The sequence below is a fragment of the Triticum aestivum genome, chromosome 7B (genome assembly GCF_018294505.1).
Source record: "Triticum aestivum cultivar Chinese Spring chromosome 7B, IWGSC CS RefSeq v2.1, whole genome shotgun sequence".
NCBI lineage: Eukaryota > Viridiplantae > Streptophyta > Magnoliopsida > Poales > Poaceae > Triticum > Triticum aestivum.
This window is the reverse complement of record NC_057813.1, coordinates 421,775,348-421,846,674: the sequence shown is the minus strand read 5'-3', so window position 1 is coordinate 421,846,674 and position 71,327 is coordinate 421,775,348. Positions and strand designations below refer to the sequence as shown.

At 46.8% G+C, this 71,327-nt stretch overlaps 2 protein-coding genes and 2 long non-coding RNA genes across 23 annotated transcripts; 3 read left to right on the top strand and 1 right to left on the bottom strand.

Annotated features, from left to right (window-relative positions):
* Positions 1-41,414: 41,414 nt before the first annotated feature.
* Positions 41,415-44,893, bottom strand: LOC123156191 (uncharacterized). 7 transcript variants are annotated; one of them, XR_006477903.1, is made up of 4 exons: positions 44,350-44,886; positions 43,653-43,814; positions 42,496-43,565; positions 41,415-42,190 (listed from the first exon to the last, which is right to left on the bottom strand). It is a non-coding gene; the product is annotated as an uncharacterized lncRNA (long non-coding RNA). The 7 variants fall into 7 exon arrangements; XR_006477904.1 differs by having other exon boundaries at positions 43,653-43,783; positions 44,350-44,885; XR_006477902.1 differs by having other exon boundaries at positions 42,496-43,814.
* A 168-nt stretch (positions 44,894-45,061) lies between these two features.
* LOC123157338 (uncharacterized) lies at positions 45,062-50,822 on the top strand. Of its 5 annotated transcripts, XM_044575600.1 has the most exons (4): positions 45,063-45,356; positions 45,443-45,597; positions 46,549-46,645; positions 46,894-50,822. In XM_044575600.1, exon 4 carries the CDS (start codon positions 49,643-49,645, stop codon positions 50,552-50,554), a length of 912 nt encoding a protein of 303 aa, XP_044431535.1. In that variant the 5' UTR covers positions 45,063-45,356; positions 45,443-45,597; positions 46,549-46,645; positions 46,894-49,642; the 3' UTR covers positions 50,555-50,822. The 5 variants fall into 5 exon arrangements, with proteins under 5 accessions (XP_044431536.1, XP_044431535.1, XP_044431533.1 ...); XM_044575601.1 differs by lacking the exon at positions 46,549-46,645 and having other exon boundaries at positions 45,062-45,352; positions 45,443-45,586; XM_044575598.1 differs by lacking the exon at positions 46,549-46,645 and having other exon boundaries at positions 45,064-45,352.
* A 987-nt stretch (positions 50,823-51,809) lies between these two features.
* LOC123157339 (uncharacterized) lies at positions 51,810-53,519 on the top strand. The gene is made up of 3 exons (XR_006478950.1): positions 51,810-52,664; positions 52,769-52,898; positions 53,075-53,519. It is a non-coding gene; the product is annotated as an uncharacterized lncRNA (long non-coding RNA).
* A 721-nt stretch (positions 53,520-54,240) lies between these two features.
* On the top strand, positions 54,241-65,833 carry LOC123159604 (uncharacterized). 10 transcript variants are annotated; one of them, XM_044577420.1, is made up of 7 exons: positions 54,241-54,627; positions 55,382-55,464; positions 58,744-59,124; positions 59,210-59,343; positions 59,423-59,557; positions 60,325-60,367; positions 65,252-65,833. In XM_044577420.1, exons 3-7 carry the CDS (start codon positions 58,882-58,884, stop codon positions 65,348-65,350), a joined length of 654 nt encoding a protein of 217 aa, XP_044433355.1. In that variant the 5' UTR covers positions 54,241-54,627; positions 55,382-55,464; positions 58,744-58,881; the 3' UTR covers positions 65,351-65,833. The 10 variants fall into 10 exon arrangements, 2 of the variants coding, with proteins under 2 accessions (XP_044433355.1, XP_044433356.1); XR_006479802.1 differs by lacking the exons at positions 54,241-54,627; positions 55,382-55,464 and adding exons at positions 55,476-58,639; positions 61,578-61,627; XR_006479801.1 differs by lacking the exons at positions 54,241-54,627; positions 55,382-55,464 and adding exons at positions 55,476-58,639; positions 61,578-61,627 and having other exon boundaries at positions 59,423-59,562.
* Positions 65,834-71,327: the final 5,494 nt, after the last annotated feature.

The window sequence follows — 71,327 nt, the reverse complement described above, 5'->3', positions numbered from 1 at the left end:
TCCACCTCCTCTTCATTCGTGGAGAGAGCCATCAGAACGAACCTACACTTCCAACTTGCATTTTCTGAGAGAGAACCACCTACACTTGTGTTGAGGCCAAGATATTCCATTCCTATCATATGAATCTTGATCTCTAGCCTTCCCCAAGTTGCTTTACACTCAAATCTTCTTTCCACCAAATCCAAATCCTGTGAGAGAGAGTTGAGTGTTGGGGAGACTATCATTTGAAGCACAAGAGCAAGGAGTTCATCATCAACACAACATTTGTTACTTCTTGGAGAGTGGTCTCTCGGGAGCCTCCGACAAGATTGTGGAGTTGAACCAAGGAGTTTGTAAGGGCAAGGAGATCGCCTACTTCGTGAAGATCTACCGCTAGTGAGGCAAGTCCTTCGTGGGCGACGGCCATGGTGGGATAGACAAGGTTGCTTCTTCGTGGACCCTTCGTGGGTGGAGCCCTCCATGGACTCGCGCAACTGTTACCTTCGTGGGTTGAAGTCTCCATCAACGTGGATGTACGATAGCACCACCTATCGGAACCACGACAAAAACATTCATGTCTCCAATTGCGTTTAAATCCTCAAAACCCTTCCCTTTACATTCCTGCAAGTTGCATGCTTTACTTTCCGCTGCTCATATACTCTTTGCATGCTTGCTTGAATTGTGTTGAGATTGCTTGACTTGTGCTAAGATAGCTAAAATCTGCCAAAGACTAAAATTATGAAAAGGATAAGCTTTTATTTGGTCAAGTAGTCTAATCGCCCCCCCCCCCCGCTCTAGACATACTTTTGATCCTACAGAAGGCTATTTCGAACATCGGAAAGGTTCTGAGTGGTTCGGGTATTTATCGGAGTACCGGAGAGTTATGGGAATTTGCCGGGGAGTATACGGACCTTATTGGGCTTTACGGGAGAGAGAGAGAGAGGGCAGGCCCCCCCCAAGGCCTAGTCCGAATTGAACTAGGGGGAGGGGCAGTGCCCCTCCTTCCTTCTCTTCTCTCTTCCCTTTCCTTCTCTCCTACTCCTACTACTTGGCAGGGGGAATCCTACTCCCGGTGGGAGTAGGACTCCCCAAGGCGCGCCATAGTAGAGGGCCGCCCCCCCCCCTCCTCCACTCCTTTATATACGGGGAGGGGGGCACCCCATAGACACACAAGTTGATAATTGATCTTTTAGCCGTGTGCGGTGCCCCCCTCCACCATAATCCACCTCGGTCATATCGTAGCGGTGCTTAGGCGATGCCTTGCATCGGTAGCTTCATCAACACCTTCATCACACCGTCGTGCTGACGGAACTCTCCCGCGAAGCTCTACTGGATCATGAGTTCATGGGACGTCACCGAGCTGAACGTGTGCAGATCACTGAGGTGTCGTACGTTCGGTACTAGGATTGGTCGATCGTGAAGACGTGCGACTACATCAACCGCATTGTCATAACGCTTCCGCTTACGGTCTACGAGGATACGTGGACAACACTCTCCCCTCTCTATGCATCACCATGATCTTGCATGTGCGTGGGAATGTTTTTGAAATTACTACTTTCCCCAACACTAAGATGATGCTAATTGTCGGATATGTTTCGGCAAAACCCTTAAGGTTCAAACTCTGGGGTGCGCACGAAGATCTACTTCCTACCGATCCATGCCCCAACGCCTCGCCGCGAGTCTAAGCTACACGATGAACAACACGAGGGACACAAGGTTTATACTAGTTCGGGCCACCGTTGTGGTGTAATACCCTACTCTAGTGTGTGGTGGTGGATTTCCCCTGGGGCTGATGATGAACAGTACAGAGGAAGAACAGCCTCGCGAGGGGTGTTCTTGAGCTGTTGCGGTGTTCTACTTGGGATGGATTCGATCGTCCCTAGATGAGATGCCCTTCCTACGGTGGTGGCCATCTCTATTTATAGAGGACCTGGTCCTCTTCTCAAATATTGAGCAAGAAGGGAGCCAACAACGGCCATTTTGAAGGGGAACAGCTAGTACAAGCTATCCAGACTAAAGTTGGTCTTCGACTGCCAAAGGCACTGGCGATGACGCCGTCTTGGGCTCCACTGTGACCTCCGTCCTGCCGCTCTACTAGTCTTGGTCTCGTTGCAACAATATGGTAACCTTTGCTTGATGCCTTGGTACTCCGCGCCCGCGCTTGCCCACTTTGCACCAAAGAGGAAACGAGGACACTGCGCAGGCCGGCGCCCGGCTGGTCTCGATCATCATGGCTTGCGTCATGAGCACCTCGCGAGGTACCCCGGCCTTGATCTCTCCACCTCGTCGCGAGCCTGCCTAGTGAGGCCGCCCCTGAGGAAGCCTTGCATCGTCCGCCCCGCGAGGCCTGGCCCCTCGCGAGGGTCTTGAGCTTGGGTTGATGAAGACGGGCCGTACTGGGCCACCCCTTGAGCCACGCCGCGGGCCACAGGCAGGCAAGTCTGGGGACCCCCGTTCCCAGAACTCCGAAAGTAGCCCCCGGGCCCAAGGCACGCTCGGACTTGGCTTAGCAGCAAAGCCAAAGGGCAAGTGCGGAGCGCCGTGTGCCCCAACAGCCTGCGGCCTTGGTCGCCGCGTGGCGGTTGATTGGACGTGGGCGTCTCCGCTTCCCCATGCTACCTCGGCAACTGCCCGATTTGACGAGTCCCTGCAGCATGCAAAAAAAGTCATGATTACCTGCGATCGTGGAGGCCAACGGTTGGCCTCCTCTGGACTATAAGAACGGAGAGGCGCGGGCCCCCTCAATCCATCTCTTCTCGCTCTGCTCGCTTCTTCTTCCTTGCTCCTCCTCCATCTTGCCGCCAATGGCACCGATCCGCCAGTTCTCAGCTAAGGAGAAAGGAAAGGCCCCCCGGGAGGGGCCCGACCCGCTCCCGCCGAAGAAACGGCCTGTCCCCGGCCGCCGCGACGAGGTTGCGAGGCCAGGGGTGTCGAGGCCTTGGTACGAGCGGCCACCTCCTGGGTTTCCGCTACCACTGTACGCCCGGGTTGAGGGCCCTGGAGAAGAAGACCCCGAGCAGCGCCGCTCGCGCTATCGGCGACGACGACGAGTCATGGCGGTGTGCATTGCCGCTCCTGGAGCCCACGCCGCAGATTCCTCTCGCGAGCTCGTGCTCCACGCCTCCATGCCTCCAAGCTCCTGGATCCACTTTCCTTCTTTCTTCGCCTTCGAGATGCCGCCGTGGGGGCCTCTCGAGCTCTGGCTGCAGCACGCCGACTGCGGTACACCGGCGATCGGAGCGGAGGTGGAAGTCGTCGCTCCGGGCAAGGTCTACATGACCCGGGGCTGGGGCAAGATTGCCCAGGTCTACCGAACAGGAGGTGCCCTCGTGATTCATTTTGAATACAATGGCGCCTCCCTGATGCTCTTCAAGGTCTTCGATGCAGAAGGCCGCCGGCTGAAGTGCTGCCCCAGAGGAGGCAGCCAGGATGTCGATGTGGCAAGGGCTAGGCCTGTCACCCGCTTCCCCAGCGGCTCCTCCGGCAGCAGCGGCGATGCTTGGGAGCCCAACGACTCTCTCGAGCTCTTTGCGACTCCGGAGATGAGCGACGACAGCTACATGCCCCCGAGCTCGTGTCGTGCCCGGAGCAAGGCGGCCGCATTAGGCCGTCGCCATAGCTGATCTCGATGTGGTTGGCGCCGGTCCCCGTGGCCCACTGTTGATGATGGCGTCGGCCATGAGGGCGCGTGTAGTTAGGGCTCCTTAGGATTCACACCTTTTGTTCCCTGCGAAGAATTGAGAAAGTACCCCGCGGGCGCATGTAAGGTGTCTGCAATGTCTTTTGTTGTTATTATCCTGATTATGAAGTGGTGCGAATGCTTGTCCTGTCCCAGCTTAGTTCCCCCTTTCTAACCTCGGGACGACTTGGTGCTCTGCGCTGATAGGTCCCGGTCCCTAGGCAGGCTTCGGCCATCGCTGGTATGCCAGGTTGCGATGTCGTGGACAAGGCCAGGAGGTGAGCGGCCCGAGGTCCAGTAAGAGCCCCTGAGGCGCGATGCTCAGGAGGTCCCCTTTAGCGCTCAAGCAGCCGCCGAAAGGCGAGAAAGGAAGGCAATGTTGCCATCACAGGGCCGCATTGAGTTAGGGTTTGGCATCACATCGATTAGCTATTCTAGGAGCGAGACTTATCTCGTAAGCAGGGGGTAGATCCTCCGCGATGCGTCAGGCTTGCACGGCTGCAGCTGGGATGTTGCTGGGCTAGGCCTTCGTGAACTTCCCCTTCCTTCCCCGTACTCCCCTTCGTGCTCTATGTCCTCAGGTCCCGGCCCTCGAGCGAGCTCAGCCGCCACTGGTATGCCAGGTCGCGATGCCATGGACAAGGCCAGGGGGTGAGGGCTGGAGAGCCAGTAAAAGCTCCTGAGTCGCGATGCTCACGTGCCCCCCCCTTTAACGCGCGAGCGGATCACACGGGTAAGAGAAGGAGAGAGCTCGTGATGCCTCCCGCATTATTCCTTAGGTAGCCCATGTAAACCAACCACGAGAGAAGCAAGGGTTGCCATTACGATTGTCGGCCGGCCATTGGTTGCTCCGAGAGTGTTGTGTGGGCACTGAGGACCTGGTGAGGTGACGCTTGCGGGGCTGCCATAGGCCAGAGCTCGACCACTCAGATTTGTCGATGTTGCAGGGACGGACCCATGAACAAGCGTCGTGCTAGTGCGAGCGGCTCCAAAGGTAGGTGTCAATCGAGCAGGCGATTATCACAAGCGGGTTAAGCATGAAGAACAAATCAGCTTAGATAGATGCAGGAAAGATACATGCCACTCGGTCAGGCCCGAGCGGCTTGGGGATGATGCAGCCCGAGGGGCGCCCCCAGCAAAGTGAACTAAAGACATAAGCAAAAGAGATACATGCTGCAGGGACAGACCCACGCGGCCTGGGAATAATGCAGCCCTGAGGGCGCTCCCAGCTGAAATGAACTCGAAAGATGTCACCTGATGCCATTGTAGAGCGGGTGTTGAAGTAGCTGACGATGCGCGGTGAAGAAGCCGATCCTCACGAGCCGCCGGAGCCCTGAGCCTCGGGAGGCTCTGGGGGTCCAGGCGGTTCCTCAAGGACCATCTCCATCTCTGCCAGGACTGTGTGGTGTCTGGCCTCCTGAGCTGCCAGAATGCTCTGCAGAAGACGCTGGTGAGCAGCAGCCACGTTTGGCAGGCCGAAAGGCATGCGAACATAGTTGTGCAGCGGACCCTCGCAGCGTCCCACGTGCGAAGGCCAGAGGCGCTCCTAAGATGTGACTCGGCTGAGCCCTGGGTAGTCGATGCAGACGCGTAGCCCGCCATCCTCACTTGGATGGGGAGCTACGCCGGGCAGGTGGCGATCGCCGCGTATGACTCTTGATTCTTGAAGCTCCTGAGTGGCCTTGGTGATGAACTCCTAAGGGTTGGGCCCTCCTTGCCCCGTGCCTTCCTGAGGGAAACGTGTCGCATAGCACGCCTCCAAATGGTGCCCGAGCGCCTCCCTCGTGATCTTGGCAAAGTCTGAGGCCCTCCAGGAGAGAGCCCCCGAGCCTCGCCCAAGGAGGGCGCCGGGCGCGCCTTCCTATGCGACGGAGGGAGGCGCCCCTTGCATGGGCGCAGATCCTAAAGTGGCGCCTCCGGAGATGCCTGCCTCCTAAGGCCTTGAGCTGGGTGATGTCTTCTTCTTCTTAGGAACTGCCTCGGGAGGGTTCTCACTCTTGCTGTCTGGGTCCTCGACTGATGCAGCTTGGAAGGCACGCTCGAGAGAGCACACCGCATCCTTCTCTTCGCAGGGGACTATGATGATTCCGTCGCTTCCCGGCATCTTGACAACATTGTAACCATGGTGGGTCACCACCATGAACTTGGCCAGGGATGGATACCCGAGGATGGCATTGTATGGCAGGCGAATGTGGGCAACGTCGAAGTCGATGAGCTCGGTACGGTAGTTCTTGCGCTGTCCAAAAGTAACAGGGAGGCGAACCTGCCCTATCAGAGTGGTGGATCCGTCAGTGACTCCTGAGAAAGGCTTGGTTGACTGGAGTTGATCATAAGGCACTTCGAGGTTGTTGAACGTCTCGACGGTCAGAACGTTGAGCCCTGCGCCGCCATCGATGAGGGTCCTAGTAACTTGCACATTGCTGATGACTGGGGAACAGAGCATTGGGAGGACACCAGCAGTAGCCGCACACTTGAGCTGATCCGCTGAGCTGAATGTGATGGCGCACGTGGACCACCTGAGAGGGCGTGTAGCCTCGAGCTTGGGGAGGACTGCATTCACCTCGCGAGCAAACTACTTGAAGATGCGCTGAGAGGCTGGGGCCTGGGCGCCGCCCAAGATGCAAGCGATAGCAAGTGGCTCCTGGAAGCCCCCAGCCCCCTCGTCCTGGTGGTGGTCGTCATTCCTTCTTGGCGGTGGTGGCAGAGGAGGAAGGCCCGCGTTGCCCTGAGGGCGGTCCTCACAAGGCTGATCCCTCCAAGCCCCCTCGCGAGGCTGGTCCTGCCAGTGATCCTCGCGAGGTCGGTCACCCCACTCCTGGTGAGGGCCTCGGTCATCCCATCGTCCTCCACCTCTTCCTCCTCCTCGGCCGTAGCCCCGGTCGTTCCGCTCGGGGCGTCGACCGATGCGTCCTTCTCGAACGGCCATGAGCACCTGGCATTCGTTGGGGTTGTGGGTGTAGAGGTTGTGGTAGGCACAGAATTGGCTACCCTTGGACGACTCTGGCTGGTCCCTGTCGTGCTTTGTGTCTGGTTCTACTGCGAGCACAGCTGCTCCTTTGCGCTTCACATCCTTGGCCTTGGCTTTCTTCTCTTTTGGGTCAGCAGCTGGAAGCTCGAGGAGGGAAAGATGCCCCTCCTCACCTCTTGCGCACTTGGTCACCAGGTTGAACAGCTCCAGAGATGTGCAAAGATCCTCATGGATAGCCAGCTCCTCCTTCATCTTGACGTTGCGAACACCGTCAGAGAACGCTGAGATGATGGCCTCCTCAGTCACCTTGGGAATCTTGAGGCGAGCGCTATTGAAGCGCTGGATGTACTTCTGCACGGTTTCTCCAGGTTGCTGCTTGATGCGGCGTAGGTCACCCACGACTAGAGGACGGTTGCGAGTGCCCTGGAAGTTGGCGATGAAGCGGGTGTGCATCTTGTCCCAAGAGGAGATCGAGCCGAAAGGTAAGTTCAGGAGCCAGGTGCGGGCACCATCCTTGAGCACCATGGGAAACCAGTTCGCCATGACCTTTTCATCTCCGTTGGCCGCCTCGATGCCCGGCTCGTAGAGCTGTGATGTCTACTACACAACCTTCTTCTTGTAGACGTTGTTGGGCCTGCAAGTGCACAGGTTTGTAGGACCGTAGCAAATTTCCCTCAAGTGGATGACCTAAGGTTTATCAATCCATGGGAGGCGTAGGATGAAGATGGTCTCTCTCAAACAACCCTGCAACCAAATAACAAAGAGTCTCTTGTGTCCCCAACACACCCAATACAATGGTAAATTGTATAGGTGCACTAGTTTGGCGAAGATATGATGATACAAGTGCATTATGGATGGTAGATATAGGTTTTTGTAATCTGAAAATATAAAAACAGCAAGGTAACTAATGATACAAGTGAGCACAAACGGTATTGCAATGATAGGAAACAAGGCCTAAGGTTCATACTTTCACTAGTGCAAGTTCTCTCAACAATAATAACATAGATAGATCATATAACAATCCCTCAACATGCAACAAAGAGCCACTCCAAAGCCACAAATAGCGGAGAACAAACGAAGAGATTATGGTGGGTTACGAAACCACCTCAAAGTTATCCTTTCTGTTCTATCTATTCAAGAGCCCGTAGTAAAATAACATGAAGCTATTCTTTCCGTTCAATCTATCATAGAGTTCATACTAGAATAACACCTTAAGACACAAATCAACCAAAACCCTAATGTCACCTAGATACTCCATTGTCACCTCAAGTATCTGTGGGCATGATTATACGATATGCATCACACAATCTCAGATTCATCTATTCAACCAACACAAAGTACTTCAAAGAGTGCCCCAAAGTTTCTACCGGAGAGTCAAGACGAATACATGTGCCAACCCTTATGCATAAGTTCATGGGCGGAACCCGCAAATTGATCACCAAAACATACATCAAGTGGATCACATGATATCCCATTGTCACCACAGATAAACACGGCAATGATGGGTTATGTAGTAATTTCAAAAAAAACCTACGCACACGCAAGGATCATGGTGATGCATAGCAACAAGAGGGGAGAGTGTTGTCCATGTACCCTCGTAGACCGAAAGCGGAAGCGTTAGAACAACGTGGTTGATGTAGTCGTACGTCTTCACGATCCGACCGATCCAAGTACCGAACGTACGGCACCTCCGAGTTCAGCACACGTTCAGCTCGATGACGATCCCCGAACTCCGATCCAGCAAGGTGTCGGGGATGAGTTCCGTCAGCACGACAGCGTGGTGACGATGATGATGTTCTACCGACGTAGGGCTTCGCCTAAGCACCGCTACGATATGATCGAGGTGGAATATGGTGGAGGGGGGCACCGCACACGGCTAAGGAACGATCACAAAGTTCAACTTGTGTGTCATGGGGTGCCCCCTGCCCCCGTATATAAAGGAGGGAGGGGGAGGTGCGGCCGGCCCCTAGGGGTGCGCCTGGAGGAGTCCTACTCCCACCAGGAGTAGGACTCCCCCCCCTCTTGCCTTGTTGGAGAAGGAAGGGGGAAGGGGGAAAGAGGAAAGGGGGGCGCCGCCCCCCCCCCCTTCCTTGTCCTATTCGGACTAGGGGGAGGGGGCGCGCGGCCTGCCCTGGCCAGCCCTCCTCTTCTCCCTTAGGGCCCATGTAGGCCCAATAACCCCCGGGGGTTCCGGTAACCTCCCGGTACTCCGGTAAAATCCCGATTTCACCCGGGACACTTCCGATATCCAAATATAGGCTTCCAATATATCAATCTTTATGTCTCGACCATTTCAAGACTCCTCGTCATGTCCGTGATCACATCCGGGACTCCGAACAACCTTCGGTACATCAAAACTTATAAACTCATAATAAAACTGTCATCGTAACGTTAAGCGTGCGGACCCTACGGGTTCGAGAACTATGTAGACATGACCTAGAACTATTTCCGGTCAATAACCAATAGCGGAACCTGGATGCTCATATTGGCTCCTACATATTCTACGAAGATCTTTATTGGTCAAACCGCATAACAACATACATTATTCCCTTTGTCATCGGTATGTTACTTGCCCGAGATTCGATCGTCGGTATCCAGTACCTAGTTCAATCTCGTTACCGGCAAGTCTCTTTACTCGTTACGTAATGCATCATCCCATAGCTAACTCATTGGCCACATTGCTTGCAAGGCTTATAGTGATGTGCATTACCGAGAGGGCCCAGAGATACCTCTCCGACAATCGGAGTGACAAAACCTAATCTCGAAATACGCCAACTCAACATGTACCTTTCGAGACACCTGTAGTGCTCCTTTATAATCACCCAGTTACGTTGTGACGTTTGGTAGCACACAAAGTGTTCCTCCGGTAAACGGGAGTTGCATAATCTCATAGTTATAGGAACTTTGTATAAGTCATGAAGAAAGCAATAGTAACATACTAAACGATCAAGTGCTAAGCTAACGGAATGGGTCAAGTCAATCACATCATTCTTCTAATGATGTGATCCCGTTAATCAAATGACAACACATGTCTATGGTTAGGAAACACAACCATCTTTGATTAATGAGCTAGTCAAGTAGAGGCATACTAGTGACGTTAAGTTTGTCTATGTATTCACACATGTATTATGTTTCCGGTTAATACAATTCTAGCATGAATAATAAACATTTATCATGATATGAGGAAATAAATAATAACTTTATTATTGCCTCTAGGGCATATTTCCTTCAGTCTCCCACTTGCACTAGAGTCGGTAATCTAGATTACACAGTAATGATTCTAACACCCATGGAGTCTTGGTGCTGATCATGTTTTGCTCGTGGAAGAGGCTTAGTCAACGGGTCTGCAACATTCAGATTCGTATGTATCTTGCAAATCTCTATGTCTCCCACCTGGACTTGGTCCCGGATGGAATTGAAGCGTCTCTTGATGTGCTTGGTCCTCTTGTGAAATCTGGATTCCTTTGCCAAGGCAATTGCACCAGTATTGTCACAAAAGATCTTCATTGGTCCCGATGCACTAGGTATGACACCTAGATCGGAAATGAACTCCTTCATCCAGACTCCTTCATTTGTTGCTTCCGAAGCAGCTATGTACTCCGCTTCGCATGTAGATCCCGCCACGACGCTTTGTTTAGAACTGCACCAACTTACAGCTCCACCGTTTAATAAAAACACGTATCCGGTTTGCGATTTAGAATCGTCCGGATCAGTGTCAAAGCTTGCATCGACGTAACCATTTACGACTAGCTCTTTGTCACCTCCATAAACGAGAAACATATCCTTAGTCCTTTTCAGGTATTTCAGGATATTCTTGACCGCTGTCCAGTGATCCACTCCTGGATTACTTTGGTACCTACCTGCCAAGCTTATTGCTAAGCATACGTCAGGTCTGGTACACAGCATTGCATACATGATAGAGCCTATGGCTGAAGCATAGGGAACATCTTTCATTTTCTCTCTATCTTCTGCTGTGGTCGGGCATTGAGTCTGACTCAACTTCACACCTTGTAATACAGGCAAGAACCCTTTCTTTGCCTGATCCATTTTGAACTTTTTCAAAACTTTATCAAGGTATGTGCTTTGTGAAAGTCCAATTAAGCGTCTTGATCTATCTCTATAGATCTTGATGCCCAATATGTAAGTAGCTTCACTGAGGTCTTTCATTAAATACTTTTATTCAAGTATCCCTTTATGCTATCCAGAAATTCTATATCATTTCCAATTAACAATATGTCATCTACATATAATATCAGAAATGCTACAGAGCTCCCACTCACTTTCTTGTAAATACAGGCTTCTCCAAAAGTCTGTATAAAACCATATGCTTTGATCACACTATCAAAACATTTATTCCAACTCCGAGATGCTTGCACCAGTCCATAAATGGAACGCTAGAGCTTGCACACTTTGTTAGCACCTTTTGGATTGACAAAACCTTCCGGTTGCATCATATACAACTCTTCTTCCAGAAATCCATTCAGGAATGCAGTTTTGACATCCATTTGCCAAATTTCATAATCATAAAATGCGGCAATTGCTAACATGATTCGGACAGACTTAAGCATCGCTACGGGTGAGAAAGTCTCATCGTAGTCAACCCCTTGAACTTGTCGAAAACCTTTCGCAACAAGTCGAGCTTTGTAGACAGTTACATTACCATCAGCGTCAGTCTTCTTCTTGAAGATCCATTTATTCTCGATGGCTTGCCGATCATCGGGCAAGTCAACCAAAGTCCATACTTTGTTCTCATACATGGATCCCATCTCAGATTTCATGGCCTCAAGCCATTTCGTGGAATCTGGGCTCATCATCGCTTCCTCATAGTTCGTAGGTTCGCCATGGTCAAGTAACATGACTTCCAGAATAGGATTACCATACCACTCTGGTGCGGATCTTACTCTGGTAGACCTACGAGGTTCAGTAGTAACTTGATCTGAAGTTTCATGATCAATATCATTAGCTTCCTCACTGATTGGTGTAGTTGTCACAGGAACCGGTTCTTGTGATGAACTACTTTCCAACAAGGGAGCAGGTACAGTTACCTCATCAAGTTCTACTTTCCTCCCACTCACTTCTTTCGAGAGAAACTCCTTCTCTAGAAAGGATCCAAATTTAGCAACGAAAATCTTGCCTCAGATCTGTGATAGAAGGTGTACCCAATAGTCTCTTTTGGGTATCCTATGAAGACACATTTCTCCGATTTGGGTTCGAGCTTATCTGGTTGAAGTTTCTTCACATAAGCATCGCAGCCCCAAACTTTAAGAAACGACAACTTTGGTTTCTTGCCAAACCATAGTTCATAAGGCGTCGTCTCAACGGATTTTGATGGTGCCCTATTTAACGTGAATGCGGCCGTCTCTAAAGCATAACCCCAAAACGATAGCGGTAAATCAGTAAGAGACATCATAGATCGCACCATATCTAGTAAAGTACGATTACGACGTTCGACACACCATTTCGTTGTGGTGTTCCGGGTGGCGTGAGTTGCGAAACTATTCCGCATTGTTTCAAATGTAAACCAAACTCGTAACTCAAATATTCTCCTCCACGATCAGATCGTAGAAATTTTATTTTCTTGTTACGATGATTTTCCACTTCACTCTGAAATTCTTTGAACTTTTCAAATGTTTCAGACTTGTGTTTCATCAAGTAGATATACCCATATCTGCTCAAATCATCTGTGAAGGTGAGAAAATAACGATACCCGCCGCGAGCTTCAATATTCATTGGACCACATACATCAGTATGTATGATTTCCAATAAATCAGTTGCTCGCTCCATAGTTCCGGAGAACGGCGTTTTAGTCATCTTGCCCATGAGGCACGGTTCGCAAGTACCAAGTGATTCATAATCAAGTGATTCCAGAAGTCCATCAGTATGGAGTTTCTTCATGCGCTTTACACCGATATGACCTAAACGGCAGTGCCACAAATAAGTTGCACTATCATTATCAACTCTGCATCTTTTGGCTTCAACATTATGAATATGTGTATCACTACTATCGAGATTCAATAAAAATAGACCACTCTTCAAGGGTGCATGACCATAAAAGATATTACTCATATAAATAGAACAACCATTATTCTCTGATTTAAATGAATAACCGCCTCGCATCAAACAAGATCTAGATATAATGTTCATGCTTAACGCTGGCACCAAATAACAATTATTTAGGTCTAAAACTAATCCCGATGGTAGATGTAGAGGTAGCGTGCCGACCGCGATCACATCGACTTTGGAACCATTTCCCACGCGCATCGTCACCTCGTCCTTAGCCAATCTTTGCTTAATCCGTAGTCCCTGTTTCGAGTTGCAAATATTAGCAACAGAACCGGAATCAAATACACAGGTGCTACTGCGAAAATTAGTAAGGTACACATCAATAACATGTATATCACATATACCTTTGTTCACTTTGCCATCCTTCTTATCCGCCAAATACTTGGGGCAGTTCCGCTTCCAGTGTCCAGTCTGCTTGCAGTAGAAGCACTCAGTCTCAGGCTTAGGTCCAGACTTGGGTTTCTTCTCTTGAGCAGCAACTTGTTTGCTGTTCTTCTTGAAGTTCCCCTTCTTCTTCCCTTTGCCCTTTTTCTTGAAACTGGTGGTCTTATTGACCATCAACACTTGATGCTCCTTCTTGATTTCTACCTCCGCAGCCTTTAGCATTGCGAAGAGCTCGGGAATAGTCTTGTCCATCCCTTGCATATTATAGTTCATCAAGAAGCTCTTGTAGCTTGGTGGCAGTGATTGAAGAATTCTGTCAATGACACTATCATCAGGAAGATTAACTCCCAGTTGAATCAAGTGATTATTATACCCAGACATTTTGAGTATGTGTTCACTGACAGAACTATTCTCCTCCATCTTACAGCTATAGAACTTATTGGAGACTTCATATCTCTCAATCCGGGCATTTGCTTGAAATATTAACTTCAACTCCTGGAACATCTCATATGCTCCATGACGTTCAAAACATCGTTGAAGACCCGGTTCCAAGCCGTAAAGCATGGCACACTGAACTATCGAGTAGTCATCAGCTTTGCTCTGCCAGACGTTCTTAACGTCGTCAGTTGCATCTGCAGCAGGCCTGGCACCCAGCGGTGCTTCCAGGACGTAATTCTTCTGTGCAGCAATGAGGATAATCCTCAGGTTACGGACCCAGTCCGTGTAATTGCTACCATCATCTTTCAACTTAGCTTTCTCAAGGAACGCATTAAAATTCAACGGAACAACAGCACGAGCCATCTATCTACAACAAACATAGACAAGCAAAATACTATCAGGTACTAAGTTCATGATAAATTTAAGTTCAATTAATCATATTACTTAAGAACTCCCACTTAGACAGACATCTCTCTAGTCATCTAAGTGATCACGTGATCCAAATCAACTAAACCATGTCCGATCATCACGTGAGATGGAGTAGTTTCAATGGTGAACATCACTATGTTGATCATATCTACTATATGATTCACGTTCGACCTTTCGGTCTCCGTGTTCCGAGGCCATATCTGTATATGCTAGGCTCGTCAAGTTTAACCTGAGTATTCCGCGTGTGCAACTGTTTTGCACCCGTTGTATTTGAACGTAGAGCCTATCACACCCGATCATCACGTGGTGTCTCAGCACGAAGAACTTTCGCAATGGTGCATACTCAGGGAGAACACTTCTTGATAATTTAGTGAGAGATCATCTTAAAATGCTACCGTCAACCAAAGCAAGATAAGATGCATAAAGGATAAACATCACATGCAATCAATATAAGTGATATGATATGGCCATCATCATCTTGTGCTTGTGATCTCCATCTCCGAAGAACCGTCGTGATCACCATCGTCACCGGCGCGACACCTTGATCTCCATCGTAGCATCGTTGTCGTTACGCCATCTATTGCTTCTACGACTATCGCTACCGCTTAGTGATAAATTAAAGCAATTACAAGGCGTTTGCGTTTCATACAATAAAGCGACAACCATATGGCTCCTGCCAGTTGCCGATAACTTCAGTTACAAAACATGATCATCTCATACAATAAAATATAGCATCACGTCTTGACCATATCACATCGCAACATGCCCTGCAAAAACAAGTTAGACGTCCTCTACTTTGTTGTTGCAAATTTTACGTGACGGGCTTAGCAAGAACCGTTCTTACCTACGCATCAAAACCATCAAGTTAGTGCTGTTTTAACCTTCGCAAGGACCGGACGTAGCCACACTCGGTTCAACTAAAGTGAGAGAGACAGACACCCTCCAGTCACCTTTAAGCACGAATGCTCGTAACGGTGAAACCAGTCTCGCGTAAGCATACGCGTAATGTCGGTCCGGGCCGCTTCATCTCACAGTACCGCTGAACCAAAGTATGACATGCTGGTAAGTAGTATGACTTATATCGCCCACAACTCACTTGTGTTCTACTCGTGCATATGACATCTACGCATAAAACCTGGCTCGAATGCCACTGATGAGTTATGTAGTAATTTCAAAAAAATTCCTACGCACACGCAAGAATCATGGTGATGCATAGCAACGAGAGGTGAGAGTGTTGTCCACATACCATCGTAGACCGAAACTGGAAGCGTTAGAACAACGCAGTTGATGTAGTCGTACGTCTTCACGATCCGACCGATCCAAGTACCGAATGTACGGCACCTCCGAGGTCAGCACACGTTCAGCTCGATGACGATCCCCGGACTCCGATCCAGCAGGGTGTGGGGGATGAGTTCCTTCGGCACGATGGTGTGGTGACGATGATGATGTTCTAGCGACGCAGGGCTTCGCCTAAGCACCGCTATGATATGACCGAGGTGGAATATGGTGGAGGGGGCACCGCACACGGCTAAGGAACGATCATGAAGATCAACTTGTGTGTCATGGGGTGCCCCCTGCCCCCGTATATAAAGGAGGGAGGGGGAACGTGCGGCCAGCCCCTAGGGGTGCACCTGGAGGAGTCCTACTCCCACCGGGAGTAGGACTCCCCCCTCTTGCCTTGTTGGAGAAGGAAGGGGGAAGGGGGAAAGTGGAAAGGGGGCGCCCCCCCCCCCCACCTTCCTTGTCCTATTCGGACTGGGGGGGAGGGGCGCGCGGTCTGCCCTGGCCGGCCCTCCTCTTCTCCCTTAGGGCCCATGTAGGCCCAATAACCCCCGGGGGGTTCCGGTAACCTCCCGGTACTCCGGTAAAATCCCGATTTCACCCGGAACACTTCTGATATCCAAATATAGGCTTCCAATATATCAATCTTTATGTCTAGACCATTTCGAGACTCCTCGTCATGTCCGTGATCACATCCGGGACTCCGAACAACCTTCGGTACATCAAAACTTATAAACTCATAATAAAACTGTCATCGTAATGTTAAGCGTGCGGACCCTACGGGTTTGAGAACTATGTAGACATGACCTAGAACTGTTTCTGGTCAATAACCAATAGCGGAACCTGGATGCTCATATTGGCTCCTACATATTCTACGAAGATCTTTATCGGTCAAACCGCATAACAACATACGTTGTTCCCTTTGTCATCGGTATGTTACTTGCCCGAGATTCGATCGTCGGTATCCAATACCTAGTTCAATCTCGTTACCGGCAAGTCTCTTTACTTGTTACGTAATGCATCATTCCATAAGCAACTCATTGGCCACATTGCTTGCAAGGCTTATAGTGATGTGCATTACCGAGAGGGCCCAGAGATACCTCTCCGACAATCGGAGTGACAAAACCTAATATGAAAATACGCCAACTCAACATGTACCTTTGGAGACACCTGTAGAGCTCCTTTATAATCACCCAGTTACGTTGTGACGTTTGGTAGAACACAAAGTGTTCCTCCAGTAAACGGAGTTGCATAATCTCATAGTTATAGGAACTTTGTATAAGTCATGAAGAAAGCAATAGCAACATACTAAACGATCAAGTGCTAAGCTAACGGAATGGGTCAAGTCAATCACATCATTCTTCTAATGATGTGATCCCGTTAATCAAATGACAACACATGTCTATGGTTAGGAAACACAACCATCTTTGATTAATGAGCTAGTCAAGTAGAGGCATACTAGTGATGTTAAGTTGGTCTATGTATTCACACATGTATTATGTTTCCGATTAATACAATTCTAGCATGAATAATAAACATTTATCATGATATGAGGAAATAAATAATAACTGCCTCTAGGGCATATTTCCTTCAGGCAAGACATACATCAAGTGTTCTCAAATCCTTAAAGACTCAATCCGATAAGATAACTTCAAGAGGAAAACTCAATTCATCACAAGAGAGTAGAGGGGCAGAAACATCATAAGATCCAACTATAATAGCAAAGCTCGCGATACATCAGATCGTGCCATAGAGAGAACACGAGAGAGAGAGAGAGAGAGAGATCAAACACATAGCTACTGGTACATACCCTTAGCCCCGAGGGTGAACTACTCCCTCCTCATCATGGAGAGCGCCGGGATGATGAAGATGGCCACCGGTGAGGTATCCCCCCTCCGGCAGGGTGCTGGAACGGGCTCCCGATAGGTTTTTGGTGGCTACAGAGGCTTGCGGCGGCAGGACTCCCGATCTATCTTGTTCTTCGAAGGTTTTACGGTATGTGTATTTATATAGGCGAAAGAAGTCAGTCGGGGGAGCCTTGAGGCGCCCACGAGACAGGGAGGCACGCCCAGGGGTGGTGGGCGCACCCCATCATCGTGGCCTCCTTGAAGCTTCCTTGCCTCCAACTCCAAGTCTCCTGGATCACGTTCATTCCAAAAATCACGCTCCCGAAGGTTTCATTCCATTTGGACTCTATTTCATATTCCTTTTCTTCGAAACACTGAAATAGGCAATAAAACAACAATATGGGCTGGGCCTCCGGTTAATAGGTTAGTCCCAAAAGTAATATAAAAGTGTATAATAAAGCCCGTAATCATTCAAAACAGATGATAAAATAGCATGAATGCTTCATAAATTATAGATACGTTGGAGACGTATCAAGCTGCAGGAACTCCGCGGGGTCAGCAGTGCCGTCGTAGCGAGGAGGCATATTTGGCTTGAACTTGCCCGACCAAGCGACACTGCGTAGCTCGGTGGTGAAGGCGCGGCAGCCGGCAGTGGCCATCGGAGCCCTATGCAGACGCGGGGCTTGCTCTTGGAGATTCCCGCGCGCCGCCGCCGGGGCAGCGCGGGGTCTTGACATGCTAGCGCAGGGATGCGGTCTTGGCGTGCTGGAGCGGGGAGCACGCGAGTGCCTTCTTTAGGCCGAGGAATCTCTTGGCAGCTCCTTTCTTGTCGCGCGGGCGCTGGACGTGGTGGGTCTCGTCCAGGGGCCGCGCGCCTTGGAGCCAGGGCACCTTCTTGGGGAGGAGGTGGCGGAGGCACCTCCTGAGCTGCATCGCCCATGCAGGATGGAGGTTGAGGCAGCGAGAGGGACGACACAGGAGAGCCCCCTGCTGCGTTGACGATCTCGGTGATGCGAGCGAGCCACTCCTCGTAGAGATCGTCGACGGGGCGGTAGTGCAGGAGCTCACGTGCCAGGAGCAGCGCGGCCTGCGTGTCCGTGGGAGCACGACGAGCGTGAGACGACGAACCAGCTGGATTTAGTGACGGAGTGGCGGTGCGGCCTTCTCGCCGCACCGAGGGTTGAAGCAACGACGCTTGCTGCTCGTTCCCCACCTGGCCGGTGGCGGCGTTGGGGGAAAGCAACGGAGAATGACGAGGAGGCCCACCAACGGAGCCGTCTGGGCGACGCGGGCGGTGAGGGCAGCCCGACGCTCGACGCGAGCTCGGCGAGCGTCTGCCATGGATACGACGAACGATGGAACGCGGAACAGCGGAAGAAAGATTCTGGCGCACCCCTACCTGGCGCGCCAAATGTCGGATATCAGGTTCCGGCAAAACCCTTAAGGTTCGAACTCTGGGATGCGCACAAAGATCTACTTCCTACCGATCCACGCCCCAACGCCTCGCCGCGAGTCTAAGCTACACGATGAACAACACAAGGGACACAAGGTTTATACTAGTTTGGGCCACCGTTGTGGTGTAATACCCTACTCTAGTGTGTGGTGGTGGATTGCCCCTGGGGCTGATGATGAACAGTACAGAGGAAGAACAGCCTCGCGAGGGGTGTTCTTGAGCTGTTGCGGTATTCTACTTGGGATGATTCGATCGTCCCTAGATGAGATGCCCTTCCTACGGTGGTGTCTATCTCTATTTATAGAGGCCCTCGTCCTCTTCCCAAATATTGAGCAGGAAGAGAGCCAACAACGGCCATTTTGAAGGGGAACAACTAGTACAAGCTATCCTGACTAAAGTTGGTCTTCGACTGCCAAAGGCACTAGCGATGACGTCGTCTTGGGCTCCACCGTGACCTCCATCCTGCCGCTCTGCTGGTCTTGGTCTCATTGCACTGATATGGTAACATTTGCTTGCCTCCTTTGCACCGAAGAGGAAACGAGGACACTGCGCCTACCTAATCAGGGTAGCGCGCGCCCATAACCTTCCCTAGTTGGAGGCACCGGCGAGAGGCATGACAATAGTCTGCTAGGGACTTCCCCATACATAAGGCAAATGTGGTTGCACTCGTCAGGTCGATATGGTGGCACCATGACTCTGCCAACAATTGTTCAAGTTCAATTAACTCCGGTTAAACTTGAATGAAATAAGCTGAGTCATATGAAAATAACATGATGCAACTACAATGCATGAACATGATATCAATATAAGCATGGCTGTGCAACATCACTTCTTAACATATCAACAACAATAAATCATATATCTGACTTAGCATGGCATACTGACTAGCATGAACATCACAAGTACATGACTCAGAAACATAGCATGACCACTAGCATCAACAATAAAAATCATGCAAGAACATATCAACAATGCTACCATGCAAGCATTTAACCAACAGGATGCAACAGAACATACATAACAACAACACTTGGAACAGACGAAAGTCATGCAGTGAAGGCCATCGCCAACATCAACATGTACTACTAGCAAGCATTTAAACATATAATGATGCTAGCCGACCCTCCTCCACGGAGCTCCCCCAAATTGGCGCATTCGTGGCCGTCGGATGAGCTTTGACTTCTGCTGCTGGACGTTGGATCGGTTGACCACGTGGTAAAAAGTGTTACTTCTCCTTTTGCTTTCACGTTTGGCTGACTTGTGGCCCTTTTGCTCGTGTGATTTCTCTCGTCGCTTGTGGGTTTTTTGAATTGTGGTGAAAGTCAACCAATGCGCTGGGTGCGCGTGGTCGTGTATGAGCAGTCGCCTGTCCCGTGGCTGACGCCAGCGTGGGTACCGCGCGACGTGCGAGAGACAGCACCCTGCGCGTGAGGTCTTTCGAGCGGCCAATCCTTGTGCGACTCACTCACGACTCACGCATTGTACCCACTAGATGATACCCCGCGCGTTGCTGCGGGAATCGGTTGCAATATATTTGAAATTTAGCTAGAGGAAACAGGAATATTGGATTAATAATATGAGAACTAAAACTAAAAATTACATACAATTTATCCGAATATTTCACAGTTATACAATATTTAATGAATATAAGTATTATTTTCCGTGCATTGTTGCATGTAGAGGTTTTAAACATCCATGGTTGTATGTTAAGGTGGCATGGTTACATGTTAAGAGAAAAATAGATCTTCCAAACAATATATACTTTTGAACAAAATGGCTATATCACACGATTATTTAACAAATAATCGATAAAAAGTTGATCAATCGATAGGATGTAATAGACAAAGGGAGATATTAATGTACATAATATTAATGATTCGGTATGGAACAGGAACTGTACGGAAGAGTACTAATGAAAGTTCTACTCACAAATGGACATGATCACTCTATAGATAACAAATCCTAAATTTAAGTATTTTTTTTTTACTAATTTTAGGTAGAAACCATGTGTAGTTTAGAAGCTTGCATGCGTGGTTGACGATGTAGCATGGGAAGTCGTCATTGAAAGTGTCTTCTAGAAATAACATAGGACATTGCGTCTTCTACATGGAGCTGCATATGAGAAATTAAGTCTATAAGATCAATCCTCTATAATAAGAGAAAAGAATGTGGAAAATAGGACCGAGGAACATGAATAAAGAAAGTGAGATTTTCTATTTTTCTGTTGTCAAAAGTTATATAATGCATTACCTATTACAGTCCTAATTACATATGAATTATAGAGTATAATTAAATATGAGAAGAAAATCATTGTTGGTGTGTGAGCTAATTTGATAGAATCCATGGTTTCATTTCCAATTTATCATATCACCCTGAGCTAGCATACACCAAATTATCCGAACAGTACCCATGCGTAGTATAAGTACGAAGAACAACTGTCCAAAGCCATTCTCACAAAAACAGCCTGCCCCATGCTCCTCTGACCTTGGCCCTGCTCTATTGATCATCAGAAAACAGCATTGGAAATCTTGGAAAATAGATGAGGAGCCACCCACCGCTTCACCACAATCCCTACAGCCCCCCCCCCCCCCACCTACAGGCAGATAGGGACTACTGTACATAGTACTCCTACTCCCCCACATACCTGGCACTGGCAGCACCTGCAGGCCTCGCCGGAGCTCGCGCGACAACCACAGGGATACAATCACATGGCTTTATTTCTGTACAGGGCACCCTCCTCCACCGAGATGTGCCACCAGGAGACACCCTAGTCGCTAGTCGCTAGAACAACTTTACACGATACTCTCCACCATCACATTGCTGCCATCATCTCCCCCAACTCCGGCTGCCGAAACAGCCGGTGGAACCGAGGGAGACCGACAGGTTTGGCCGCCCAAAGCGCCTATCTCAAGTCGCCTTATTTTCTGCAAGATTTAATGTAGAGACGGAGAGGGTTCGAGAGCACTCGCAAACATAGCAGCGATAATGAAAAGAGATCCAACGCTTTCATTTTGGGGACGGCTTTGATAGACGTATATATATCCTAATCGGGAGACAATCAGAAGATGAGTTGTGCCATGGATGGACTCTTGATTTCCCCGTACTTGTGCTATGAAGCCATGAGATTCAAAGGGACTGTTTGGTCGCTAGATCGTAACTACACGAAGCAAGCGACTCAGGCAGGGGGGAGGGTGTAACGTCCCGGATTCGATGCGCCAGGTGTTCGCCAGTTATTCGCCGTCATTGCCATGTCATGTGCTTGCGTGTTGCATTTTGCCATGTCATCTTCTGCATTTCATATCATGTCATCATGTGCATTTCATTTTGCATACATGTTCATCTCATGCATCCGATCATTTTCCCCGTTGTTCGTTTTGCAATCCGGCACTCCTATGTCCTCCGGCGTCCCCCTTTTGCCTCTTTTCATGTGCGGGTGTTAAACTTTCTCGGAATGGACCGAGTCTTTCCAAGCGGCCTTGGTATAACACCGGTAGACCGCCTGTCAAGTTTCGTGCCATTTGGAGGTCGTTTGATAAACCAACGGTTAACCAGGTAACCGTAAAGCCCTCTTTGTGTTGCAGCCCAACACCCTTCTAAAGTGGCCCAAAACCCAGCAAACCCCCCTCCATGCTCTCGGCCGTTCGATCACAATCGCGTGGCCGAAAATCGCTCCTCATTTGGATTCTCCTAGCTCCCTCTACCTATATATATGTGTCCCTCCCGGATTTTTCGCGCAATCCAACCCTAGCCCCGCTCCTCTCCGCGCCGCCGGACACGTCCGCGCGCCGCCGGACGAAACCCGCCGCCGCCCCGCAGCCAGTGGCCGCCCGCCACGTGGCCTCGCGGCCTCCCTCCGCCGCCGGCCCGCTGCGGCCCATCGCGGGCCCTCCCCGGCCCGGGTCGCCGCGCCGCCTCCCGCGGGCGCCCGTGCCCAGCGCCGCCTCCCCGAGCGGCTCGCCGCGCGCGCCGCCCGCCGGCCGCCTTCTCTGCCGCGCCGCCCGCGCGCCGTCCTCGCCCCAGCGCCGCCCCCGCAGGTGCTCCGCCGCCGCCCATCGCCAGATCCGGCCGCGGGAGCCCGAGCCCGGCCGGATCCGCCGCCCCCGCCGGCGACAACCTCGCCGGAGACCACGTCGCCGCCGCCCGGGTCCCCCTCTACATCGACCCGGCCCGATCCGCCCCGTCCCCGGCGTCTTCCTCTGCCCCGGCCATCCTCGGGATGCGTGCCCCGAAACCCTAGATTCGTTTTCGGGAGGTAAATTTCCACCAAGTCCCTGATAATTTTGCATTATCATAGCATGTTCATCGCATCCTATCTCTGCATCCGTAGCTTCGTTTCGTGCGTGTAATATGTCAAATTATTCGTCTCAACGAGTACTTCATTCCATTCCATTGCATCATGTTCATTTGAGGTCATCTTAATCCTGAAATGCTGTTGGAAGAGTGCATGTTGCTGTTAATCTGCTGAAACTGTTATAACATGCACTTTTGTCATTTTTTGCCATGTTTGATGTGTGCATCCTATGAGGTTGAGCTCTACATGTGTTTTGATCTATGCCATGCCATCTTTCGAGGGGTGCCATCCATGTATTTTTTTGACTTGTGTAGTGAGTGCATCAAGCTTGTTAAGTAGGGTACTTATTGTTGCTGTTTTCCTGACAGATTGTGTTATATTTTGTTGCTATGTAAACCTGCTTCTACAAGTCATTGTGTGCATAATCTGGAGATGATCACTAAATATGTTTTGATCTACATGTCTTGCTCTATCCACTCATGCCCCTGGTTTCATTTATAGACTACTGTAGCTTGTTGTAATCTTGCTCTCAAAGTTGCTAAATAATGTTGTTGTCAACCTGTTAACATGAAGTTCAGTTTTGGCCATGTGCTTTTCTAGTGATACATGCACCCTATGAACTTGTTCTTGCCATGCTTAGCTTCATCAACATGTCTTCTTACTGTTGGTTTCCTTGCCATGCCATGTATTGCTCTGTGGTGAGTGGTTCAAGCTCACCAACATGCCTACTTATTGTTGTTCCTGCCATGTATGAATCTGTTATATAACTTGCCATGTTTACATGGGTGCCATCTTAACTTCTGTGCCTTTTTGGCTCATGGTCAGTAAGGGACTCTGGTTCTATGCATTTAGTAGTATCATGCCATGCCTTTGTTTGCCATGATAAGTTCCTGTAACATGTTGTTTGATAGCTCTAAACATTGCAACCTAATGTTATTTCTGCTAAAGTCTGAAACTGTTATTATTTGCAATCTTCCCATGTCCTTTTGAGCATGTTCTAGTCTTTTCTGGAGATAGCTCAGTGTTCATGTTTTGTTGTACTTTACCTGTACTTCATTCTCATGCCTTTTGTTCTTATGTTGGGGTGCTGTAGCATGTTTGTTTGATGCTTGCAATATGCCTAGTTGCTGTTATGGACAGATTGTTGTTATGACTTGTATAGAGTGTATGTGTTAAACCGTTGCTCCGTTTTGAGTGTGCTATATATGAAACTTGCTTGTTTTTGCATGTAGTTTCATATTATCTTGTTGCATCCTTGTTTTGAGGTGTTTGCTTGATGTTTGTATGCATTTTGCATCAAAGTCATGTTTAACTTGTTTTGCTCATATCTTCTAGCCCGTAGCTCCGAATCTAATGAACTTTATATGTAACTTGACTAGAATTTCGTGTAGATCATCTTGATGCATCTTAACTTGCTGTTTAAAAACTTGAACATCAGGTTTATTCAGATCTGGACCAATTTCGAAATTTGCATAAGAGGACTTACCGGAATTATTATATGTTGTTTCCGGCCTCATTTAAACTTGCTTTGATGTGTTGTTCTTGTTTGCATCATCTCTTGCCTATGAGTAGCTTCATGTAGCCTTGTCATGCATCATGCTTGTTGTGCATCATGCCTTGTTCATGTGTGGAGTGTTTACCATGTTGTGTGCTTCTTTTCGATAGTTCCTGTTTTGTTGCGATCGTGAGGATTCGTTCGTCTACGTGTGGTTCGTCTTCGTGGCTTCATCTTCTTCATGGACTCGTTCTTCTTCCTAGCGGGATTTCAAGCAAGATGGTCGCTACCCTGGATCTCACTACTATCATTGTTATGCTAGTTGCTTCGTTCTATCGCTATGCTGCGTTACCTATCATTTGCTCTTCAAGCCTCCCAAATTGCCATGAACCTCTAACCTTTGACACCCTTCCTAGCCAACCGTCGTTTGGCTATGTTACCGCTTTGCTCAGCCCCTCTTATAGCGTTGCTAGTTGCAGGTGAAGTTGAAGATTCCTCCATGGTGGACAGGGTTATGTTGGGATATCACAATATCTCTTATATTATTAATGCATCTATATATTTGGTAAAGGGTGGAAGGCTCGGCCTTATGCTTGGTGTTTTGTTCCACTCTTGCCGCCCTAGTTTCCGTCATACCGGTGTTATGTTCCCGGATTTTGCGTTCCAAACGCGGTCGGGTGATTTATGGGACCCCCCTGACAGTTCGCTTTGAATAAAACTTGTCCAGCAAGGCCCAACCTTGGTTTTACCATTTGCCTCACCACCACCTACCTTTTCCCTTGGGAGTAATTAACCCAAGGGTCATCTTTATTTTAGCCCCCCCGGGCCAATGCTTGTCTAAGTGTTGGTCCGAACTAGAGTCCTTTGCAGCGCCCCCTCAGGGAAGCTTGAGGTCTGGTTTTAGTTGTACGGAGTGCTCATCCGGTGTTGCCCTGAGAACGAGATATGTGCAGCTCCTATCGGGATTGTCGGCACATCGGGCGGTCTTGCTGGTCTTGTTTTACCATTGTCGAAATGTCTTGTAAACCGGGATTTCGAGACTGATCGGGTCTTCCTGGGAGAAGGTATATCCTTCGTTCATCACGAGAGCTTATCATGGGCTAAGTTGGGACACCCCTGTAGGGTATAAATCTTTCGAGAGCCGTGCCCGCGGTTATGTGGCAGATGGGAATTTGTTAATGTTCGGTTGTAGATACTTTACACCAGATCCGAATTAAAACGCATCAACCGAGTGTGTAGCCGTGATGGTCTCTTTTCGGCGGAGTCCGGGAAGTGAACATGGTTTCTATGTTATGATTGACGTAAGTAGGAGCTCAGGATCACCTCTTGATCATTACTAGTTGACGACCATTCCTTTGTTTCTCTTCTTGCTCTCGTTTACGTATGTTAGCCACCATATCATGCTTAGTCGCTGCTGCAACCTCACCACCTTACCCCTTCCTTTCCCATTAAGCTTTGCTAGTCTTGATACCCATGGTAATGCGATTGCTGAGTCCTCGTGGCTCACAGATTACTACTACAACAGTTGCAGGTACAGGTTTTGCGATGATCTTGACGCGAGAGCGATTTGCTTGTTTTGGAGTTCTTATTCTGCTTCTTCGATCAGGGGATAGGTTCCAGGTCGGCAGCCTGGGCTAGCAGGGTGGATGTCGTTTGAGCTTCTGTTTATGATTCATCCGTAGTCGGATATTGTTCTTGTATGTTGTATTGTTGTATTCGTGTGGCATTGTATTGCCTCTTGTATGTATCCCCATCTATTATGTAATGTTGATGTAATGATATCCACCTTGCAAAAGCGTTCCAATATGCGGGTCTATCCTCGGTGGGACCTTCGAGTTCCTTTTGGATAGGGTCGCATATTGGGCATGAAAAGTTGGTATCAGAGCCTCGACCGACCCTAGGAGCCCCCTTGATTGATCGTGTAGTTTGGCCGTTGTTGGGTCTAGAAGAAAACTGATTTCTGAGTCTAGTTATATCGGAGAGTAGGAATTCTTTTTACTCCTCAGCCCCTTCGTCGCTCTGGTGAGGAATCTTGACGTAGGTGTTTTGAATTACTCCTCTTTCCATTCAAAAAATTTTCTTTAGGTTCATGCAGTTGTTTTTTTCGATCGTTGGTTCTCAGCTCTTTTATCCGGTGCATCTCTCGTCAAGTTGACTCGAGCCTCTTCATCTTTGAGTTCAATCCTTAGTTGTTTTATTTTCCCACCCGCCCTCCCTTTTTTTTCTCCTCGGAACCGGAGTCCGTAATCGAGTATCCATCCTACTTGTGCGAAGTCTTTGCTTTCTTTCCTTAATGATTTCAACCGGTGTTTTCTCTTCAAGATATTCGTTGGTTTCCCCTTCCAGTTGCCTGTGTTTTTTCCCGCCCTCCCACCCTCTTCTTCCCGGAGTCTGAGTCTGTTTCGAGCATCTATTTCATTCGTGCAGAGCCTCTTCAGTCTTTCATCAATTGTTTGAACCGGTGAATTCTCGTCTCAGTGAACATTCTTCATCCCTTTTTCTTCTCCGGTGGACTCAATTCAAGTTTTTCGGGTTGATCACATTCTTTTCCGTGGTTAAAGTGTTCTCCTTGATCGTTCGCCTCTCGCCAGTTAATCCTTCTGGAGTGTTCAAGACATCTCAGAAGATTCGTCTGTGTTCGAATTAATTCGAGGTTGTCACCTCATTCAAATATTTCAATTGTTCTGGTGCATCATCTATCTGTTCAACACCCCTTTCCAGTGTTTTTCTTTTAGTGGGTCCTAACCCACAAGTCTTTTTCTAGGATCTTACCTGACTCTTCTGATTCCCCCGGAGTTATTTCTCATTTCTTTTCAAGTTTGACGTAAGAATGGATCCCATCAGTCACATGCCTTCTCCAAGATCTCGTTCAAATTCTTTTCATTGTTGGCTCAACCTCCTCGTTTTTTTTCATTCTCCCGGAGTATATCAGTAATTTTGGTGGTGTTTCTCGTCGTCATTTGAAGAACGAAGAAGAAGATTTCTCTTAAATCTTGTCCGTTCTTCCGGAGATTCGTGGTGCTAGCTCGGTGTTATCCTATCTAATTGTTTCCAGTCGTGCAATTCTTTTCATCCATCCGAAGTGTTTCAGGAGTTGCTTTTCTGTTCCGATTATCCGGAGGCCTCCATTTCAGAAGATTTCCTCGTCCCATGTTTTCAGCTTCGTTCTCTCAATTATTCTATATCTGTGCCCTTTCGTTCGCCTCAATATTCTTCCGGTGCTTCGCTCAAGTGTTCTTTAGCAGCTCATGATCTCTTTGTTCTTTTGCATCTAAATCCCCTATATAATATTAATTCATTCAATCTTTTCAATCCTACCGGTGATTCATGAAGACCTTCTCAAGTTTGTGATATGTCACTTCTCAATCCTTTTCAAGAAGAATAAGTAGTATGCAAAATCCATTGCTTGTCATCAATTTAATTTGATGAAGGATAAGCATACAATAAATCTTATTCTTATTTCATCCAAGTGAGTAATCCCTTCCTTCGGAGTTTGTTCTTGATGAATAAATTCTCAGTTCCAAGTGTTTTCATCTTTTCCTTTCTGGAGTTCAAATTTCCTCGGTCATTTCGCCGGAACCTCCATCTAAATCATCGCAAGGCTGATCTTATTCTTTCATCCTTCAATTTTATCTCGTCATCCTTTTTGTTACTGGAGTTCTTCATGGTGGTTCTTCATGATTTAGTTCATTCTTCAAGTGTTCATCAAGATTCTTGTTCAAGGAGGTCTAGTATCTTTTCTTCTCGCTTCTCGAGGTGCAATTAATTATCCGTATTCATTTGAAGTGGAGTTTTGCATTTCTTCGTTCTTCTCAGCTATCCAATCATTTTCGTTTGTGGTCGGTTATCACCTCGTAATTTTGAGATGTTTTCCATAAGTCCACAACAAGCTTATTCTTTCGTTGTTGATTTTCTCAACGACTCCATTCTAACCTTACTTCTAAAGATGCTTTCAATTTCATTCGTGGCACAAGTTGTCATATCCTTATCCATTCTTTTCATTCAACTCTTTCAATTCTTTCCGGAGGTCTTGTGTCATGTCTTCATCAAGTATCATTCCATCCTCTCAAGTTCGTTCTAATCCTCCCATTTTCAACCGGAGTGTTGCCTAAATTCTTTCAGTCTTATCCGTTTCTTTTCTTATTCTAACCACTCCGGTTAGAACAAGTCATTTCATAGTCTATCTGATTCCGTGAGCTTTCGATTCTCGCCCTTCTTGTCGTTCCTCTCTTCTTCTCGAGTGCTCTCGATTCTTTGCTTCTTTCTCTTGAGTTCTTGTTTCACCTCATCCCTTTTCCCTTCTGTCTCGGTCCTAAGATCTCGGGACGAGATCTCTTGTTAGTGGAGGAGTGTTGTAACGCCCCGGATTCGATGCGCCAGGTGTTCGCTAGTTATTCGCCGTCATTGCCATGTCATGTGCTTGCGTGTTGCATTTTGCCATGTCATCTTCTGCATTTCATATCATGTCATCATGTGCATTTCATTTTGCATACATGTTCATCTCATGCATCCGAGCATTTTCCCCGTTGTCCGTTTTGCAATCCGGCACTCCTATGTCCTCCGGCGTCCCCCTTTTGCCTCTTTTCATGTGCGGGTGTTAAACTTTCTCGGAATGGACCGAGTCTTGCCAAGCGGCCTTGGTATAACACCGGTAGACCGCCTGTCAAGTTTTGTGCCATTTGGAGGTCGTTTGATACTCCAACGGTTAACCGGGTAACCGTAAAGCCCTCTTTGTGTTGCAGCCCAACACCCTTCTAAAGTGGCCCAAAACCCAGCAAACCCCCCTCCATGCTCTCGGTCGTTCGATCACGATCGCGTGGCCGAAAACCGCTCCTCATTTGGACTCTCCTAGCTCCCTCTACCTATATATATGTGTCCCTCCCGGATTTTTCGCGCAGTCCAACCCTAGCCCCGCTCCTCTCCGCGCCGCCGGACACGTCCGCACGCCGCCGGACGAAACCCGCCGCCGCCCCGCAGCCAGTGGCCGCCCGCCACGTGGCCTCGCGCCCTCCCTCCGCCGCCGGCCCGCCGCGGGCCCTCCCCGGCCCGGGTCGCCGCGCCGCCTCCCGCGGGCGCCCGTGCCCAGCGCCGCCTCCCTGAGCGGCTCGCCGCGCGCGCCGCCCGCCGGCCGCCTTCTCTGTCACGCCGCCCGCGCGCCGCCCTCACCCCAGCGCCGCCCCCGCAGGTGCTCCGCCGCCGCCCATCGCCAGATCCGGCCGCGGGAGCCCGAGCCCGGCCGGATCCGCCGCCCCCGCCGGCGACAACCTCGCCGGAGACCACGTCGCCGCCGCCCGGGTCCCCCTCTGCATCGACCCGGCCCGATCCGCCCCGTCCCCGGCGTCTTCCTCTGCCCCGGCCATCCTCGAGATGTGTGCCCCGAAACCCTAGATTCGTTTTCGGGAGGTAAATTTCCACTGTCCCTGATAATTTTGCATTATCATAGCATGTTCATCGCATCATATCTCTCCATCCGTAGCTCCGTTTCGTGCGTGTAATATGTCAAATTGTTGGTCTCAACGAGTAATTCATTCCATTCCATTGCATCATGTTCATTTGAGGTCATCTTGATGCCCGAAATGCTGTTGGAAGAGTGCATGTTGCTGTTAATCTGCTTAAACTGTTATAACATGCACTTTTGTCTTTTTTGCCATGTTTGATGTTGTTGACACCAGATTTTGGCATGGTCAAAAAGTAATTAAGAAGGTCTCAAATGGAAAAATGATCAAAGCGAGAAAGTTTCATATCGTCAAAAGGAGAAATTTTGATATTTGGGTCATAGCCATCCGATCTCATCCCCAAGGCCGAAGTTGTATTCGAAATATTGAGATTTTGTGTTTAGAACAGTATTCAGCTGATTACGCCCCCAAGATGGCCTCTGATGGAAAAAGTTACAACTGCAAGGTTCTTCGTCTCGTCGAATCGGACGATTTTGATATAAGAATCGTCCCCATCCGAGTTCGTATGCAAAAGTTATAGCCAAAACTGTGCGCTGCAGCACTGTATGGCCGGATCATCCGGACCGGGGTCCAGATCATCCGGCCGAGGGCCGAAAAATTGACCAAAACAACGGAAGCTAAAAGTTGAAGCCGGATGATCTGGATCAACTCCCGGATGATCCGGGTAAAGGCCGGACAATCCGGGCAATCGTCCGGATGTCCGGACACGTTTTTCTGCTGCAGACTTTAGAAAATGGCCCGAAACACCCTCAAAATGGCCTCGGATGAAAAAGTGTTCAACATGAAAGTTGTGCGTATCGTCGAGTCGGTGGATTTGGATATAAAAAACGTCCAAATCCGTGGTAGTATAAGGATTCTAGAGCCAAAACAGTGAGCTGCTGTCAAAAAACTGGGCTAGGCCGGATCATCCTGGCCTTGAGCCGGACATCCGGGCCGGGGGTCGTGAATAGTCCGTGTTTTATTAGGTTTTGATGATTTGGACGGCTAGGCAAGTCCTTTTCTTGTACGGGAAGTCCATCCACCTCTTATATAGACAAGAGGTGACGGCCGATCGAACAACAACACACAATCGAACAAATCTATCTAAACTTTTTACCTTTACTTTTCCTTCTCCCTTGTTCTTCTTCTTCCTCGTTCTTCGTTCGTTCTTCTTCATTGCAGGGCGGCGAACCTCGAGGCCCTAGGGGCGGTCAGGCTGACCTAGGGCAGCCCATAGCCGTCGCGCGCCCTGATGGGGTCCCTCCCGGGCGTGTGGGGTTTCGGGTCTACAAAAGCGCCCGCCGGATTGTCTTGCGTACCGCGCTTCCGGCGGGTCTCCTTCGACGTGAGCTGCGGTGCATCACCCCCGGTGTCGACGGTACACGGTGACGTGTTCGTGTGCGAACACACTTTTTGGCGACTCCGCTGGGGACGAAGCTTTGAACGGTCTCCGGCCCGTTCTTGCTACGAAGAGATCGTCATCTAGGGTTTGCAATCTACAAAGGTAACATGAATACCCAATTCACTTATGTAGATGCAAATAATGCATATGTTGTTGCTAGATCGTCTAATGAGCATATTGTATCGGCTAGCCCTAGTTTTATCAATCATGCATCTAATTATGTGCAACAGCCGATTCAGAATAATCTTCATGCTTCAACTTCATATAATTTTAGCAACATGCAACATATGTATCCCAACTCCCATGCATCGGCAACCCCACAAATCTATATGCCGATGAACAACATGATGAGTTCGGTTAATCATGTTGAGACACCCCATGTAGGAACTTCCAATAGTATGCAACAAAGTGTTTCAACTTTTTATTCATCGGCAAATAACTTGCAGTATGTTAATCCAAACGTGCCGGTGGATAGGGGAATTGGCCATGCTACTACTAGTTATTCGGCCAATTACCCTCAAACATCATATGCTACACCTCATGCTACGAATTTTTCGGCACCATACGCAATTGTAGATATTCGTGATTCGGCTCCGCACCTTCATGCTCATGGCCGAATAAGTGAGAATTCTACCAGAGCGCATGTGTCTTTACCTAGTAACGTAGCATATCATGTTGCCCCTGCACAATTACAGAATTTCGGCAACACACCATTGCCGAAAGCGTCTCAAAGTATTGGGGGGCAATCCGATGAAGATTGGGCTGAAATTGGTCGAAAAAAGCTTAAAGATAGACTAGCTGCAATGTTTGCTGAATTTAGACAAGAACAAGCAACCTTGCGAATCAAAGAAAGAAAGAGTGGTGATTCGGATAACAAAGTTAATTCGGTTATTAAAAAAGCCGAATCAAATAGTATGTGTACCGAATCTATCAAAGAAAAAGAGGATGCCAAGGCATTGGAGAGTCATTCAAAAGTGGAACAAAGTATTATTCAAGTGATACAACCATCATGCTCTCCCAACGTAATTGAAGAGGTATGTCTAGCAAGTGACTTGCCTATCTTCCGATTTGGTCGCAACTTTATTGTCGATGCTTCTATAAGAAAAATTCTCATAAGTAATTTTGAAAGACCAATGAAGAAGGGTAATTTACTTGTTAGCAACAAAATTGTTATAGACTATATCGGTCAACCCATTGCACCATTTATAAAGACCGATAATGACTTATTGTTGTGGCCAAAGCTTTCCCCGTTGCTTTATCTAAAGTTCATATCTAGTTGGGTAGCTTTGCTTATTTCTTACTTGGCTTGCACTTTGTCTCAATTGAGACATGTGTGTTCTAAATATTTTCGTATCAGAAGTTTAAAGCCAAGGTTAATTTCTTTTGAGAAATCCGATGCTAATATAATATCTTATCCAAAGACACCGGAGATAGAGTGGAAAACACAATGTATAGCCGAATGGGAAGATTCCAAATCTGAACCATTCGTTTGCTTATCTTCAAAGCCGTTCACACAGCAAGATCGGCTAGAAAGCAAGAAGTTTACCTTCAATTCAAGCATGTGTGACCAAATATTTGATTTATTGCTGAAAAATAATTACATAAGAATTCTTGATCACCATGTCAAGCCATCAATTCAAGGACGAATGTATTGTAGGTTGCATCATTCGTTCAAACATAATTTTGAGGATTGCAATATGTTTCGTCAAATAGTTAAATCGGCCATTGATAAAGGACGATTGAAATTTGTTGAGACACCAAGAGATGACCAGTCTATTCCGATTGGTCTCGATGGCAGAAAGTTTTTGCATCGGCTGCTTCAAGCCGATCCATTTAAAGAGGAGGTAAAAACTGCAGGTGATGGGGTCAAGCTTTCAAGTAAAAAAGTTGTTGAAGAGCATAATGAACATAATTTTGAGGGCGAGAATTCCATCGAAGCTACAATGGAGACGCCAAGGACTAGGGGGCAACAAGCAAATCCAATGATTGGTGCAAGCACAACCAAAGGAAACAAAGGCCGAAATAAGCGCAAGTGTAAGAGATCAAAAATCACCTTTGCTGAACTATTGGATAAATATCAAAAGAAGAGTGAAGAGAAGAATACTTATCGGCCAAATCATGCAAAGAAACCAAGATCACCCCCAAGGCGCAAATATGAGGATCGGTATTGGCAAAGTGCGAATTTTAATGCAACATATTCATATCCTTATTTTGGGCCGCCAATGCCAATGCCGTGGATGCCTCCCTATGCTCATATAGATCCATATCCATCATGGGACAGGTATGATACGAGGGCACACTCTCCATCTTATTTTAGACCATCTAACCAATATTATGCAGCTCCGAGAAGATCAGCATTTGAACAATCACATGCTAAAGACCGTTTCGATCATAAGGAATCGGTCCAGTGCTCAAGGAATAGAAATGAGGTGGTCAAGCAAGTTTACCGCGTTAAAAGAGATGGTCGTAAGAGTGCTACTTCAGATTTGATCTCAAAAGAAAAAGAGCCAACTAAAATGTTGACATTGGCTACTAAAGGCAATGAGATGAAGCAATCAATTGTTGAGAGTCAATCAAGTGCCAAATCTGAAGGGAGGAAGTTGAGAGTGCCCAAGATAAAACAAGAATTGCCATTACTTCAAAGAAAATCGCAGCCGGGTTGCCCACTCGGCTTACCATATTGGCAAAAGAAGAAAGTACAAAAGCTTAGTGCACAAGAACTTGAAAAGATGAACATGGCATGGGTTCCCAAAGGAAGTACTAAAAACAAGAATAATATGCAAGATTCCATTGCAATAAGTGCGACAAAGGTGAAGAAAGAGAAGAGTGCAAGCTTCGAACAACCAAGTCGAGGGTTTGCACATCAGAATCTTCGGTTCAAACAACATCCATATTCTTCAACTATGTCATTAATGCATATGCCATGGAATTCATCCTCAGATATGATTGGTTACCCTCCGTGGAATTATTTTGACCCATGGATGCAATATAATTTCTTACATCATGAAAGGGTATTACCAAATCATTATATGTTCGATTAGCTTCATTTTTGTTGCTAATCTAAATGGCCGATATATACTTATCGTCCAAAGCACGTACAAAACGGCCGATAGAGTGTTGACATCGTGCTTAGAACAAACTTCGTGCAAGTTATTTTTCGGCACACAAGTTTTACCGAAAAACAGGGGGGCATGTGTTGACACCAGATTTTGGCATGGTCAAAAAGTAATTAAGAAGATCTCAAATGGAAAAATGATCAAAGCGAGAAAGTTTCATATCGTCAAAAGGAGAAATTTTGATATTTGGGTCATAGCCATCCGATCTCATCCCTAAGGCCGAAGTTGTATTCGAAATATTGAGATTTTGTGTTCAGAACAGTATTCAGCTGATTACGCCCCCAAGATGGCCTCTGATGGAAAAAGTTACAACTGCAAAGTTCTTCGTCTCATCGAAACGGACGATTTTGATATAAGAATCGTCCCCATCCGAGTTCGTATGCAAAAGTTATAGCCAAAACTGTGCGCTGCAGCACTGTATTGCCGGATCATCCGGACCGGGGTCCAGATCATCCGGCCGAGGGCCGAAAAATTGACCAAAACAACAGAAGCTAAAAGTTGAAGCCGGATGATCTGGATCAACTCCCGGATGATCCGGGTAAAGGCCGGACAATCCGGGCAATTGTCCGGATGTCCGGACACGTTTTTTTGCTGCAGACTTTAGAAAACGGCCCGAAACACCTTCAAAATGGCCTCGGATGAAAAAGTGTTAAACATGAAAGTTGTGCGCCTCGTCGAGACGGTTGATTTGGATATAAAAACGTCCAAATCCGTGGTCGTATCAGGATTCTAGAGCCAAAACAGTGAGCCGCTGTCAAAAAACTGGGCTAGGCCGGATCATCCGGGCCTTGAGCCGGACATCCGGGCCGGGGGTCGTGAATAGTCCGTGTTTTATTAGGTTTTGATGATTTGGACGGCTAGGCAAGTCCTTTTCTTGTACGGGAAGTCCATCCACCTCTTATATAGACAAGAGGTGACGGCCAATTGAACAACAACACACAATCGAACAAATCTATCTAAACTTTTTACCTTTACTTTTCCATCTCCCTTGTTCTTCTTCTTCCTCGTTCTTCGTTCGTTCTTCTTCATTACAGGGCGGCGAACCTCGAGGCCCTAGGGGCGATCAGGTCGACCTAGGGCAGCCCATAGCCGCCGCTCGCCCTGACGGGGTCCCTTCCGGGCGTGTGGGGTTTCGGGTCTACAAAAGAGCCCGCCGGATTGTCTTGCGTACCGCGCTTCCGGACGGGTCTCCTTCGACGTGAGCTGCGGTGCATCACCCTCGGCGTTGGAGGTACACGGTGACGTGTTCGTGTGCGAACAGATGTGTGCATCCTATGAGGTTGAGCTCTACATGTGTTTTGATCTATGCCATGCCATCTTTCCAGGGGTGCCATCCATGTATTTTTATGACTTGTGTAGTGAGTGCATCAAGCTTGTTAAGTAGGGTACTTGTTGTTGTTGTTTTCCTGACAGATTCTGTTATATTTTGTTGCTATGTAAACCTGCTTCTACAAGTCATTGTGTGCATAATCTGGAGATGATCACTAAATGTGTTTTGATCTACATGTCTTGCTCTATCCATTCAGGCTCCTGGTTTCATTTATAGACTACTGTAGCTTGTTGTAATCTTGCTCTCAAAGTTGCTAAATAATATTGCTGTCAACCTGTTAACATGAAGTTTAGTTTTGGCCATGTGCTTTTCTAGTGATACAAGCACCCTATGAACTTGTTCTTGCCATGCTTAGCTTCATCAACATGTCTTATTACTGTTGGTTGCCTTGCCATGCCATGTATTGCTCTGTGGTGAGTGGTTCAAGCTCACCAACATGCCTACTTATTGTTGTTCCTGCCATGTATGAATCTGTTATATAACTTGCCATGTTTACATGGGTGCCATCTTAACTTCTGTGCATTTTTGGCTCATGGTCAGTAAGGGACTCTTGTTCTATGCATTTAGCAGTATCATGCCATGCCTTTGTTTGCCATGATAAGTTCCTGTAACATGTTGTTTGATAGCTTTAAACATTGCAACCTGATATTATTTCTGCTAAAGTCTGAAACTGTTATTATTTGCAATCTTCCCATGTCCTTTTGAGCATGTTCTAGTCTTTTCTGGAGATAGCTCAGTGTTCATGTTTTGTTGTGCTTTACCTGTACTTCATTCTCATGCCTTTCGTTCTTATGTTGGGGTGCTGTAGCATGTTGTTTTGATGCTTGCAATATGCCTAGTTGCTGTTATGGACAGATTGTTGTTATGACTTGTATAAAGTGTATGTGTTAAGCCGTTGCTCCGTTTTGAGTGTGCTATATATGAAACTTGCTTGTTTTTGCATGTAGTTTCATATTATCTTGTTGCATCCTTATTTTGAGGTGTTTGCTTGATGTTTGTATGCATTTTGTATCAATGCCATGTTTAACTTGTTTTGCTCATATCTTCTAGCCCGTAGCTCCGAATCTAATGAACTTTATATGTAACTTGACTAGAATTTCGTGTAGATCATCTTGGTGCATCTTAACTTGCTGTTTAACAACTTGAACATAAGGTTTATTCAGATCTGGACCAATTTCGAAATTTGCATATGAGGACTTACCGGAATTGTTATATATTGTTTCCGGCCTCATTTAAACTTGCTTTGATGTGTTGTTCTTGTTTGCATCATCTCTTGCCTATGAGTAGCTTCATGTAGCCTTGTCATGCATCATGCCTTGTTCATGTGTGGAGTGTTTACCATGTTGTGTGCTTCTTTTCGATAGTTCCTGTTTCGTTGCGATCGTGAGGATTCGTTCGTCTACGTGTGGTTCGTCTTCGTGGCTTCATCTTCTTCATGGACTCGTTCTTCTTCCTAGCGGGATTTCAGGCAAGATGACTGCTACCCTGGATCTCACTACTATCATTGCTATGCTAGTTGCTTCGTTCTATCGCTATGCTGCGTTACCTATCATTTGCTCTTCAAGCCTCCCAAATTGCCATGAACCTCTAACCTTTGACACCCTTCCTAGCCAACCGTCGTTTGGCTATGTTACCGCTTTGCTCAGCCCCTCTTATAGCGTTGCTAGTTGCAGGTGAAGTTGAAGATTCCTCCATGGTGGACAGGGTTATGTTGGGATATCACAATATCTCTTATATTATTAATGCATCTATATATTTGGTAAAGGGTGGAAGGCTCGGCCTTATGCCTGATGTTTTGTTCCACTCTTGCCGCCCTAGTTTCCGTCATACCGGTGTTATGTTCCCGGATTTTGCGTTCCAAACGCGGTCGGGTGATTTATGGGACCCCCCCGACAGTTCACTTTGAATAAAACTTGTCCAGTAAGGCCCAACCTTGGTTTTACCATTTGCCTCACCACCACCTACCTTTTCCCTTGGGAGTAATTAACCCAAGGGTCATCTTTATTTTAGCCCCCCCGGGCCAATGCTTGTCTAAGTGTTGGTCCGAACTAGAGTCCTTTGCAGCGCCCCCTCAGGGAAGCTTGAGGTCTGGTTTTAGTTGTACGGAGTGCTCATCCGGTGTTGCCCTGAGAACGAGATATGTGCAGCTCCTATCGGGATTGTCGGCGCATCGGGCAGTCTTGCTGGTCTTGTTTTACCATTGTCGAAATGTCTTGTAAACCGGGATTCCGAGACTGATCGGGTCTTCCTGGGAGAAGGTATATCCTTCGTTGATCGCGAGAGCTTATCATGGGCTAAGTTGGGACACCCCTGCAGGGTATAAATCTTTCGAGAGCCGTGCCCGCTATTATGTGGCAAATGGGAATTTGTTAATGCCCGGTTGTAGATAACTTGACACCAGATCTGAATTAAAACGCATCAACCGAGTGTGTAGCCGTGATGGTCTCTTTTCGGCGGAGTCCGGGAAGTGAACATGGTTTCTGTGTTATGATTGACGTAAGGAGGAGCTCAGGATCACCTCTTGATCATTACTAGTTGACGACCGTTCCTTTGTTTCTCTTCTCGCTCTCGTTTGCGTATGTTAGCCACCATATCATGCTTAGTCGCTGCTGCAACCTCACCACCTTACCCCTTCCTTTGCCATTAAGCTTTACTAGTCTTGATACCCATGGTAATGGGATTGCTGAGTCCTCGTGGCTCACAGATTACTACAACAACAGTTGCAGGTACAGGTTTTGCGATGATCTTGACGCGAGAGCGATTTGCTTGTTTTGGAGTTCTTCTTCTGCTTCTTCGATCGGGGGATAGGTTCCAGGTCGGCAACCTGGGCTAGCAGGGTGGATGTTGTTTGAGCTTCTGTTTATAATTCATCTGTAGTCGGATGTTGTTCTTGTATGTTGTATTGTTGTATTCATGTGGCATTGTATTGCCTCTTGTATATATCTCCATCTATTATGTAATGTTGATGTAATGATATCCACCTTGCAAAAGCGTTCCAATATGCGGGTGTATCCTTGGTGGGACCTTCGAGTTCCTTTTGGATAGGGTCGCATATTGGGTGTGACAGAGGGGATGGGACGGGATTGGAACCGACGGGGACTGCCGCTTTGACTACATGGCTACATGCTTATGGGAGGACGAAACGGCTAGGAATTAAAGCGATAGTAAACAACAGACCACTAACATTCATTGTGATCATAGTAGTGCGCTCTAGTTATGTAGTATGTATTTTCGCGGGACTGATAATGTGGACATGCAAGGCGTTATGCATGTGCACAATTGCTTATTTAACTGGACCGGTGACGTGGAGCTTGCATGTTGAAACACCATTAACGTGGCATCATGCTGATGTGGACAATACGCATGTAGAGAGAATTGCTATAGTGAGGAGCAACTTCTTAAGGGCATCTCCAGCCGCGGGAATCAATGCAAAGGCTGCCGGACTGCCGCCCTGCCGTGCCGCTCAGCCTCCATTGATGCTCACGGGCAGCGCAGTGAAGACGCCGCCGACGCGCGTTCGCCCGCATGCCGCCCACCGGCACCCCCGCTCCGTCTATAAAAAGGCGCCCCTCCCCGCCGGTGAGCACCACACCCTCCTCCTCTCCCTGCCGCGAAATCCTTCTTCCCACAGACGAGCTCTCCACTACTGCCTTCCATTGCCGACGAGCGAAATGGCCGAAAGATACCCAAGCGACGGCACAGCGGTGAACGGCTTCGGCCGCCGACACCTCCAGGAGCAGGAGGCGCGCCTTCTGTACGAGGTAGAGTACCCGGCGTCGCCCGACATGCGCGTGCCGAGGGTGTGGAGGTTGAGCGCCGGCGGCGTCCCGGTGCCGCCCGTCCTCGAAGGAGCCGCACGGCGGGCAGAGATCGCCTGCATACGCTCGTCGCTGACGGAGGAGCAGTGGAACGAGCCGAGGTACGCGCCCGACAGCGAAACGCTATGGACGCTGTACTTTCAGGCCCGCCGCGAAGAGCAGATCGCCTCCACCAACGGCTCATCCCCCGCGACCGCCTCAACTCCGAAGGACGGCGCGAGTGGTGGGGCGTCCCCGGCCGCACACTCGATGCCGTTCTCGACCACATCGAGACCGGCAATGTGCCGCGGCTGGAGTACCCGGCGCGCCCCTCCTTCTTTCGCCGCCGCGGTAGTTCCTGGATACCGCGGCGAATGGAGCTGGGGTCGTCCTCCTCGTCGGGCTCCGGCTCTCCGGCCGTCCACCCCGTCAAGCCCGAGCCGGAGGAGACACCGCTCAGGCATCGCGCGCGGAGCGACACCCTCGTCATCAACGAGTCGTCGCCTGCGACAGCACCGACGAGGCGCTCCCTTCGCCTTGTTCGATCGAAGCCTGAGCCGGACACGACCCCCGTGAAGCCGGAGCACGCCGGCATGGTGGCACCCGACGACGAGTCCGCCCTCAAATGGGCGAGGGAGGACTACGTCCGCGAGCAGGTGCGCCAACAGCGTCGGGCTTACCTGGAGACCCAGGCCCGCAGCCGCGCCGAGGAGCGTCGCCGCGCCGAGGAGGCGGCGTTATCGTCATCGACAGCGACGAGGAGGTCGAGGTCGGGCCGTCATGCGTTGTCGGTGACCCGGGCAAGGGGTGCACCAGGGACGCCGCGGGCGAGGCGCGACGACGACGGCGGCGGCGGCGGCTGTGACTACATCCGCTTCTACAGGCTTCTCGGTATGTAGAAAGCGGCGGTCGCGCCGGTGGCGGCACTAGCTAGGCATTTTAATAAGTTCGTTTTTAAGTTAGTTCACGCATGTTTTACGCTTTTGTACAAATTTGGACGAAAAATGGTAGAGTTCATGCAAAAGTCGCCCAGTTTGAAAAAAAACAAGGCGAACTTCGCCGAACCCGCGGTGACCGTGGGCGTGCGACTGGGAATGAACCGAACCCCAGGGGCCGAACTAGCGCCGGCTCGTCCCCATGCTGCTATTTTTCGGTGCCGAGAGGGAGGGTGAACGGCTGGAGATGCTCTAAGAATGGTAGATACTAGGGGTTGGGGCGCCACCTTGTGGCGCCTCCTCCTCAAAGGAAGTTGGGGCGGTGCCAAGTTGGCAGTCGCTCATTCCAGTTGCTTTTTTGCAATCTTGATAAAAACATGAAAATGGCATGTTACAAGAAGCCGCACTATAAATTTTGGAAGAGTTAAATAAATGACACTCAAATACAATGAGATTAGGACATCTTCGTCGAGCTTCGGTCGTTCATTGCAATTTATAAAAGAAAAAACAGGACACTGATCATAACAAAAACTAAAAACCAAAGAAAAAACAGGACACCGATCAAGGTTGACGACGCCCGCGCCCGAGCCGCCAGCCTCGTCGTTGTTGGCGGCCAACGCCAAACCCGCGGAGCACAACAATACAACAATACATAGTCATTCAAATAACCGCAAAATGAGATAAACTGAGGGTACCTATGTGATTTCCCGGAATTGATCCCTAGAAATATCCAATTGAATTGCTTGGGGAGCTTTATGCTACACCACCATAGTGAGATCTGTCGATTTGCCCATGTGGACGCTGGATGTAGAGGGAAACCATGCCTGCTCAAGTCCCATTCCAAAGGATGCATTGGACTGTAAAAAGAACACATATGAGAATGAAATGCACCGTCATTGCGTTTCTTTCGACAAACTTTGCAAAAGTTGCATCAAGCCACCTATTTTAAGTTTTTAACATGCCACTTTTTGTAACCAAACTCAAATAACACTGCTGTTCAAATATGAGAAAAGTTATAGATTAATGATAAAAAAAGTTTGTTTTCTTGAAAAGTGTATCAAACTTCTAGGAGAAGGCTATACAATATTTTACTAAACTCAATACTTTCAGGCCGTTTTTTTAAATCAATGCATCCCTCATCGAGTCATATTTTCTAGTACCCCCTACAAATTCTTTAAAGAATAGTACAACATGACATAGTAATGCAATGCCTAGAGTTAAACCTATCAACTTTGGCATGTACATACTTGAATTTGTACCATTGTTCCTGCCATCTTCTGTTACATAGTTATAACTGAATTACTATGCAATCATTGTTACTGAAACAATACATAAGAACATGCAGTCTGCATGTCAAGTTTTCTCTAAGAATAAATTTAGGTACACGTCACAATAAAACCAGAGTAGTGATTGTTCAACAGAAAACTGGTAGTTCACTTTGTTTCCTATATCCAGTTGCCTCTAGTAAGATTTTTACTGCAAGCAAAAAAACATGGAACAAATCTGAATTAGATTCATAATTAAAATCTGCAGATTTGGAAATAAAAAAACAGGGACCATTATAACAGAACATGGAAACTAAGTAGTTCTTATTCGAACAACTTAGATTGGTGATTGTGTACTGAGAGGGCGAATGGTGAGTCCATACAAGCCAATCTCCTTACCGTTCGTTGAGTTTTCTAAGATTGGCGATTGTATTTGCGGCATACCATTTGATGTATGGTATGACAGCATGATGATCTACCTTGTTCTGGATAAGTGGGTCTCTTCACTTTATATTTTGGTGGTACCGTTCGGCTTCTCAATGAGTGACACATCTTCACTGTGAGTATTCAGTTGTGGGCATGCAACACATCTTCACTGTGAATCTGGAGAGAGCAAATCATCCAGTAAGGATTTTGAATATGGATGTCTAGTTTGTCTATCAAAGAGTGACACACAAGCCCAGAACAAATCGCCACAAGTATCAATGTGTTGATTATCATCCATCAATATTTTCCATACGCTTATCTAATTACGACATGCACATTCCAAAACTCCATTTTCGAGGGAAATACCATCTGATGTAAAGAATGCATACCTCGACCTGATGCAGCTAATAACTTGTTGTCTTACATATAAATAACCCATAAGATACTCTAGAATGCACCATAAGATGGATAATATACGGTACCTGACTGTCTGTTTTCCATGGGAACCATCCTAGAGCCTCGTCCTGCTGCCAGGGCCTAAAATAAATGGATAAGAGCAAACAGTAGGACATAAATTTTCATGTGTGCAACATTTGCAGCATTTAGGTGTCTAAATATTGATTAATCATTAACCACTAAATTAAATGGACGATTATAAGTTCACGACATGCAAAAGGAAAACTCGCCATGTCCAATAAAAAAGTCTGTAGACAATTTCTTGAGATACTGGTAGTCCAAAGCGTAGTGAGCGGCAGTAATGGAAATAAGATGCAAATTCAGTAGGATATCCACGACAGAGAGCCTATAGCTAAGAGAATACAATTAATAACACATTGTTCCAATGGTGGCGAATGCAGGATATAGAAAAGAACAACAATTTTCCTTTCACTGACTTTCTCATACTTCTGTTTCTTGTTCCTAGCTGCCATGGAAATGAGTGGCCTTACCAGCTCCATCCATGAATATCTCTCTGTTCATTGCAAGGACTATGGTAACACTGAGGATGCTGATGTTAGTCAGGATTGCTCTCAGGTTAATCATAATAGAAAATTTACAGCTAGGAGCAATTCCCAAACGGCTGCAACTGCCATACCAGCACCTAAAAGTTCTAGGACTTCTCTTTGCATGGAAGATGAACCGTGCAAAATAAATGCTACTGCAAAAGAAAACTTTGAAGGCTCGGAATCAGTAACATATGTATTAGTTTTTGATGAGGTTTCTTCCATCCATGGTAGCTGGTCAGTAGCACCTATCCATCAAAAAAGGGCTGATAATCCAACAGTCAGAGAGGAAGTTCAATAGCAAATAACCATGCGACATTTCTGAAAAAAATTGTGAGGAAACAAAGAACGCCTAATTTTTTTAGGAATTATCCTTCAGAGTTGGCATATATAACTGAATGGCTCTGCAGTAAGTAATTTATTTTCTTTTATTTTGTATACTAACTTATCATTAATTACTATCGAATACCCAACCCTTAGATGTACCTGCATGACAGTCATGATTCAAGCCAGCTTCCTGGCACTTCAAAAGCCAGTGCAACATGTGTCATCTGCAGGCAAAGAAATGAGTAAAACTTCGAACATAATGGAATCTCAAAACTCAAAATGGAATACTCGATTAAAAAGTACTATATTACATCTGATTCTGCCTTGTGTGTGAAATCATCACTAGTATGGGTAGACTTTGGTGTTTCCATAGGGGACCCCTTGTGCCAATCAGACAACATCTAACAAGTGTTGATAATCAACACCTGACGCTGCTAGAAGCCTAGAACCAAAGGGTCAGTAGTGAAGTTTTCCTGTTATAGAAATAACAATTCTTCACATTTTTTTAATAAAACATATTCATTAATTGTAGAGATATGAAAACAACCCTATGGTGAGAACAGCATAGCATGAAACTGTTCCTCCTACAAACAATCATGAACCACAGTTTGTACATAAAGCTGTAAAATTAGAACAATCCATTACAATTTAACAACTCGAGTTGTTGCTGGCACTGGATCAGCCACATACAAACCAATGCTAGTATATTATGTGGTTAAATAGAATTACTTCTGCATTTTAGCGCTGACCAACAGAATATTAGAATGTCAAATTGTCAATATCTAGAATCTGTCGCAACTATATCCATGGAAAACTGAAAGTATAGAAAGAAAAAACGACCAAAGTGTGCAAGGATGCTCCACGGTTACCAGCGTGCTGATATCATGGAAACTGAGAAAGTGACAGTAAAATGGCAGCACAACTGCCAGAATATTATGTACAGCCTAAATGGTACAGCACTGAGGGCATGGTTTACTGAAAGAAACTTGCATCGATTATAAATCTAACCTGTGATTTTCTATAAGGTAGCCGGCAGCACCTTACTCAGGTTGGCTTTGCCGCCCTCGGCCTTGCCCCCGGCCGCTTCCTCGCCGCCGCGGCGGTGCCCCTCCTTGCCGACCAGAGTTAGATCCGTCGATCTGGCAGTGTGAACACTGGATGTAGATAAAAACCATGCCTGCTCTTGTTTCTTGCTCCCACGACACCACACAGCAGAGGAAGGGTTGGAGCCATATGTTGTCGGGAGACGAAGAAGGCCGGTGGGGAGCGAGCAACGCCGATCCGCCACCCTCACTGGCATCCACTCCCGCCCCCACGCCGGTGAGATCCCTCGTTGCAGGGAGGTGGCACTGGAGCCGTCGCCCAAATCCGCCCCATCTTCTTGCTCAGCATCAATACGGAGAAGAGGAAGAGTGGTGTCCCGTGGAGCTTCTTGAGCTAGAGGGAAAGACAAGCGGGGAGAGGAGGAGGCGGCTGTGGCCGGAGACGTGTGGGGGAGAGGAAGACGCGTGCGACCCAATGCGGAGCTGCCTTCGTTAGGAAGGAAACGACCCAATCCCAATCGCTGCGTTTATTGCTTTTTTTTTTCTCTTTCTCCTCGCCAGTAACAGCGCCGCAGCCCGCAGGGACGACGTGGCATACGCGAGAGGCCGCCCTTGATGCACACGTTAATGCGTTTTTTTTTTTTTGAACTTCACGTTAATGCGTTTTAATGCGTTTAATGTCGCCACCACATCGAACCCTATCCCCTTTCCACCAAATCCCGCAGCCACCGCGAGCCCGCAGCTGCCCTCCTTCAGTCCTCCATCCTCTCACGCCCCCTCCCGCACAGCCCCCTCCATGCTTCCTCCTCATCACCGTAGCCGCCGCATTCCTCCCTCTTCCTCTTCCTCATCACCACAGCCGCTCTAGTCGTGGCGAATCTGACGCCTGCAGGCAGACGCAACAGGAGTTCGTGGAGCGGCGGATGCAGACGGGGTCGTTGACGGAGCTGCAGGAGCAAGGAGCTCGAGTTGGTCATGGCTTGCCTTTGCATCTTCTTTCTCCCCCTTCCCTCACCCACGCCTCCCCTTTTTCTCATGGGTGAGGTCTTCGGCTGCAGGTGCGCCATGAGGAGTGGAAGGCCGAGTTCGTGCGACGACCAGAGCAACAGGAGCAAGGAGCCTCCTCTCTCTCCCTCTCAGTGGTTGAGGACTTCCTCAAGAAGAAAGAAGAAGGCCAAATAGAAGAAGAATTTGGCTCAAAGGTCTTGCGGAGGTGCCTCTGACCGTCTCTACTTTCATATTACTTTCTCCACCATGCACACTGGAATTAGATAATATATGTTTTTTCTAAACATGGCGTGTACAGATCTGAGGTTTTTATTTGCAGGTTGTGATTCTATATATTATGGTGTAGTCTGATATTTTAAGATATTCACAAAAGGAGTGTTTAATATGTCCACATTTATATAACTATGTAGTCAGGCATATTTCATCTCTTTTCTTGATCGAATGAAGCAGGTCTTGATAACTTTATCAGCTCCTTACATTTGTTCGTGTAACTTTGGCTAGGCAATGGAAAACTTAATGTGGCTGGAGTTCTACGCGCATTAAATCTAATTATCCTTATATTTCAACTCCAATGTCTCGGCCTTTAGAGGCTATTCTGGCCTCACAGGGTGAAGGCATGTTTGTACAGGCAATGAAAATAGGGTACTCATTTTTTTCTTGCTGGTTTGGGGTTTTGACAGTAGAATGTGGTTCCGGAAAGATATATGTGTGGTTTCTTTTATGTGCCTTATAGAAGATACATTATATTAGCATGTTATTTATCTTGCTGATTTGGGGATTTTGACAGTAGAATGTGGTTCAGGAAAAGATATATGTGTGGTTTCTTTTATGTGCCTTATAGAAGATACATTACATTAGCATGTTGTGATAAGATATGTTTATATGTATAATGTGGATCCTTGATAAGTAGACTAGCATGATCTCATGGCAATCTTTATAGTAGACCATGCTCTCTGTTAATATGGTCTCTTCTAAATTAAGTATATTTAACAAAGCTTTCAGTTTGTGTTAATACCACATTCTCTTACAAATTTACATTACAGTATGTCCTAGAAAAGGCACCCGATCACTTTATGCCTTGCGTACATGTTTTGGTAGAAACAATGCGTCAAAGTCTTCTACAAACTTTTTGGATTTGACAGCCGTACCATATCAGGTCAACAGTCCGGTGAAAAATCAATGGGGTATGGTGGCGGCTAGGGGCAGAGTCGGGCATGAGTCACCGGAGTCAAACCATAGACAAAGCAGATAGGGTCGGTTACATATTGATAATAGCATATTTTCTGGGCAACACGCTTTTTTTCTTCTACTTGTTGTTTATTAGTAGGCAGCAAATGGCTTTTAAAAGAAAAAGGTGGTGGACAGGTGGCGTTCATGGCCACCTTGCAATCCTACATTCTCAGGACTTAGTGTTTAAATTTGGTAGTTTTGCACTATCATTTTCATTTCTTCTGTAAGTTTTTTACCTTGTGTACTAATGCATGTTTTGTGCTTTTTTCAGAGTGCATAATGTCCCCTCAGGTTTGAATTGCTCTGAAGTTATCATGGCATTTCCTTATAGGGCTTGTTCACATTTATTCATGGAAGGTGAACTACCTGTTTCAAGATTGTAACCCACCTAAAAAATCCCTTCTGCCTTCCTGTTTTTGTTTGTGTATGTCGCTCTGTAAAGATTGGTCAGCCTGACCATGAAAGGGTGCTTCAGATTAGAAAAGAATGGTTTTTCTTTGTGTAATTTTCAGGACAAAGGAGGCTGTGGAGGAACTCATAAATGCCGTGCTAAATTATTAATTAGCCGTATTCTTGATTTTTCATTTTTTAAAGATAATTGAGTAACAAGTCATGTAGAGTTACTACCGTATTAGTATATTTCTAACTGCATGATCGAAACTGTACATTCTGAAAGTATAGGCTGTTATAGCATGGACACGGACTTGGTGCTCTCGGGTACCCGCGCACCCTATATGCGGAAATTTTTTTTAGTAATTCAGAAAAAGTTCAAAAAATTCCAAATCTTTTTTGCGATCAAACATGATCAAGTATTGTACTCGTATAAAAAATTTGGACAAGAAATTATTCATGTTGACTTCACAGCAAAAAAGACAAGTTTATGACAAGTTTATGACGACAATATAGCGTGTATAGTACTTGTATATAGCGTTTTTTGCTGAATCTTCGACCCAGGATGCAATGAAAGTCATTCTCTGTCGAATCTTTTTATACGACTACAATAGTTGATCATGTTTAACACCAAAAAAAATTGGATTTTTTGAAATTTTTTGAATTACTAATTTTTTTTGCATATAGGGTGCGCTGGTACCCAGGTTCTCCTTCATATTTTCCGTTATAGCATTACTTTGTAAATAAATCACATGTTAACTTGCTGGTTCAGTTTAAAGCTGCAGGCAGAGGCTTGCGGTAGGGGAAAAAAGAATTGTGCAGATGAAAACCAAAGCGTTTATTTGTGATTGTATAATCTGAACTACACTTTTATGAAAGTATGTTAGGCTCCTGCTCTTGGGAGATTAAGAGTTGTTGTGGTTTTGCTTGGTCCAGTGGCCCGAAGGGAGCTCACGTGCTATGGTTAGTTCACATGCTAAAAAACCAATCTCTGCGAAAATAGCATGCTCATTTTAGTTATATTGATTAATAGCATCTCTATGTTATTAGATACTCCCTCCGTTCTTTTTCAACTGCTTAGATCATATTTGATTCCAATGCTTGCTTTCATATCATTGGTTTGTCCAAAGTTTATGTTCAGAGATTATGCTTCAAAGATATGTTCAGATATCCTACAAAAAAATTGAGATGATCGCCCAATTCTAGCTTATCTGCTTTACCTAATATGTAAATTTTTGATTTTTATTTATTTAGATCACCTGAGTTCTAGGCAGTGAGTACTAGAAAGCATTATCACGTTTCAGTGCATTTTCGTACTTTGTGAAGCATTTCAGTTTTATGGATACGGGCATTCAGTTGAGAACTAAGAACAATTTTGTTTGAGTTTGTCAGATGATAATTTTTAGAGTTAATTACACAAAACCACAACTTCAGGGTAACTTATAACATTTTACCACAACTTTTGAGTTTTTCAACAAAAAACTACAACTTCAGGTCAACTTATAACACTTTACCACAACTTTTGAGTTTTTATAACACAAAACCACAACTTCTGAACTAATTTCAACATTGAGCCCAAATCTATCATTCAACTTCTTTTAACAGATAATCTGATTGATTGGGCCCACATGTTAGGACCTAAGCAGGAAAATGGTGGCATGTGCGCATCTCCTATGTGGCCTACCATTTCCTCCTCTTGCCATCCCGTACCGGCGGTATGAACTCCACCGACGTATTGGGTGTTGTTGGGGTGGTCAAAATTCTGCCACATGACGATCACTCCGAGCGTCCTCAATGGTGAGGTTCCTAGTGCCGCAAAGCCGCGCCCGCATGTCACTGTCGTTGGCGACGGAGTTCCAAATGATCTCGATGTCGTAATCAGTGAGGCGTGCTTGTAGTGGTCGTGAAGCACGAGGTGGCAGCCCTGATTGTGCACAACGTGGCAGCACGGATGTGCTGGCAGCGCCCGTCCGGACTATGGCATGGTCGAGCGGGGCGCACGAACTAGACAAAGAGGTCCTGGGGAGGACGAGTGCATCTCTACGACTGTGGAGCACAAGGCAGCAACCTTGTCTTTGCACAACGCGATATAGTGCATGTGCTAGCTGCGGCTGTCCTGACGACAACATGGTTGGACGGAGTGCGCCAGACGAAGAAGGTGAAGGCAGTGGATTTTTTTTCTTTTTAGGGGTAGATGCCGTAGAAGCTGCAGGTGAACGCGTCGTCGAGGAGACGACGATGTTGTATGCAAACTGCTATGTTACACAAATCCAGTTAGCGCCACGTAGGAGGGAACTTGTCGCGTAGAGAATGACATGTGGGCCCAATCATTCAGATTGGCTGTTAAAAGAAGTTGACCAATAGATTTGGGCTCAATGTTAAGAATTAGTCCAGCAGTTGTGTTTTTGTGTTAGAAACTCAAAAGTTGTGGTACAGTGTTATAATTTGCCGCGAAGTTGTGGTTTTGTGTTAAGAAACTCAAATGTTGTGGTAAATTGTTACAAGTTATCTGAAGTTTTGTGTAGTTAACTCTAATTTTTATCAGTTATAGTTACAATTACTAGAAGTAGCAAAGGTCTGGGTTAATTTAGAGCTTGAGTTGGCAGCTATGCTTTTTTGCATTCCAGATTATGCAAAGAGATTGCCATGTTTTCTTTTATTTCGGTTTAGTTCATTCCCTTATATATCCAGTTGTTTTCCGCAGAACAAATATAAATGTTCATGTTGTAATGGATGGATATGTTGATCGCATCGTCATGTCATGTAAATTACATGCAGAACAAATCTATATTTTTGTTGGAGAAAAATTCACTACAGGTCCTCATACTTATCGTGTTGGCCGCATTTCTTCTCGTACTTGCAAATACCCAAAATACAGTCCTACAACTTGTCGTCTCAGGTGGTCGTCTACGGTTCAAAATACCATTTCCTCTACGTATCTGCTGACCTGGCTGTTGACTGGCGCGTCCACGCGGACTTTGACCGCCAGCTTGACTGCCACATCGTCTTACCTGCCTGATTACGCCAGGAACCAAGGTTTGTTTTGCAAAATCGCCACAAATAAAAGAGCTCCTGTCCACAACCGCTCCCTCTCGCCGCCGATCCCCTTCCTCCACCACCACCACCAGCGGCACCGGCACGGCAGCCTCCGCCTCCTCCTCCACGGCCACGGCTTCCTCGGGACCCCGCACCACAATAACGACGACCACCGCCTCCTCCTCAACCTCCCCGATGTCCTGGGTGTGCGCGGCGATGGCCATGTCACAACCGCCGGAGGAGAGCAGCACGGCGAACTGCCCCCGTCGGTGGCTTCGAGCAGGAAAGTGGAGTTGGGGCTGCTGCTGCTGAAGAGGAGGCACAAGAAGCCGCCGCGGTCGACGTCGGCGCCCACCTGTGGTGTGCGGCGGACGAGGAGGGCGAGTGGCCGGACATGGCGTGGGTGGCCTCGGCCTGCAGGAGCTCTCCGTCGCCGCGGCGACAGCGTGAACTGCATCATCAGCTCGTCGGCAGCCTCCATGACCCATCCGCACACCGCCCCATGACCCGTGACTTGAGCTGGGCGGCATCCTGGAGTGGCCGGGCTCCACTGTAGATTGAACTCCGATACTATTCAGTACCACTTGTCTGAAATTTGCACCTTTTCTTGTTCTTGCAGCAGGAATTAATTCTGTACTACTATTTGGGTCTAGACTACAGCGCACACACTCGTTTGGAGTATTATCTACTGACTACTGTCATAATCCCTGTCACGGTGAGTGCTGACTGATGATGAACAACCGAACAATCAATTGCACACGTTTGCTAGTATTACTCTAGTTTGTGTTTCTTATGTCAGGCTTTCATGTGAAAATGTGTGTGTTCTACGTTGAGATATATAAACTTGACAAATCAACAACAGTCTTAATTAACCATGTCCAAGATTGCTTGCATTGCATTAGTACATCCTTCCTACTAGTAATCAGATTCAGTCCAAGGCATATATCCTAGTAGTGCAGAAGCTCCAATGCAAGACTGAAATGAACATGCTTCAGTTTCAGTTGCTCTGTAGCTCGCTCTCGCTGCTACATTTGCTCTGTAGCTTGCAAGACAGAGATGGAGCCCATGCAAGATTGAAATGCATCCAGTTACAAGTATTGCTCTGTAGCTCCCTGGTATGTACTCGTGCACCACCGCCCCGACCGCGTCGCTGGACTCCTTCCGCACCATGTCCAGGCGCGTGCCCAGCACCGCCATGACCTCCGCCCGGTTGACGACTTCTGTGCCCGCCGACGCGTGTGGCCGCTGCTTAGCATAGTCTTGGCGAGGCGCAGCCGGCTGCTCCCAGGGAAAGGGCCCGATCGAGGGCCACAAGGTCGCCGTCGCCGCTCGCCGTCCACGTGGTCGCCGGCCACTCCTCGCCATGTTCGCTTCTCCTCGGACTCCACCTCGCTCTCATGAGCCTCCGCACCGAAGGAATCAAGCCAAGCCGTGCTGCCCCCGAATCACTGGCGTATGAAGTATGCGCACGCCCGCGCGGACGCCGCGCACGGCCACGTCTCGCCGTCCGCGGTCCTGCTCGTCCCCCTCCTCCGCCGCGCCACGCACGCCATGTCTGGCCACTCGCACTTCTCCTCCACCGCGCACCGCAGCCCCACCTCCACCAGCCCGCTGGCAGCCGTGACCCCGCAGCGCGCCTGCAACCTGCAGGCGGTGTTCAACAAGATCCTGAACATGGCGGTGGCGGGCGTGCTGGCCAAGGACCAGATGGTGCGGCGCGTGTTTGTGCCGAGCGACATGGAGTTCGACGGACGGCGAGGCGTAGGTGTCGGAGTTGCGGCCGCGAGATGCAGGCGCGCAGCCTCCGTTGGGTGCTAAGACGAGCAGGGAGGCCGACGATGGTGTGCCCCAGGTGCGCCGCAGAGGATCCCCATCGAGACGACGCGAATTGAGGCGATGACCGGCGGCTAGCTGCTGGCTGTTGCTGCTCCCGTGGCTAGCTTACTACTCCTGTCTGCCCCACGAGAGGGGTGCGACCGCGAGGTGCGGTGCGGTGCGATGGGTGTGGAGAGGTTGCGTCCGACCATGTGGTGTCGTGTGGTCGATCCGACCAGGTGGGTGTGTAGAGATGCGACCAGGTGAGGCGCGGTCCGACCATGCGGGGCGACAAACGTAAATTCGTCGTTTTTGCAATAAAACCCCTTGTATTCTCCCGCCCAGGCGTCTTCTGATGAGCTGGCGGTCAAAACCCGCGTGGACTCTCTAGTCAACAGCCAAGTCAGCAGATACATAGAGGAAATGGTATTTTGGACCGTAGACGACCACCTGAGACAAGTTGTAGGACTGTATTTTGGGTATTTGCAAGTACGAGGAGAAATGCGGCCAACGCGACAAGTATGAGGACCTGTAGTGAATTTTTCTCTTTTTGTTGGGACTAAAAGTGAAAACGATATTTGGGACCAAAACTTTTCAAATAGCTCTGAATATGAATTGGGACCTTGTGCAGTTTGGGGTGGAGCTGCATGGAGTGAGATGCGGACAACAATAGGGCGAAGAAGCATGCGATCGAGGAGTGCAAGCAGCGGCGCTCCTTTGCAATGGGTTGTGGCTGCAGGGGAGGGGAGGCAGCCAACGACGGGGAGAATGAGCAGGTCGTTGAGGAGTGCAAGCAGCAGGGTAAGATGCGTATTTTTTCAGACGATCTTGATTGTTTTGCAACATATATTGCATTTCTAGGGATAATCGTTCTTCTTATTTATTATTTCCCATGTTCGCTGAAGATTAATTTAGGCCCATACAGTTTCCGTTGAATGGAAGTCTGAAACTGAAGATAGGGCATATTGTTTTAGTTCTGAGTGGTTGGGGATATTGTGGATTGATTTCCCTAGAGCAGTCAGACCTCCAAGATAGGTGAGCCTGATTTCTTCTGCAACTCTTCCACCACAGTACATGAAAAGGAATATGTTCTACCTATCAGCACCATTTCTTGAGGAGGATTGTTGCTTCCCCTTTATATTGTCACACTTTGGTGTCCTTGAGTTCAGAATAGATTCACCTTTGCTCTAATTTTCTTTATATATTCCCAGGTGCTAAATTCCTAGGTGTCAAGGGCATTGTTGTGGCGCGATCCTTGTCTACTACGATCGCTCGGCATGGCGTCCATAGCCCCTTTTGCTGCATTCTTTGTTTTTCGGAAAATATGTTCTTGCTTGAGGGTGAATATGTTCATGATTCATAATCATTGTATTTGATTCATAAGAAATAGTGAGATGCTTTGTTATGAGTTATGATATAGGGTTTGTAAAATTTGCATGCAATTTATTGATGGTTAGGATTCGAGCTCAATTTCAATAACTTTAGAGCCTTTTTTTTATCCTCTCGAATTTTCTCATCTATTACAGTGAATTACTGCAGATCCATTTTACATCTACAGTCCAAGGAGGCAAAGTCTTGTGGCTTAATATCATTTAAAACCTGTCTTTCATTAATATGGTCATTCCTTTGTCTTAATCTTACCATGGTTAACTCCCTGGCTACAACATTATTGAGAGTGGATGCAAGATTTGTTGTGTTTCCCAATGCGTCGTTCTGTACAATTCTTAGCATCAACGTTGATGCCTATACGACAGGCTATACACCTTTGTAATGTAATCTTGTGCATGTGAATGGCACCGGCAGTGGTTTAAAACATAAGCTGGTGCATCTTCTGCTTGCTTGTTGCTCTTTTTCAACTAGGCATGGTCTCTAATAGATTAGATATCCATTAAAACTTGTATATGTGGTCTGCCTCCTTTTGCCTCCATCAACATATGTGTGTTGCACTACAGAAAACTGCTAATTTGCCGTCTGTGAGTGGCTTTGCCGTCAGCTTTTCATCGGGGTAGACGGCAATAAAAGTTTCGCCATCAACTGATGACGGCAAAGTATGCTTGACGGCAAATCTCTGCTTTGCCATATGTCCGCGCGGTGGCGGACGACAAATCTACCGGAAGAAAGACGACAAAGAAAACAAGATGGCAAACTGGCTCTTCGCCGTCCGTTGTTTTGCTGGCTGACGGTAAAGGGTGGACTCGTGTCCAGTTTGACGGTCGGTAATCTAATTTTGTCATCTGTTTTTGTCATCTGCTGACGGCAAAGTCAGTAGCTTTGCTGTCCGTGTTCAACCCTGCTAACGGCGAATTAATAGAAAAAAAACCTGGCACCCAGCCTTGCTTTGACGTCTCCTTTTTATCCCAGTGACGGCAAATTAATGAAATGTAAAAAAAAGAAAACCCCCCAACACCCGACCGCATCACTGTCTCGACCCCCGCTAGGTTATCTGCCGCCACCACCCGTCCCCGGCTCCGCCGCCCGTCCCTCCCTCCACCGCGCCGCCGCAGCTGGTCCCCGCCTCCACCGCACTGCCGCAGGTGGCCCTGCCTCCACCCCGCCGCCGTCGGGGCCCTTGTCCACTGCGCCCCCCACCAGTCCTCCTCCAATGGCGCGACCGCCACCGGGCAGTCCTCCCCTGCCCTAGCACCACGGCTGCAGTTGGCAGCACCGCCGCCGGCTCCCGTCTACGCATCCGCAGCCGCTGGTCACCACTGAAGCCGGGCACCATCTCCCCCTCTGTCCTCAACCCCCTCTGCCCCACGCCACGGTGAGCACCGCTCCTATTCTGGCATTCTATTTAATTTTCCCAAACTAGATTAAAAAACCATGTGAGCCATTGATCTAATAATTTTAATGGTTAATACAATAGTTCATCTGAATCTTTTCCTGTTACCGAACAAGTCCCAACACAACATACTGTCACAAACTCAAAACATGGTATGCACTCATTCAGTACTTCAAAGGTGAAGAATTTGCTTCAGAACAGGGAGGAGTACCTGAGATGGGTGAGTAGTAAGAAAGAATCCGACTGTCTGTGCGAACTCATTCCCATGCCTACAGATATGGCAGATAGTGGAGGAAGGATCAGTATGAGACATCATATCGCACGGCATAATGGCAGCTCCCGTCACCGAACAACGTTAATCATTAAAACATGTGGAAAATGCGAGTAAAGTGAACAAATTGTGCACACGAACTTTGACAATCTAACACAGTGGGCAGCCGTTTTCAGGATGCCCCAGAAACAGGTCAAGGAATTAAACAGAAGAGGAAGAATTGCAAGGCAGCATGATGTTGGTGATCTAGCATGTATACTCCATAAAGCAAGTTTGGATAATATGGTTGTTCTACAAGGCAAAATTTCATTTTTGATTGATGCTCGTTAGGAAATTAAATGCTCAGTTTCTTGCTTATTTTCTTTAGGTTAGGTTTTGTTGAACTGCAAGATGATGTTGACGATGTTTTTATTAGATTGTTCTGCGAGTGCTTATGTTGGTTGTGCCGGTGCTTTTCATGTGCAGGGATTTTCTCTTCACCTCCAGGAGCACTATCCGTCCCGTTGCCATTGCCATCGTCATTCGACTACCGCCTCTACGGTCTAGGGGTGAGCTTGACTGTCATCTCCTCCCCCTCCCCTATTTGATTTGTTCCGGTCGTCATGCTGATGCTACTAGATTTTATTTTCATGTCAAGTCTCGTAGCCTAGGCGCATCCCGTTCGAAAGGGTGGCATCTATAAATATGCATGTCTTTGCATATTTATAACCGTCGTCCTTTCGAATTGTCCACGTTATCCATGGACAGCCCGAGTACGCGTAGATTGGGTTTCGTTTTCCATGCTCTACTTCGGCCCTCGGCAAAATTTCATCTGCGCCACCTTGTTGTTCTCCGGGTGCACATTCTCTCGGCTTGTTGTCGAGACGTGTATTTGGAGAACAGCGGGGAGGTGCTGCCAAAATTTTGCCTCGGACCGGAGTAGAGCACGGGAAACGAACCCAATCTACACGTACTCGAGTGGGATTAGGAACCATCTTTACCTATTAGCGATAGGATTCAATCCATGAATGCATGTTTCCCTTTTGTATGGTAAAAAATTAAAGCCATGGCGTAAATAATATAACAATGGTAATTAGTTGTGTATCTAGTCTTAATTACAATATACATATCTTGATGAATATGAATTTGGTGCCCCTACTGTCATATGCAAGTACCAATATGGATGATCGTGAGTGGATGTACACTGGCCACCCTAGTCAGGCTGGCATGACCACTGAATGGGTGACGAAGACCAATGAATTTGTAGAGGCAACATTTGCTAGAGGCCAAAGAAAAAGTTGGTGCCCCTGCTTGAAGTGTGACAACGACAGAGAACAGGCGAAGAAGACGATGTGTAGGCACCTGCAGAAGCATGGGTTTAAGCGTGGGTATACCCGGTGGACCCTTCATGGCGAGCCTGAACGTAGCAGAGAGGAGGTGGTGCGTCGGCGAACCGACAACAATGGTACCGAGATCGTTGACATTGTAGCTGACTTCAACGATGCACGTGAAGAGGGATCAGAGGAAGAACCAGAGGAGTCTGCGAGGGCCTTCTTAGAAATGTTGAATTCCTCAGAACAACCTCTTCACGACCACACAAACCAATGTTAGCTGGATGCCATTGCACAAGCAATGGCTATAAAGACCCAGTTCAACATGAGCAAAGATTTCTTTAATTCGATGGTGACATCTTGGGGTCGCTCTCTCCCCGAAGGTCAGAAACTGGCTAAAAGCTGGTATTATGCGAAGAAAATCCTTCGTGCACTTAAGATGCCCTATGAGCAGATACATGCTTGTCCAAATGGATGTGTCTTATTTACGAAAGAGTATGCCGATGACAATTATTGCGCCAAGTGCAAAGCCTCTAGGTATGTCGAGAGAGACCTCAGTGATGGTACGAAGAAACAGAGCAAAGTCCCCGCAAATGTTCTTTGATATTTTCCAATCTTGCCAAGAATTCAACGTCTTTATTGAACGAAGATACAGCCAAACAGATGACATGGCACAAATATGGGATAAGACGCAACAAAGATGATCATGGGAGACCGATGTTGATACATCTGTCTTGTGCCCAAGCATGGAAGAGTTTCGATCGAATACATCATGAGAAAGTAAAAGAGGCAAAGAATGCACGAGTTGCCATCGGAATCGATGGGTTCAATCCGTTTGGTATGGTGTCAAAGACATACAGTTGTTGGCCCGTGTTTGTTGTTGCCCTCAACCTCCCCCCCTGGCGCCCTAATGCAACGCAAGCACATGTTCCTGTCGTTGATAATTCCAGGGCCCAAGTATCCGGGGAAGAATATAAGTGTGTACATGCAACCACTGATAGATGAGTTGAAAGAAGCTTGGGTGAATGGGATACGGACATACGACGCTGCTATCAAAAAGAACTTCACAATGCATGTTTGGTACCAGTACTCACTTCATGACTTACCGGCACATTCACTTTTCATGGGGTGGTATGTGCATGGGAGGTTCCCATGCCCAAGGTGCAAGGCAAGCATGCAGTGCCGTTGGTTGCAGCATGGTCGCAAGTATTCTTGCTTCGATTTTCATAGACAACATTTGCGTCGTGACCATCCATTCAGACAAGACAAGAAGAACTTCATGAAAGGTGAAGTAGTTGAACACTCGGCACCACCTGAGATGACGGGTGAACAAATTCGTGATCAAATAAATGCTCTCCAGCCTGATCCCAAACGTCCAGGGTATTTCTTGGGATATAACGAAGAACACGCGTGGACTCACAAGCCATGCTTATGGGATCTCCCCTACTTCCACCAACTCGAGTTTCCACATAATATTGATGTAATGCACACTGAAAAGAATATCGCCGAGGCCATTTTTGGCACGTTGTTCAACATTGCTGAGAAGACGAAGTATAATACTAAGTCTAGACTTGATGTAATGAAGCTATGTGATAGACCCGAACAAAACTTGCAACAACCCGAGGGAAAGAAAAACTGGAGGACGCCAAAGGCGAGGTTTGTTCTTACTAGGGAACAAAAGGAGATACTCATGTGGTTCAAAACTTTGTTGTCCCCTGATGGGTTTGCAACGAACCTTATGAGGGCAGTGAAACTTGATAAATTGAAGTTCAACGGGATGAAGAGTCATGATTGGCACATATGGCTTGAGTGGTTAATGTCGGTGATGATTCGAGGCTATATCCTTGAGGATGATTGGGAAGTATTGGCAGAGCTTACCTATTTCTTCCGTGTTCTTTGTGCTAAAGAAGTATCTCCTACTGTGATAGATGAGATGGAAGAACGGGCCCCCGAGTTGCTCTGCAAGCTAGAGAAGATCTTTCCACCAGGATTCTTTAACCCGATGGAACATATGATTTTACACCTCCCTTCCAAGGCAAGAATGGGTGGCCCTATGCAGAATTGTTGGTGCTATGGACTTGAGAGAATGCATAAGACTCTTCGAGCTAAATGTAGAAATAAATGTAGAATTGAAGCCTCCATAGCCGAGGCATTCTTGGCGGAGGATATTACAAACTTCACGACATCATGCTATGCGGGCAATATTCCAAGCTTGCATAATGCAAAGTCTCGATACAATACTGGCGACCCTAAACATGAATCCAAGGGGGAGTGTTGGGAGCGGATCGTGGACTATTGGTGTTCCAAAGAGTATAGGGCGAAAAACAAAGATTATAGAAATCGACGAGCCGCAATGCTGGATCCACCACATCATCAAGGCAACTTGAACATTATGGAGTTCGGTGAACGTTGGGTATATCTTACTTCCCATATCGATTTGTTCTTCATAAGCTTTTTCTTGTCATACATGTTGCCAATCCTTGTGATGAAATCTTAATCATGTTGCTTTGGTTGCAGGCATCTCACCATAATGCTCCATTGGCCAACCTTTTCGTCTCGTATGCTTTGGCCCATAAGGCACCATACAAAACAGCCACGCCTTACGATGAGAATGACACAACGTCCGCGTACTCCAGCAAGACCGCCTAAGATCGGATGGAGAAATTTAAAGGGACGACAAAAGAGTTGAAAGGGCCCGAGTATGATGTGACAACAGAGCCTCTTGACCACGCGTTGGTCATGATCTCTGGAGAAGGCAAGAAACATGGCAAGGAAGCAATTGCAGGAGGCATGTTCCCTAGCTCCTCCCGTAGCTCTCTCCCTGAATACAAAGCTCGGTTAGGTATCTCAAAATCTTCTACATATAAACGCTCGACTCCAGCTATGGTTGAGATGGAGGTATTCTATACAAGTCCTTATATATATGTTTGTTTCTTACTTACTGTTGGATTGAAGATGCGATTGCCATGCCATATTTTGCAAGCCCGACTGGCGGAGGAGAGGCGAGTGGCGGCGGAGGAGAGGGCAGAGGAGAGGTGACTGGCTGATGAGAGGACGCAGCAGGTGGTGCAGCAGGCGGTGTTGGCACAAACTAGTCAATGCTTTGCAATGTTTGGGGTTAGTTCCTTAATTTCCAAACACATACATGAATTCTTCTACTACCAGTACTTAATCTTCACTCAAACATAATTTGCAGGCTTATTGTACCCAGAATGGTATGCCCGCTATGCAGATGCCTCAATCAGGCCATGGATCTAATACTGATGGATCTTCACATGCACGAGGCCCAAGCGACAACAACCTTGGTGGTTCTCCGAATGTTTGAGATCGAGTATGGTTAGTGCGTACATATCTCATTTACGTAGGTCTCAAATTTGTCAACGTAGAAACAAGTAGCTATCTGGATTCTTGAAGATCAAACTTATAAGTAGAGACAAGTAGAGACCATTTGAACCGTTTCAAACTAGAAACCATTTGAACAATTTCAACCATGATCTTAATTAACTATATGCATTCTTGAAGCTATTTATTTTCATGATTTAGAGACTACTTGAAGATATTCATGATTTAGAGACAAGTAGCTACTTATTTTCATGATTTAGAGACCATTTGAAGATCTCCATGATTTAGAAACTTGTAAGTAGAGACCGTTTGAACCATTTAAAGATCAGACTTATAAGTAGAGACAAGTATATACCATTTGAAACCATGATCAATTTATTCTCATGATTTAGAGACCACTTGAAGCTATTTATTTTCATGATTTAGAGAGCACTCGAAGATATTTATGATTTAGAGTGTTGATTTGAACCAATGTTATAAGTTGACACAAGTAGCTATTTATTTTCATGATTTAGAGACCATTCTTGAAGATCTTCATGATCTAGTGTTAAATTAGCATGTTCAAAATTGGATAAGTGTTCAAGAAACTCCATATGTACTAGAAGCTATTTATTTTGGAAACTCACTATGGAATATGGATCACTATTTATTTTGTTGTGTCGAAGTACTTTCTTTTGTCTATTTGGCATATTGATGATTTCAAGCACGTTATTTGTTCTTGTGCCAAAATGTGACAGACACCATTCAATCTTGTAGGTTGCCACCTGGATGCTCTTTGGACTACGACATGGACATGAAGGTATTTGTTGTAGTGCCAAATCTTACGTAGTGATGCCATCTTTGGTCATTGTGTATTATAAGTATGGGACTATATGCTGTGGAACTATATGCTATGGAACTTTGTTTTGGGACTATATGCTATGGAACTTTGTCATGGGACTATATGCTATGGAACTTTGTTCATTGTTGCTTATATTTGCTATGGAACTATGCTTTCCTGTTATGGTTCTGTGCTATGTGCTGTGAGGATCTTTGGTATGGATCAAGGCAATTACTATATTTTGTATTAAACTGTTTAATTTCTGATTATCAAAAAAAAACTTTGCCGTCTAGGGACAGACGGCAAACCTGCCACATGTCGCTAGACAGCAAAATTCTAGTGGCAGCACATGCTAGCGACAAAGTGTGCATCTTTGCCCACTGGGCCACGAACCCCAGACGGCTAAGTCCTACCATTTTGCCCACTGGACCAAGCACAACAGACGGCAAAGTATGCGTCTTTCCTGTCTGCCTGTACTGACAGTTGACGACAAAGATAATAGACTTTGCCGTCTGGCTGGATGGCCGGTAGATGGCAAAACACTTAACGCCGTCCGTCAGTCCGTCCGTTTCGTCTGTTGCAATATTTTGCCGTATGATTTTACCGGCTGACGGCAAAAGGAATAGACTGACGACAAAGTCTTTGCCGTCATCCAGAGAAAATAGCAGACGACAAAGTATTCTTTGCCGTCTGACTTTGCCGTCTAGTTCCTGACGGCAAACTCCTGGATTTACGTCTTTGCCAGGCAAACTCCTGGATTTACGTCTTTGCCATATGTTATCCACAGACGGCAAACTAGCAGTTTCATGTAGTGTTGTTCTTATTATCTTTACATGCTTATTTGGAAGCCCCCATCGTCTAATACAAATATACATGCCGCCCAGGATTCAGATTTTAATGTAAGATTATAAAGAAGAAGAGATAACATATTGTACTGGGTTAATAGCATTTAATAGCATACCATTTTTTTGTTAGTGCATGATCTGAACGATGGCTTTATGAAATATACATGCTGCCCAAAAGTTATGTATGAAAAAAATTGATGCACATATGTAACAATATAATTGGGTTTATCAGAACTAATTAATGTTTGTTTTATGAGAAATAAACATTTGCACTTCTTCTTCAGTTAGTTGGGTTGTTAGATTGCTGCTTCTCTCTCTGTTGGTTTATGATCTTTTGGGTGCAGAATGGTAACAAATTGCTGCATCATCATGGCTAAGGTGTCCATACCCCTAAGTAAGCATGTTATACAAATATGTTTTTTTTCAAACTTAGATTTCTCAGTGTGATAAACATATTTTCAATATAGCTTGATTTAACACATGGGCTTTCTATTACGAATATCGAATACGTCCTTGCAAAATGAAACTATTTTCATTGACAACATGGATTTAGCGGGTCTCTGCGCCATTTGGCGCAACGGGTCAACTAGTAAACATATGAAAGGAATACTAGCAACTAGTACATGATAACCAGGTGCATAACAACATAGCACGAGAGTGAACATGAAACTCTAAGCATTACCGAAACAACGATAACCATATTTTCAACAGGCAAACATTTACTAAATATTCAAGTTGAAACCATGTCCACTGCATGACTATCATGCAAGTGGGTATTGTGGCTTGCCTGGGGATGAAGAAGGCACCGGGGAGAAGTGCGGTGAAGCCACGGAAACGAAATGCCGGAAACAGTTCTCTCCCGGAGGGGTTGTTTACGAGCAATTCTAACGGGGCTAACCCCGTTAAGAGGCTTTGCCATCTGCCAGCAGATGGCAAAGCCACAGGCTCTTTGCCATCAGCCAGCAGATGGCAAAGCCACAGGCTCTTTGCCATCAGCCAGCAGATGGCAAAGCCACAGGCTCTTTGCCATCAGCCAGCAGACGGCAAAGAAGCCTTTACCGGCAGGGTTTCGGACGACAGGTTTGCCATCTGCTGGCAGATGGCAAAGCCTTTGCCATCCGCCGACCATGCCTTTGCCATCTGCCATGGCAGATGGCAAACTGCCAGATTCCAGTAGTGCAAGGGCAAAATGGTCATTTCTAGTATGTCAAACCATATTGAAAATTATCTAAACAGAACGGGCTCGACGAGACGAAGACGTGAGCTTTGGTTTCACATCGATCGAAGCTACGGTTGAAAAGTTGTGAGGAGTTGAAGTTCAGGGACTTTTTTGCAAAAATAATATTCACAGCCGGGTCCCTGAGTGGATAAGAAAGAAACGGATTTTTAGTAAATATGCTTTCGAGCAGAGAAAGCGTACTTTAGGCAAAAGAAGAATGAAAGAGGCTTTCAGAAGAAGAAAACGTATCAACATGAAATACGTTTTCACTTAAATGAAAACGCCCTCAGGTAAAAGTGTCTCCACTTACGTTGAGCTGGCAGGGGGGTCAAGGCACGTGAGGCTAACTGGCGGGGTCCGTGCGCAGGGGGGTTTCGACTTGGCGCGTCTCCTTCCTCCCGCTCATGTGCGCCCATGAGTAGAGGAGGAACAGGGGAGGGAAGGGGAGCGGCGGCCTGGCCGGCTCCGGCCGTCCCCGGCCAAGGAGAGGCCACCGGCGGGTGCGGCCCGACGCGGCGCCTCCATCCCCGTGATCAGCCAGCGCCGAGGCGGCCGAGGGCGACGGCAAGAGGCGGCGACACAAGGAGGACAGAGGAAGGAAGAGGCGGATGGTCGGCGAGGGAACGGGCGACTCCGGCGTGCTCTGGCCGATCTGAGGACACCGGCGGGACCACGAACCATGTTGCGTCCGTTCAGACGGCTAGTAGGCGCTGGGGAGGAGTGGAACGGAGGGGACGGGCGGGGCCATGGGAGGCAGACGCGGAACGGGTGGAGGTGGTACTCGGTGAAGCAGAGCGCTCCGGCGAGGGATGATGGGGTGGGGCGACTCGTGAGGAGGAGGAGAAGCTCTTGGACAACTTGGGATGAGGAGAGGAGGCTCGGGCTCGCTGGAACCAAGGAGGAACCGCGGCGGCCTAGGCGAACTCCGGCGAAAAGAGGAGGGGGCGAGGTCTTCGGGGGCAAATGAGGCGGGGGAGGGACTTGTGAGCTGCGGAGGGACTCGGGTCACACTTATATAGCCGAGGGGAGGTCTCTGGATCACCAGAAGCAAGCTCAACTAGTGCACTAATGGTGGACAAAGGCTGGGCATGGCACGGGCATGGAGCTAGCGGCTCATTTATGGCGAACCAAGAGGGGGCCCGAGCACGGGGTGATGAAGGCGATCACGGGGAAGCTCCAGGACATGGTTTCACGTCGAGACGAGGAGGGAGACGATGGGAACAGTGGCAAGAAGACTCCAGAGCATGCAATTTTCATGACATCGCGTGATCACCATGCGCACTGGAGCAAACTGCGGGTTTTGGTCAAGCCGACCATGTCTAGCGGATTGACCCTAGTGCCCTTAGTCTAAGTGAGGAAATAAATCGATCCAGGGGAAAAGAAGTGATTCACACCTAGCTCCAAAACATTGCAACAACAAGGTGTTTGTAACTTGTTGTGGCTCACACATGTGAAGTTAGACTTTGTTCTTTGGCAGAGTGTGATCAAGCACTAAGGTAATCCTTATTACCAAAAACCAGCTTAATCGGAGGAGTTTAGAGGCGGGTTGCTGTAGAAAGTGCCATAATGGCCAGATTTAGATATTTGGATGATGCACTCACATACATGATTGTATTGAGCTGAATTTGAGCATGGCACAATGATTTGAAGATATGAAGATGATCAAAAAGGTTTCTGGCCATTTGGATGAATGGATTGATGGATTGATCCACAACTTGGTGGAGGGAGTTTATATGAAAAAATAGAATGTCCTGGTAAAATGGCAGCTTAAATGAAGCAATATAAAATATAGTTGCTTCACAAACTGAAAATTTGGACAAAATCAAATAATTGAAGATGAGCTCACATGGTGGCATGACATGAGCTCAACTTTGGTGGAGGACTATGATATGATGATATTGAGGACCATGAAAAATTCCAACTCATTTGGATATGCCTAGCTTGTACCTCCACAAAGTTTCTTTTTGGAAAGAAACTTTGGAAAATCATAATTAAATAATTACTAGGAAAATGAGGTTGAATTTTGGCATGTGAAAATGATATGGACATGAAAAGATGTGCAAGAAGTTTGAGGTCAATTGGGCAAAGGAAAATAGCACTTGCTTCACAATGTGCCATTTAGGGCAGAATAGGAAATGAATTATTTGAGGACTGTTTTTGAACATCTCAATGAAATGTTTTGCCACATTTGATGAAGATATGACCCAAACAATTTATGAGAATTATTTGGGATTTTTTGGAGTGATAGAAATATAGGTTGCTTCACAACCTAGGGCAAATTGAGTTATTCCTTTAATATAAAAGGAATATTAAGAATATTAGGATTTGGTCCAAGGTGGAAATGGAAAGGTCTAGGGAAGGATTTGGGTATGAAAAGCCACTCTGGAAAGAAAGTAGAGGTCATCTTCTTCAGTTTCCAGACCACACAACCATTGAAAAAGAAAACTCAGGCAAAAACCTCAGAAAATCAAAAGAAAAAGAAAGGGCCAAAAATTAGGTTGTTACAAAGATGGTGTCTCAATGTTGTCTTTCTTCAAGACTTGTCGATTCTTGTATCACCCACTGGTTTTCCTTCACTTGCATATCCGGTGAAGAAGTCGGATGCGTACCGTGAATTCTTCCTTGTGCGCGGGACTTGCATGAACTTGGCAGCATACTCACTGTATGAAGAAATATTGGATTTTTTTGAGGCATACCTTTGTTCCGACTGATTCTTATTTCTGACTTAACTATTGCAGATCTGACTCTTGGGAAACAATATCATATGCTGACAGCTCGTTGTTTATTTTCTTGTACTAGTGTTGTACTGAAGAAGATTGGGCAGCTTGTGTTGGAAGCGATCGGGGTATCGTGCTGAGGAAGACTGGGTGGCTTGTGCTCGAAGCTTTCAGCGAATAGCTTGCTGAGGAAGGCTGGGCAGCGTACCTTATAAGATTCCCCCCTTAAAGGCTTGCTGGGGAAGACTCGGTACCTTATGCCAGAAGCTTTTGCAATACCTTATTGAAGAAGACTGAATATCTTGCACAGGAAAATCATTCATACCTTACTGATGCAGACTGGGGAGCGTGTCGTGTACGCTTCACTGATAAATTATGGAGAAGGACTGAGCTGTTTTTCTTTGTGAACTAAATAATATATATATTCTTGTCATTCCGGCTGCTGATTACTTGTATGAAAAGAAATGTCTGACTATTCTTGCTGAATTCATTGCATATTTGGACTGACTTCTGGGTGTCGCATGCTTCAAAACTGACTTGTGGCAGAACCAATTATCGGGTACAGACCATACCTTTGACCTGGTATGCATGTTGGACTTGGATCCAGTTTTGTTCTCCTACTAGTTTAATCATTGCCGCAATAAAGGTGTATCTTTGTCGGGTACTTGTTACTGAAAGTCTGAGCAGAATATTCTTGTATTCAGACCGGTTGTCTGCAATACAATGCTATTAGCTGAAAATCTCATTGCCTTTAATTGAGCTCCTTGGTGTATATCTTTACTTCTCACGACTTTATTTGATCCAATGTCGGTTGATGAGCAATTTCCATAAGGGGGTAACACCGAAGATTCAAAACAAAGAAACACGAGAAAACGAGCGATTGCAATAAAGCACGCAGCAAACAAGCTACAAAACTGCTCCACACAGGCACACACAAGCATAATACTAGAGCAAATGCACATGCACTACACGAAGGACTACACCCTGCGCTTGAGAAAACGCTTAGGAGCTGACAAAGAAGCTAAGGGAGTAGCGAGTGGAACTCCTGACTCCGAAACTCCGGATGGATGAGGCGGAGGAGTTGGAGAAGCTGGTGGAGATTGAGGTAGGGTGGCACCAAACAATCTCCTGGCTCGAATGGCATCTCGGACTAACTCGGAAATAAGAAGACACTTGGTCGTCATGTAACGGGACATGGCGAGGATAGCCGGGTCATCTTGGGGATTGACAGACGAGAACTTGATCCGCTTAGGATTCTCGATGATGGTGGGATAGTATTGATAAGCACAGTTCTCTTGCACCATGCTCTCTTGATGACGAAGACCGGTGATTCCTGCCATTGCGACAAGCTGAACGACATGCTCAGGAGTAGCACCATAACCACCATAGAAACTGTAGGTGCGCTTACCAACAGGAATTGGGGATGATAGATGAACATGAGCAACATACTCCAGGATTCTTCCCCCAACAGAAAACTGGAATACTTGATAATGGGGTGGATCTCAAGGGGATAAATGCTAAGCCACATGTCGCCAAGGAGGGCGGCAAAGCTGAGGGGTGCAGGAGTGGGATTGAACGCAATAGGAAAAACACCGGGAGCTCTGGAGAGGGCGCTGAACTCATGGAAGCCGACGACCATCTACGCACGAAACCGGGGTTAGGGGTAACCGAAATAAGACTATATGTAGCAAACAAATGCAACAACCAAATGCAGCAAGCAAGGGAAACAACCGGACCCTATACTACTATTTTCTAACGTTCCAGCGGACTAGGACACTCTACAGCCAGACCTGCTCTGATACCAAGCCCTGTGGCACCCTGGCATAGAGAAACCGGAATGCCTCATATTCCAGCCCAGAGATTGAGGTGAAATCTTCTAGAATACGAAACTGCTTAGCATAGAACAAACCAGCTCTCTATTACAACACTAATACTAATACAAGGTCTCTGATATTACAATGAATAACAACGACATAGTGACACTACGCCAACCACAGTTGCTTTATGTAGGCAGCATAACAACTTGAGGCAGCGGAACCTCTACTGGCAGCGGAACAACGAACGACAAAGATGGACTCCAATCCACAGGGACTTTGCCTGGAACGTTTATCCTAGCTCATGAACACAGGAACCACACCAAACAAGCAAGCAAACCGGGAACGACCTGCAAACTGGCATGACATGCCATGTCAGTACATTGAATGTACTTTCAAGCTCACGATAACCAAAAGAAGTCAAGACAAACAACAACATGACATTAACAGGTTAAAGCAATCATGAGCATGATACGTGGCATGCACAAACTGAACATGATACGGTTAGCACAAGCATAGCATGAGCATATGAAGATGATGATACTACATGCAACAGGTTAACATTATCATGTACCAACTTACTATTGTCTGGAGGTTACCACATAACCATCTCAGGCATCAACTTACCAACATCGGTATCCATGATACCTCCGTGATCATCTCGCGATCACATAAAGATCAATCAACTTTGGTATCCATGATACCTTTGTGATCTTCTCTCGATCACAACCAACCACTTTCTCATCATCGAACCGGGGTTGTTATTAAACAAGTTATTATTATAGTTGGCTCATAGTGTGACCGACTATGAACTGGGCTCATATCTGCGGGCGCGACTATCAATAGATTTAAACACACACACTTTGCAGAGGTTAGTACATTGTACAAGCACCACAGAACCCATGGCCTCGCACTCCCATTCGGGTGGACCAACGGCGTTCCAACAAAACCGATGTATTGCCATCACACTCTCCCAGCCGCTCCGACAAACTCCCCTTTGGGCTAAGTCCTGGGTGGCCCCGATGTCAACCCGTAACACTACAAAAAATACACTTCCGTGATGATACGTGTTTTTCACAGTAGGTCACGTTTTCTTTCATGCATGTACATCCATGACGATTTTATGACAGAATCAAGATAGTCATACTTGTGCTGTCGTAGAAGTGTTCCATGACATTACCAAAATTATCATCTCGGAAGTGTCCACTTCCATGATGATAAATCACGTGTCATGGAAGTGCTTTCGTCAAGGGTGACCTACATGTGTCATCCATCGTAACGGGTCACTGTTAAGCTATCAGGTCCAGTTTGGATACAATAACCCGCTATCAGCCACGACCAATGGGGATTTTCCACGTGTAAATTTCTCATTGGCCGGAGGAACCACGTGTTCGCTCACCGTTGGGACAGATGTCATCCACTAATTGGACCGAAGGTGCCTATGATACGTCGACACATGACACGGCCCAACAGAGGCCCATCCGGTAAAAAGGCCGGCCAGTTTGACTTGGTCAAAAGGTAGCGGGATGGCCCACAGAAAGCATATTAATGGCCTACTCGCATATAGCCCATTTACAACCCGCTAATCACGGCCCATTACGGCCTACCAGAATTTAGCCCAGTAGCGTCATCTAGGCCATCCAATATTATTCCAGCCCATTGTAACTTCCGGCCCATGTATGGCCCATGACGTCTTTCGGCCCATATGAGTCGCTTTGTAACTCTTGGCCCATTAACGGCTCGTGGTGAAACCGGCCCATAATGAACAGAGTATCGCTTTACACCCATTAACGGCCCATTATTCCATTGGGTCGTTTCCAGCCCGTGTTACCTTTCGGCCTTCTTAGGGCCCATTTATTCTTGGGCTAATTTCCAGCATTTGGTTACTTACGGCCCGTTATTGGCTTTTTCTGCTTGTGGGCCAAATTCAGCCCTTGGTTACAGTCAGCCTGTTTGTGGCCCATTAATCCGTTGGGCCGTTTACATAGCGTCATCAAATACGGTCTATTAACGGCCCATTATGGTCAGGCCATAAAACGTACGATTTCCACTCTAGCCCATTTACGGCCCATTTTGCGGGCCGTTATTGGTCCATGAATAGTACGACCCATGTTTGGTGAAATGATGAAATGACCCATACAAGGACCATAGATTAGACGGCTTGTAGAAGGCCCATGGATCCTACGGCCCATAGAAGGCCCATGGATCCTATGGCCTGTAGAAGGACCATTGATCGTCTGGCCCGTAGAAGGCCCATGGATCATACAGCCCATGGAGGGCCATGGTCACTACAAAAGGTAGCAGGACCATGGTTAAAACAGTCCATGTGTTGCCATGGTTATTGTGGCCTAGTTATAACAATAGGCCACCAGGAAAACGCAGAAAAAGAACTGCAGTGACTACAAGAAAACAACTAAACAAGACAATAAGGAAATAAATAAGCAAGCAACTAACGCTAGGCTATATCGGCTATTACACATATTACATCCACTGGGCATCAAAGTTCGCCACCAGTGCAAATATAGGGAACAAAGCAGCATATTACATACATTGGCCATCTAAATTTACCAGCAGTGCAAATAAACACGGCAGCAAAACAAGTCCATAACTGAAACAACTTCAGAAGAGCTCAAGAAACGTTATCCTGGGTATCCACCATGCTGGCAATAAGCTTAGCAAGCTTATTAGCTTTGTCCTGTTTGGCACTAAAATCCTTCAACGCTTGCTGTTGCACCAGAAAGTAGGCATTTGAATGCTCCAGGGACTTCCACAGTCCTTGGGCTTCTTGTTGCAGCACCGCTGATCGATGTCTTTCAGCTTGTAGTTGAGACTCAAGAAACCAAACTGATTCAGACAGTGAGTTTGAATAGCTTGTGCCAGCGGTTGTGGCCTGTAACTCGAACACTAAACCAAGACATGACTTTGGGGTTGTCTCAATGTCTTCAAGATAGTATTCCTTAGCTGCTTTATCTGCTTTGTTGGAGACCAATAAGGATGTCTCACTATCCTGAACCTTATCTGCATTACTTCCTTTACCATTGCTTAATAAGGCACTCTTCCCCAAAATTCTGCCAGCATTCTAAAAGAAGAAACAAGCAGACACATAACAGGTTTAGCATGTACTAGTATATGAAACTCATTTCGGTGAACCAGTTCATTAGTAAGGTGGACATGATTAAACTACCAAGTCTTCTATTGCCAAGTAGTACATAATAAAAGCATCAAACAAACATATATCTATGTCCTATGGTCACTTCATTGTCTTGCCAAATCAAAATAGAGACACTGTTCAAATCATATCAGTTCAAGACAAAGCAGCACTAAAAGAATACAAAGCATGAGAAACTACACGACACAACAAGATTTTAGATGGGTACCACGGGTCTACATGTACAACAACACTATTGGCTTTGTTGTGATGCGAGTAATGTGCATGATATGAGAAGTCAACTGTATACACAATTGAAATTGAAATCAACAGAGCTATTTATAAGAGCAAACCTGTTAAAGAAACATGCGTAAACATACTTGTTGTGCTATTGGAGTTTTGATTGGATCCTTCAATTTAAAAATAAGTTTTTATGAGTAAACACAGTGATACAAGAGCAAAGTAGTATGCACGCTAGCAATCATAGTTAAAAAATGCGCGCCTAAGCGAGCGCTTAAGCGCGTCTAGGCTCTAGGCGTTGGCAAAACGCATTGCGCATAACTACGCTTAATCTGTGCATAACTGCGCATAAGCATGCGCTTTGGTCAATAAAGCGCAAGGCGGATAGCAATGGAATCTTAAATGAGAACAGTTGTTCTTCAGGTTTAAGCACTTGTTCTACATGAATAGAGTACAGTGAGATGCAGGCATATAGTACTTAAAAATAAAAAAAATGAGCTCATAGACCTTACCACATTCTTGGTTTGGGACCAGTACAAAACAAGGCGTTCCCAGTCATCGTCCAGTAAATGTGTCTCACGAGAACGTAAGGGAATTTGATGAGTTTCTTTGTCACTGAAGTACGTTTACTTCAGGTAATTCTGATACTGCCACCAAGCATTCTTGAAGATAGCAGAGGTATTAGCACAGGTTATCTCATCCTATGTTTCCAAATAGGTCATTCTCTATAGAGAAAAATGGGAAAATTTACTGTGTTATAACCATCATGGAGGTAGAATGTATGGGACAAAGCAAAGTAATTGCCATGAATAACATTACTTACACATAACTCCTGGACAAACACCTGCAACTTTAATTTTCCTTCATCTTCAGTATAATATTTCCATGATGGGAAGATACACACATAGGATTTAACAACATCAAATGTGATAGATGCTAAACTACGAATGGCTGGT

Excerpts from the sequence above, each read along its gene's own strand:
- LOC123157338 (XM_044575601.1), top strand. The coding sequence starts at position 49,643 with ATGCAAAGAGATTGCCATGTTTTCTTTTATTTCGGTTTAGTTCATTCC.
- LOC123159604 (XM_044577420.1), top strand. The coding sequence starts at position 58,882 with ATGGAGAAATTTAAAGGGACGACAAAAGAGTTGAAAGGGCCCGAGTAT. Across the intron at positions 59,125-59,209 it reads CAGCTATGGTTGAGATGGAG|CCCGACTGGCGGAGGAGAGG; the intron begins GTATTCTATACA and ends ATATTTTGCAAG. Across the intron at positions 60,368-65,251 it reads ACTACGACATGGACATGAAG|TGTTGTACTGAAGAAGATTG; the intron begins GTATTTGTTGTA and ends TTCTTGTACTAG.